General features: G+C 48.3%; 1 long non-coding RNA gene across 1 annotated transcript; it reads left to right on the plus strand.

Moving 5' to 3' along the window:
- Positions 1-7004: 7004 nt before the first annotated feature.
- Positions 7005-35353, plus strand: LOC140387655 (uncharacterized). The gene is made up of 3 exons (XR_011933930.1): positions 7005-7183; positions 22674-22773; positions 34825-35353. It is a non-coding gene; the product is annotated as an uncharacterized lncRNA (long non-coding RNA).
- The last annotated feature ends 36736 nt before the right edge of the window (positions 35354-72089 follow it).

The raw sequence follows: 72089 nt of genomic DNA on the forward strand, positions 1-72089 counted from the left end.
ATGACAGCAGCCAATGTCCACACGTAAAGAATCTTGGCGTACAGTGCTAGATGCATGACATGCATCGACCAAATATCTACCAACATAAACAATAATCAAAAATGGCAGTGTTAAATTTGCATATGGTAGACAGAATAATGTGCTTTGATACACATTCTAAACCTGCACACATTTCAAGGCTGAAAGAAAACTGAATCGCTCTTCAACTTCACTCCTGAAGTTTTGGATGTTGTCGCAGATTTTGTAGTTTAGTATGATGGCCAAATCTTATTTTCGATCTCGGCTGTGTAACTTGGTTATCCCGCTTCATGAACGTACGATAAAGAAGATCATTTCACCCTGAATGAAGCCTGCACTTTGATTCTTCCTCCAGGTTTGACAAGAAACCAAAGTTGTTCTTGAAGTTCTCGAATGTGAGGTCGCGATTCGGCGGTCGCTCTTCAAGTAGAGAAATGCGGTTGCACTTTACACTGAAATGCACTATTCTTTAATTATTCATTCAGTTGATGTGGGCACCACTGGCTTGGCCAGCATTTGTTGCCCATCCCTAATTGCCCTTGAGAAGGTGGTGGTGAGCTGCCTTCTTGAATCACTGCTGTTCACGTGGTGAAGATACGTCCACAGTGTTGTTCGGGTAGGGCGGGGAAGTTCCAAGATTTTGACCCAACGACAATGAAGGATGAAAGATATATTTCCAAGTTATGATGGTGTGAGATTTGGAGGGGTGGTGTTCCCATGCATTTACCGCCCTTGTCCTTCTAGGTGGTAGAGGTCATGGGTGTGGGAGGTGCCTTTGGTGAGTCCTCAATGACATCTTGTGGATGGTACACACTGCTGACACTGCGCCAGCAGTGGAGGAAAAGAATGTTTAACGTAAAGAAACTTAAGCTACATTTATTGTGTAAACACTATCTAAATTGGGTGTACGGCATTGAATTGACAGCAGAACAAACCAGAGTGAAAATCCCTGAAGGATGAAGCTTAGTCAGTTTAACCTGCGAATCAGTATGGGTTTTCATACTGGATTTGTACTCCATTTTAAGTACAGGTTTCAATGGGTCTTTCCACCAATGAAGTGTGAACATGTGCACTAAAAATGACTGTTTATGATCTTATTCTGAGAATTTTTAATCCATCTGCCTTGAATACTATTTCACTGGAAGCATAGGGTGGAAGTGAGGGCTGAAGTGGATCGGTGTAGACTCGATGAGCTGAATGTCCTCCTTCTGCGCTGTATGTTCTACGTTCTATGTTCATAGACCTGTTTGACCATCTCCAATTAAAATATCATACCGTGGAATGAAGGATTGTACATTAAGGTTCGACATTACTTCCAATAATTTTACATTTCTAGGCTTGTATTTACTTTAATACTGTTAATAGTTAGTCTCATTGAACCAATAAACAGGTAGCTTTTCAGTTGACATTTCATCAATGTTGGATGGGTCAATACTAACAGATTTTGTTCAGTTTCAGGAGCATGGCAGATGTGCTGGACATCAGCCAGTTTTGAGCAACCAAGGGTTCCCTGGAAAACCTTTCTCCCAGCTTTTAATTGAATTGCAATTATGCAAAATGCTTCGCAGCCACATGAAACCATCTCCCTGGTGGGGTAAGGTCGTTGAGCAGTTATAGGTAAAGCGATTTGGTTTGCTTAACAAATTCTTTTCTTCTTGCAAAAGAAATTCTGGATGAAATTCAAATCACCCATGGATTTTCTGTTTGTTTTTTTAACCTTGAGTAAGAAAATAAGAGAAAAGGCTGTGAGCTACTGTAAGGAAAGGCAACACGGTGGCGCAGTGGGTTAGCACTGCTGCCTCACGCCACCGAGGACCTGGGTTTGATCCCGGCTCTGGGTCACTGTCGGTGTGGAGTTTGCACATTCTCCCCGTGTCTGCGTGGGTTTCACCCCCACAACCCAAAGATGTGCAGGGTAGGTGGATTGGGCACTTTAAATTGCCCCTTAATTTTAAGAAACTGGTGGGCAGCACCAGTGGTTAGCATTGCTGCCTACGGCGCTGAGGACCCGGGTTCGAATCCCGGCCCTGGATCACTGTCCGTGTGGACTTTGCACATTCTCCCCGTGTCTGCGTGGGTTTCACCCCCACAACCCAAAAGATGTGCAGGCTAGGTGGATTGGCCACGCTAAATTGCCCCTCAATTGGAAAAAATAATTGGGTACTCTAAATTTATCTAAAAAAAAAAACATTTTAAGAAACTTTTTAAAAAAGTTACCGTAAACAAAAAATTAACTCCTTCTGCACATTCAAGTCACTTACAGAGGCTAAGCGCTACTACCTCAGTGTACAGCTTTCTCATCACTGTGCATTTTTAAAGCTGATAAAGATAATGCTTTTAGAGAAAGACCTTGGTTTGTTAATCTGGAAGATCACAAGAAATAGTAGCAGGAGAAGACCACATGGCTTGTCGAGCCTGCTCCGCCATTCTATACAATCATGGCTGATCTCCGACTTTAACTCCACTTTCCCACCCGCTCTCCGCATCCCTTAACTTCCCAAGAGACCAAACATCAGCCCATCCCAGCCTTAAAAGTATTCAACAATGGAGCATCCACAACCCTCGGCGGTTGAGAACTCCAAAGATTCACAACGCTTTGAGTGCAGTAATTGTTTCTCAATTCAGTCCTGAGGTTCCCTGACCAGCAGAAACAATCTCTCTGCGTCCACCCTGATCTCGTCCCTTCAGAATGTTGTCAGTTTCAATGAGATGGCCTCTCGTTGTTTCGATCTCCAAAGAATTGTGGACCCACTTTACTCAGACTTTCATCCCTGGGACCAATTTAGTGAATCTTCACGGTAGCATCTCTAATGCGAGTTTATCCTTTCTTAAATGTGGAGACCAAAACTGCACTTCCAGATGCGGTCTCACTGTCCAATTGTACCAGGATTCTGTTGTGCCTTCGCTGGCTGCACCTGACGATTGCAGACAGAATGGAATGCCCACACTCAGGTTAATTTAACTTTAAATACCGCTTTTATTATTTCTCTAAAACTCCACCAAGACTACAGCTATATGTTTATTTAAACAGTGCCATAACTTTCAAGACTCACGGCTTGAATCAAGTACACTTCCCAGAGGAGAGAGCTTGGCCAGATTCATTCTGAGGAGCTGATGGGCTTTGAAAGTCAGATCTGCACATATGGCGGTTGATCCTGGGTCGTTGTTAAGTTCGTGGTACCGTTGGAGCGGCACGGTGGCGCAGTGGTTTAGCCCTGTTGCTTCACGACGCTGAGGTCCCAGGTTCGATCCCGGCTCTGGACACTGTCCGTGTGGAGTTTGCACATTCTCCCCGTGTTTGCGTGGGTTTCGCCCCCACAACCCAAAGATGTGTAGGGTAGGTAGATTGCCCATGCTAAATTGCCCCTTAATTGGAAAAAAATGAATTGGGTACTCTAAATTTTTTAAAATGCTGCCTATGTTACAGGCTTAAAAAATGTCTTGTTTAATGCTCTGTTTACGGGGCGTATAAACGACTCCCACCACTCTTTTCTGACTCTAGATATATTTCTAATTTCCACCAATACTCAATCTATCTCCTTACCCTATGAGCCTTGTCCTTTCTCACTGATGTCCTTATGTCATCCTTTACTATCAGGGCTACCCTTCCTCTGTTGCCCTTCAGTCTGTCTTTCCAAAAGATTGTGAAATATTGGAATATTTATTACCCATCCTTGATCGCCTTGTAAGCATGTCTCTGTAATGACGATTAGATCAAAATTATTTATCTCTGTTTGTACCACGAGCTCATCCATCTTATTACAGATTCTTCATTCATTCAGATAAAGAACATTTAATTAATTCTTTTACTTCTATTCCTTGGAATGACATATTCGCTGATGTGCAATTTTTATTAGCGTTCTGTCCCTTCCTGTCTCATTCTGCTTACGTTTACCCACATTGGTTACTCTGTTCCAATGCCTTAACCGCCCTCTTAGTATTTCTAAATCTCTCTACACCCAATGCCTCCACCCTCTCCCCACCCTTTGTTAGTTTAGAGTCCTGTCATCGCCATAGTTATACGATTGGCCAGGCCTCTGGGCCCAGCCCGGAAGGTTGAGTTCGAATGATTGGCAACTCTGATGAAACTCCAGGACAGCACGGTGGCACAGTGGTTAGCACTGGGACTACAGCGCTGAGGACCTGGGTTCGATTCTGGGTCACTGTCCGTGGGGAGTTTTCACATTCTCCCCGTGTCTGCATGGGTCTCACCCCCACAACATAAAGATGTGCAGGGTAGGTGGATTGGCCACGCTTAATTGCCCCTTAATTGGAAAAAAAAGACAATTGGGTACTCTAAAAAAAAATTTTTAAACTCTGAGCAGAAGTTTTAAAAGATACATTTTTATTAACGTTTTTCCATTTTATCAAATAATGCAACAAAACCACAGGAATGATACAGCATAGCAAAAATGCCTCAACACACCTAGGTACATAGGAGGACTGAAGGACAGCAATACAGTTGACTCAATACATCCACTAAACTCAATTGGCACCTCCAGAGAACAGGGCGAGGAGGATAAAGCCATGAAAATGTAGTAAAATGGCTCACAACACAAAGATGTGCCGGGTAGGCGGATTGGCCACACTAAATTGCCCCTTAATTGGAAAAAAAATAATTGGGTACTCGAATTTTATTCAAAAATAAAATAAACCCAAACAAATAAAAAATAATTTTTAAAAAAAATAGTAAGATGGTGCACGCCTTCCCACATGGCGTGTGTAGCTTATTAACCACCTTCCCTCACCAAGTGGTGAACAAGCCAGACTTTCATTTGTTTCCATAGCGAGTTTTACCTGGAACAGGCCACTTGTCTGTCGCCAGAGGCATTTGGTTTGAAGGAACCACTCCGTACCAAGTGTGGCCGACCAGGAGTCTTGCCCGCTCTTCCCGCCCGCCTGTTGGCCTGTTGGAAGGACTTGAAACCGGAATTTCTGGTTCCGAGATAGGGTCACCACTCGCTGTGGGATGTGTATTAGGATAAGGGGGGATTTTCCGCATCCCCTGTGGCCTGTTTCTCAGTGGCCGGAGGTGGCTGATAAGCAACGCACAGAAAGCACATCAGACGTTAACATCTTGTGATTTTTCTTCCCAAGGCCTTACCTCTGCCTGATGTTGGGATGTTGAGCTCCGTGATTCGCTGCGTAAACCTTTCTGCTTCACTACCTGCCTTTATTACTGTTGGACATTCCTTAAACGTTATCTCCTTCACCCACCTGTCTCAATATCTTGCTATGTGACTCCGTGTCAATTTTTGTTTTGTTTGTTAACATTCCGATGAAGCACATTCCGCCGGCAGCGCACCCACGCCCACGGAATACTGACGGCGTTTGGGGTGGCCACAATGGGAAATCAAATGGAAAATCCCACAGCTGGCAGGGACGTGCCACACAGGAAAACGAGGCTGGCAGACTGGAGAATCCTACCCCTTGATGCACGGTCAATTGCACAAAGACTAAAGTTGAGTACAACTGTGGCTTTATTACAGTGCAGCTGGCGAAATGGCAGGGCACTGGAGGTCATACATATTTCTTCCGTTCTCCGTGGGCGGAGCCAGCCGACAGGAGCTACCGGCGAACCTGTAGTGCAGGTCCTACCTTACATCTCCTATTACAGTGGTTCTCCACACCCCTTATGATGGCGGGAGGAAGCTGGAGCACCCGGAGGAAACCCACGCAGACACGAGGAAAACGTGCAGACTCCGCACAGACAGTGAACCCAGCCGGGAATTGAACCTGAGACCCTGGCGCTGTGAAGGAACAGTGCTATCCATCTGTGCTACCGTGCTGCCCCAGTCAAGGCAGGTTTAAGCATGTTAGCATGGAGGAAGCTAGGAGAGTGGGCAATTATGGCTGCCAAGTTACTTATTTACTTATTTATTGTACGGCCTCCCCATTAAGGATGCCGTACAATAAAATTTGTTGTTGTTGCTGTTGGTGCCTTATGCCTGGTTCACAGGCATCGTGCTCGGTGAACCCAAGGCATTATCGGGCTCCATTCTTATTGAAACATTGGTCCGCAACGTTACGATCACAGAATTTACAGTGCAGAAGGAGACCATTCGGCCCATCGAGTCTGCACCAGGTCTTGGAAAGAGCAATCCGCTTAAGCCCACACCTCCACCCTATCCCCGTAAACTAGTAACCCCAGCTAACCTAAGGGGCAATTTATCATGGCCAATCCACCTAACCTGCACATCTTTGGATTGTGGGAGGAAACCGGAGCAACCGAAGGAAACCCACGCAGACACAGGGAGAACGTGCAGACTCCGCAGCACGGTAGCACTGTGGCACAGTTGCTTCACAGCTCCAGGGTCCCAGGTTCGATTCCCCGCTGGGTCACTGTCTGTGTGGTGTCTGCACATTCTCCCCGTGTCTGCGTGGGTTTCCTCCGGGTGCTCCGGTTTCCTCCCACAAGTCCAAAGATGTGCAGGTTAGGTGGATTGGCCATGCTAAAATTACCCTTAGTGTCCAAACAGGTTAGGTGCGGTTTCTGGGATAGGATGTGGGCTTAAGTAGGGTGCTCTTTCCAAGGGCAGGTGCACTCGATGGGCCGAATGACCTCCTTCTGCACTGTAAATTCTATGATCTACATGCTTTCATAGTGAGCCAAGCTGGGAATCAAACCTGGGACCCTGGAGCTGTGAAGCAACTGTGCTAACCACTGTGCTACCGTGCTGCCCAAAGATCGAAGTCAACTTCCTCATAATATGTACTCAATTCTTTCCCACCGTAACATATTTGTCATTGATGTGGAAAGCTTGAGAACTCACGTAGTCCATTCATTCCCGTACACACTGTCTACAGCGGCCGAGGTACTGGGAAAGTGACTTGCACCACCCGTTTTTCCTGTTTCAGATTCTAAGAAGTAACCTTTCTGTCCCTCAGCTGCCTTGTGTTTCACAACATGGTTTTGCAATGAGTAAAACAATATGTTACCTCCCTCTATCTTCACATTGGCAAGGAGTGGCCAATAGGCGTCACAGTGCTTAAGGTTCGTCCCGATACTCTGATAAGAAGAGACCAGTAATGAGCAAAAGCAAAATACTGCGAACGCTGGGAATCCGAGACGGGAAGTAGAAAATGCTGAAGATACTCAGCGGGCCAGGCAGAATCGGCGGAGAGTTGGAAAGATTGTGACCTATCGCCTCCTCGCACAGGAAAGGTTAACCCTGTTTCTCTTTTCACAGATTCTGCCATACCTATTGAGCATTTCCAGCATTTTATAATTTTATTTCATAAGCAACGAGGTAAAGGCGGCACGGCGGGCCGGTGCTTAGCACTGCTGCCTCACCGCGCTGAGGACCCGGGTTCGATCCCGGCTCTGGGTCACTGTGTGTGCGGAGTTTGCACAGTCTCCCCGTGACCGCGTGGCACCCAAAAAGATGTGCAGGGTAGGGGGACTGGCCACGTTAAATTGCCCCATAATTGGGAAAAAAAATAATTGGGTACACGAAATAAACTTTTTTAAAAGAGGTTGGGGAAATGAGTAATTAGAAGGGGGCAAGGTTTATGCGAAAATAAAAAGAATCAAAGTTCTCCGAATTGAGAATATTATTCCCTCTATCCAGTCAGACACCAACATGTAAGATTCTGTTATGTTCTCCTCGTTTTAAGTAAGGAACAAAATAGGCTGGTGTAGCGCAGTAGGTGATGCAGCGTTGGTGAGAGATCATCATGAAAGGTGAAAGGTCACTATACTCAAAACGCAGATGCGGCCTAACCTGCTAAATTTTTTCCATAATTTCCATAAATTTCTTTTCCAGCATTTGTGTTATCGGGCCCTGGGGAGTAGCCCACACGCAAAGTTTTCTCATCACTGGGGAGCTGAGCTCCCTAGACAGACCGGCTCCTCAGAGATCGGGCAGCCATTTTGAAATGGTGCCCCAATCTCTAAGTGAGCTTGAGGGATCCCCCAAGGGCAATGTCACCCCCCACCCACACATGGGCATTACCCCCACACCCTTCCAAGTGAGGACACCCTGCTATGGGATCACTGAGGCCCCCCCGTTTTCAGGCCTACCCACGCACCTTTTCCCCCGCCCCATCCCCCTTCTAGGACCCCCACCCCTTCACTGTCCCAACCTTCCGGAGGCGCCTTCAAACCCGCCCATCACCCACTTCCCAACCTTCATGCCTCCCCTCATCCTTCGTTTCATGGGCATTGTCCCGCTCGGGCCCTGACCCATGCTAGTGCCACTCTGGCACCCAGGCACTGCCATCTTGGCACCCTGGCAGTGCTTCTGCATGGGAGGGCCAAGGTGCTCACAGGTGGCGGGGGTCAGCCAGGGTGCCACCCTGCTCTGTCGCTGACCGCCCAGAGGCCTCCAATAGTCTGGGAGACCCCCCCCTCACCCCCCAGGTGCTTTGATGCCTGGTCCACATTTGTGTGGGCCAGTAGTAATCAGCGCCTGCATGGCCTCTCACTGGGAAGCTAGTTAGATCACCGGAGGCCGTTAGGTAGGGCTTCCGTTATGCGAATGAGATAGAGATTTCCCTTAATCAGCCTCAATTAGCTTTGCGCTGCATCTAGGCAGGATTTGTATCCCTTGACCTTGTTGTGACCTGATCCTGCTCCTTTCCACCATGGTCTTTGAGAGCTACCTGATACCCTGTGAAACAAAGGCGTCTGTTCTCTTGCCCACCTCCGCCACTAATGCTTCCACCACAGCATTATCATCTTGAAACCTCTTTACCCTGGCCATCCATTTTCCCTCTTTAAATTGCAGAAATATTATTCAGTGCAGCTTTCCATTCAGAGGCACACTATGGGTGCGATTTAACAACAAGGTTTCCAAGTGTCATATCGGGCGCAACCTTAATAATAATCTTTATTATTAATCTTTATTAGTGTCACAAGTAGGCCTACATTAACACTGCAATGAAGTTACTGTGAAAAGCCCCTAGTCGCCACACTCCGGCGCCTGTTCGGGTACACTGACGGAGAGTACAGGGGGAATTCAGAATGTCCAAATTACCTAACAGCACATCATTTGGGACTGTGGGAGGAAACCGGAGCACCCGGAGGAAATCCACGTAGTCACAGGGAGAACGTGCAGACTCCGCACAGACAGTGGCCGGGATTCTCCAATCCTGCGGCCAAGTTCTGACGCCAGCGTGAAAAGCGGTGCGAGCCACTCCTGTGTCAACGGGCCTCACCTGGCAGTTATTCACCCCTTCCTAGGGGGCTAGTACGGCGCCGGAGTGGTGTCCGCAGCTCCGGCGCCCGAAGGCCGGCCCGCCACGGTCGGCGCGGGTTCGCGCATGCGTGTGGGTTCCCGCCTCCGCGCCAGGTCCCGAGCAATATGGTGGAGCCCTGCAGGGGCTCGGCGCGGAAGAACATAGGCCCCCATGGAACTAGCCCCCCCGCCGATCGGTAGGCCCCGATCGCGGGCCAGGCCACCGTGGAGGCCCCCCCGGGGTTGGAACCCCCGCCCCCCCACCAGGACCGTTGCCGCAGACAGAACTCTGAGTTCCCGCCGTGTGGGACCATACGTAGCCCACGCCGGCGGGACTCGGCCGAACCCGACGGGCACTCGGCCTGTCGATGCCTGGAGAATCGCTTTCAACGGCCCCTAACCAGCGTGGCGGAGATCCCGCGGGTGCCCGGAGAATTGGCGAGCTGGCGTTGGGGCGTGGTGGCACGACTCTCGTGCCCGCCCGGCGATTCTCCGACCCAGTGTGGGGTCGGAGAATCCCGGCCAGTGTCCCAAGCAGGAATTGAACCTGGGACCCTGGCTTCTGTGAAGCAACAGTGTTAACCACTGTGCCAGCGTGCATCCCAGCGGCCGAGCTGGCGAGACCGCGGCCTGTATTTAACGGCACTTTATGCCAAAGTTGCTGCCTCACGGGCTTCATGGCTGAACTGGCTGCCCGTCAGCTGAGGACCGCGCCCAGTATCCCCCCAATAACAAGGGGGAGTGGCTCATAAACGCTCGCTCTGAACTCACTCCCAGGCATCACCATGGCACCACACGTCGGGGACGCTGGCCTGGCCTTGCAGATGGAGGCCGTGGGGGCGAGGCGGGACACCCTGTCCCCCGGTGGGGTTGGAGGACCAGCAGCAGGGTCGCTGATGCCGACTCAAAGGCAGTGGCAGCGGCCGTCAGTTCGGGCAGCCTGACCAGACGGACCGCCACCGAGCCGCAAGGGTAATTTAACACCGGCCCCTGGCATCAGTCCCGCCTGCCAGCCCTGACCTCCGGCACCCACCCCCCACCCTCCAACAAGTCGCCGGCTGGCACGTCGCCCCCCCCGTCGAATCCCACAGCACCCACTAGCACAACACCAGCATGCCCAGGAGTGGTGCCCACACATGTTACCTGCTGTGGTCCCTGCCTGATGCACCAAGCGTGCGATTCACAATGTCCCCTCTCTGTGCCTGCAGGCGGCAAAGGGACCAGGTGGCGGGCGACTCCGGACATCACTCCCTATGAGGAACGGGCTCTGGAGATCACAGGGTTGGCCGAGGAGAGAGCGGTCACCGACAGCGAGGTTGGTCTGCACCGCAGAGGTGAGGATCTGCTGTCCCTTCCCCCAGGTGACCTGTCTGAAGTGAGTTGTTCATGTCAGACAAAATTATCCTTCCCTCTCATTGACCACATTAGGGCAGCACGGTAGCATGGTGGTTAGCACAATTCCTTCACAGCTCCAGGGTCCCAGGATCGATTCCCCGCTGGGTCACTGTCTGTGCGGAGTCTGCACGTCCTCCCCCTGCGTGGGTTTCCTCCGTGTGCTCCGGTTTCCCCCCCACAGTCCAAAGATGTGCAGGTTAGGTGGATTGGCCGTGATAAATTGCCCTTAGTGTCCAAAATTGCCCTTAGTGCTGGGTGGGGTTACTGGGTTATGAGGATAGGGTGGAGGTGTGGACTTGGGTAGGGTGCTCTTACTAGGGTGCTCTTACCAAGAGCCGGTGCAGACTGGATGGGCCGAATGGCCTCCTTCTGCACTGTAAATGCTATGTAATTCTATGTAATTCTAATTGACTCGCAGGATCTCCAACTGATGGAGATAGGCCATCTGGGGTTAGCCCCCCAATCCCGCCCCAGATCAGTCAATAAGAGGGTGGTTTAGGAGTCTGGTCACAATGGGGAGGAAGCTATTTTTGTCTCTGTATTAGTGCGTGTTCTCTGACTTTTGTACCTCCAGCCCGATTGAAGAAGTTGGAAGAGTGAGTAAGCCAGGTGGGAGGGATTATGCTTTCCCCAGGCAGCGGGAGGTGTAGAGAGAGGCAATGGACGGGAAGCAGGTTCGCATGATGGACTGGCCGGTATTCACGACTCTGTAGTTTTTTACAGTCTTGGCCGAGCAGTTGCCATACCAGGCTGTGATGCAGCCCGATAGGATGCTTTCTGTGGTGCCCCTGTAAAACTTGGTAAGAGCCAATGTGGACATGCCGGATTTCCTTAGTTTCCTGAGGAAGTATAGGCGCTGTTGTGCTTTCTTGGTGGTAGCGCTGACGTGGGTGGACCAGGACAGATTTATGGTGATGTGCACACATCGAAATTTACAGCTGTCAACCATCTCCACCTCGACCCCGTTGATGCTGACAGGGGTGTGCACGATACTTTGCTTCCTGAAGTCAATGACCAGCTCTTTAGTTTTGCTAGACTGTGAGGTGATGGGGAGTGCGAGGGGGGGGGGGGGGGTATGGCTCAGAGAGACACGAGGTTTTGGAGGGGTAGGGCAGAAATAAAGGGGAGCATGGCGCCCCACAAACTGTAAATCCACTTCCGGACCCTGCCAACCTATGTCATAAACCAAGTATTTTACAAAGCTCTTACTGTAAAGCCAGGAGGAATTGACTCCACAGTCCTGACGATCAGCTACCTCGATGCCTGATCCAAACCCCTTTCCCAAAACCCACCTGGGGTTCGTTACTAAGGGTTCGGAATCCAGTTCTGTTGTGGGACAGGCAGAGTGAAGGCCCGAAGGTGCAAAAGAGGCACTAGGCCTAATTTCAGAAGAGGACCTGAGGTCTCCCTGTCTGCTGCCATGATCTGTGCCCAAAAATCGAACCTGAATTGTGACTTCAACGAGGTGGATTTGGCTCACAAGGGTAATTGACAGCTTTGAGGGAATCCTCCTGATACATCTTCAACCGTATAAACAATAATTAGATTCCACAAAGTGTTCAAATTCTTTTTAAGATACCTGCAGCTGGTATTTTGATCCCCGTGATGCTCGTCATATGTTGATTTGATAAATATTTTGTCTAGACAGGCTTCATTTCAACCACAAAGCTTTTCAGCCTTAATGAAGTAAGGAATGTAGTCTTTAATAAACCCTGTCATTACTAAGCGATCATTTCAAATCTGGTGAGTGAAAAGTACATAGAAGATGCTTTTGAATTTAGGAACCTGCATTTCCTACAGCAGTTTTGAAACTCGTACACCTGAATTTCATTATTGTTAAACAACCCAGAATTGAATAGATGCTGGTTCCCTCTCTCTGACTTACATTGAATTATAGGTTGCGGCCATCAGATAACTGATTTGGAATGAATGCCTGTGATTAGTTAAGGATGGAAAACTGTAAAATTAAATCAACAGCAGCCATTTGTATCAGGAACAGTTATCAGCAATGGCAGGGATAGACCATGCTTGTACTGACCCACGTGGGAAACGTCGGTTAAAATTACATGGAGAGTAGATGAAGTCATGATCCAGAGCCAAATCTGATTGGAATCATTACTGTCTTTCACATTGCACCAAACTTGATGAGGAAGCATGATGCTTTTTGTGGTTAAGAAAGCTCTGTATGATATCAGCGATGAATGAGTTAATGGCCGGAATTCTCTGAACGTTGGGATTTTCTTTTTGTGTGGCAGCATGCCCCTGCCCGCGAGTTTCCCGGCGGCTTGGGGTGCCTTCAATGGGAAATCCCATTGTCAAGCGGCGGAGTAGAAACTCTCAGCGCCAGGGAACGGCGCACCGCTCAGAGACAAGAGAATCCCGCCCATTGATGTTTGCATGACAGCCCTCAGTTGTTTTAACAAAATCTGGTTTCTATTGAAAATTTAATGGGCGCGATTCTCCCATGCCGCGCCGTACCGGAGAATCGATGTTTACGCCATTTTCCCGCGTGACGGCGGTCCGACGTCGTCCCGCCATTCTCCCAGCCGGCGGGAACGGCTTCATCGTGGTCTGCACCGCGCACGTCGGAGAATCCGCTGAGAGGGCAATCGAGGCGCTTCACACAGGTCCCCGCTATTCTCCGGCCCGGATGGGCCGAGTGGCCGCTACGACACGACAGGTTCCCGCCGCCCCCGTCCACCCCTGGTCGCTGCCGGCGGGAACTCTGCGGGAATGCTGGGGGACGGCCTGTGGGGGGGAGGGATAGGGGGGCTCCTTCACCGGGGGAGGGTCTCCGATGGGGGTCTGGCCCACGATCGGGGCCCACCGATCGGCGGGCCGGCCTCTCCCCCCCCCCCCCGGGCCTACTTCCTTCCGCGGACAGCCCCAGAACACCAGCGTCATGGGTGAGTGGCCGTCGCGCGTAAGAAGTTCCCCGCGCATGTGCAGGTTGGCACGGTCCAACTGCTCATGCGCAGGATTGGGCTGTCCCAACTGCGCATGCGCGGGTTGGCACGGCCCCCTGTGGGGGCAAGAATAGGTCGTGCCCGGGCCCTGTTCGCGCCGTCGTGAAACGCGACGGCATTCACGATGGCGCTAACACTTAAGGCGCGATTCTCCAAAATGGAGACTAAGTGTTCGTGCCGTCGTGAACGCCATCTCGTTTCACGACGGCGCAAACAGGGCCCGGGCACGGCCTATTCTGGCCGCCACAGGGGGCCAGCACGGCGCTGGAGCAGTTCATGGCGCCAAATGGGCGCTGCGCCAATTCGCGCATGCGCAGTTTTTTGTAACTTGTATTTTTTTATTTATTTAGAGTACCCAATTCTTTTTCTTCCAATTAAGGGGCAATTTAGCATGGCACCTGCCCTGCACATCTTTGGGTTGTGGGGATGAGACCCACGCAGACACGGGGAGAACGTGCAAACTCCACATGGACAGTGACTCGGGGCCGGGATCGAACTCGGCTTCTCGGCGCCGTGGGCAGCAGTGCTAACTGCTGCCTTTTTAATTTTTATTGAGATTATGTTTCAGTCTTTTAAACTCTGGTGAATGCAGGGCCATTCTCCTCGATCGCTCACTAACAGGACAACCCCGCCATCCCATACATTAAGAGATGTGAACCTTTGTTGCACTCCCTACTTGATTTTTTGTTTCTTTCCTGTCGAAGGTTTCAAATCCTGCCCAAATTCAGGAACGCAAGGTCACCCTGGCGACAGGAGTCCCGCATGTGAAAAGTAGCGTGAGCACCTTCATCCCTGTGCCCAGCGGCTAGTGTTTACACAAGAAAACAAATTCAGTGTTAACTGGCATTGAGTTGTTCATTTCTCTCAGAGAGGGGCATTGAAAATAGCCAAGGTGTCAGGGACACACACTCGTGTGAGATGGGACTGAGGGACGTTGTACCGCTGTGTGCAGCTAGCTTTACTTTGCTCCTGCCCTCCGCCAGGGCGAACAATGGGTGCTAACAGTTTGACATGGATTCCCCAGAAAACGCTTCCCCACTTCATCGACTGCAAAATTCAACTCCCCAACCCCCTCCCCACAAAAAAATACAGCTTCCTCTCCTATCGAGGGATTTTTTTTTTCAATATACACATGGAGTTCTACCTGACTGGAGGATAATAACACAATAGGGTCCTTGATGACAAAACCTCCACAGGGACAAATTGGGCAATGCAGCTTTGCATTGAGTTTCCTGTATATTTCAATATAACAATGTAGCAACGGTTTCAAAGACGCCAGTGCAGAATGAGGCCTTCAGACCCGTTTAAAAGAGCAATTATTCTGCAGATTATGTCAGACTTGCTGACTACTGTTGTGTTGCATGCCTTATTGAGTTTTGGTCTACAAGGCATTTTAAAGGGAGCTGTCATCATTTAAGAGGAAAAGCATTCGGGACATTTTTTTGAAAAATGTCCAAATGTATGACCTGCTGACATTAATCACAGCACTTGTGCCTGACGCCCTTACAGCGAAAACAGTGTACAGTTCTCAGGCGCAGTCCGGAGGGTCACCTTGCTGATGAGGCCCCACATGTCCTCTCAGGTTAATGAACAAGTTCCTTCACTCGACAGCATAACTGGCAGATTATCTTTTAACCGGCTTATTGCTTTGAGGGAGCTTGCCTTGCTCAAATTGGCGGCTACATTTCCCAACGTTACAGGAGCGACGACGCCTCACAAGCACTTCACTGTCTGAAGCATTTTTTGCACAACTTCTTTTCAATAAATTTAGAGTACCCAATTCATTTTTTCCAATTAAGGGGCAATTTAGCGCAGCCAATCCACCTACCCTGTGCATCTTTGGGTTGTGGGGGTGAAACCCACGCAAACACGGGGAGAATGTGCAAACTCCACACGGACAGAGACCCAGAGCCGGGATCGAACCTGGGACCTCGGCGCCGTGAGGGCAACAGGGCTAACCACTGCGCCACCGTGCTGTCCTCTTTTTGCACATTTGAGGTCATGAAATGCAAGTCTTTCTTTTACTTTCTCACTTTATCCTGCCCAGGCGATAGCTTTGCAAAGGCTTTTTTCCTGAAGAAAATGTTCTTTTACACTCGGTGCTGTTTTAGTCACATGAGGAGATTTTTAAAGTAATAATGTGAATATAACGCGGAATGCCCTGCCTGCAACAGTAGTGGACTCGCCAACACTAAGGGCATTCAAATGGTCATTGGATAGACATATGGACGATAAGGGAATAGTGTAGATGGGCTTGAGAGTGGTTTCACAGGTCGGCGCAATATCGAGCGCCGAAGGGCCTGTACTGCGCTGTAATGTTCTATGTTCTATAAGAAATAGGAGCAGGAGCAGGCCACAGAGCTCCTCAAACTTCCCCTGCCATTCAGTGAGATCATGGCTGTTCTGGTCTTGGCTTGAACTCCATGTTTTCACTCGAACCTCATATGCCTCGATTTCTTTAATTACCAAAAATCTCTGGATCTCAGTCTCGAATAAACCGATTGAGTGAAGATTCATACCCGTCCGGGGTATCGAATTCTAAAGATTCACAACCCTCTGGGTGACAAAATGTCTCCACATCCCAGTCCCGCATGGTTGTCCCGTTACCGTGAGGCTAAAAGTGGATGCTGGGATCTGAAACAAAAACAGAAAATACGGGAAATTTCATAGAATTTACAGTGCAGAAGGAAGCCATTAGACCCATCGAGTCTGCACCAGCCCTTGGAAAGATCACTCTACCCAAACACACCGCCCACCCCATCCCTGTAATCCAGTAACCCCACCTAACCTTTTTTTTGGACACTAAGGGCAATTTAACATGGCCAATCCACCTAACCTGCACATCTTTGGACAATGGGAGGAAACCGGAGCACCCGGAGGAAACCCACGCAGACACGGGGAGAACATGCAGACTCCATACATACATTGCCGAAATCTCAGTGGGTCTGACAGCCTCTGTGGAGAGAGAAGGGAGTCTAGTTGACTCTTTGTCAAAGGTACAGAGGACTGGAAATAGGGTCAGATTTATAGTGTTGAGGGTCAGGTAAGGGGGAGGGGGGGGGGGGATGCAGTAAGTGGAGCAGTGGGACTGGAAAGAGAGCCAGAGAAGGTGGAGATTGAGAAAGATGCTGTGGACAGAAAGACAGAAAGACTGTAAGTGGCGGTAATTAAGGCTAAGAAGGGTGTTGATAGCGACACATTAAGAGATTTGAATGTGTTGATGGCAGAACAAAGGTAAGCAGTTTGTCAAAGAGCAACTAGGAGCAGGGAACTGATGGGGGGTGGAGGTGGGGAAGGGGGGGGGAACAATGTTGATGGAAAAACAGATTGATGGAAGAAATGAAAATAAATTGATAGAATAAAAAATGGGGAGGTGGGGGAGCGAGTTCACAGTCTGATGTTGTTGAACTCAATGTTAAGTCTGAAAGGCTGCAATGTGTCTATCTTGAGCCTATGATGTGGAGATGCCGGCGTTGGACTGGGGTGAGCACAGTACGAAGTTTTACAACACCAGGTTAAAGTCCAACAGGTTTGTTTCGATGTCACTAGCTTTCGGAGCGCTGCTCCTTCCTCAGGTGAAGGAAGGACCTGAGGAAGGAGCAGCGCTCCGAAAGCTAGTGACATCGAAACAAACCTGTTGGACTTTAACCTGGTGTTGTAAGACTTCGTATTGAGGCTATGGGGTAAGTTTTAGAGGATGTCTTCCTTGTCCCATGCACAATAATGCTCCCCCACCCCCTGAACCTAGGCAAAAATATTGGTAATCACCCAACCAACTTCTTAAAAATAAATTTAGAGTATCTAATTCTTTTCCAATTAAGGGACAATTCAGCGTGGCCAATTCACCTACCCTGCACATCTTTGGGTTGTGGGGGTGAGACCCACGCAAACACGGGGAGAATGTGCAAACTCCGCACGGACAGTGACCCAGGGCCGGGATCAAACCCGGGTCCTAGGTGCCATGAGGCAGCAGAGCTAACCTACTGCACCACCGTGCCAGCCCCAGCCAACTTTAAATCTGGCTGCCTCACAACAATAATATGCCAGGGGTGGCCCCAATGAGTTGAGAGTGGGATTTCTGCCACTCAGGGACAGGAAATTTCTCCTACAGAAGTGGCGAATGCTGGGACCTTGGGGAGTCCCAAGATGGATACCGGACATCAGATTATTCCAGGCCATTTGGCCAGGAATGTTTTCATGACCCCAGTGAGAGTGGGGGGGGGGGGCGGGGGGGAAGGGTGTTTTAGAGGCCGAGTGAAGCACATACCCGTGGGGGGGAGGGGGGTGTGTGCGTTACGATCTGGGGGGGTTGACCCCGATGGCCACAGGCTCCCCATAAAGGAGATAGCCCGCCTAATAAAAGTAAATTACTGGAATCTGAAACCAAAAGAGAAAATGCTGGAAAATCTCAGCAGGTCTGGCAGCATCTGTAAGGAGAGAAAGCTTTGACAAAGGATCATCTGGACTCGAAACGTTATCTCTTTTCTCTCCTTACAGATGCTGCCAGATACCCCGCCTTCCTGCTGGCCTCTAGCCCGTGAAGTGAAACCTGCCAAGTGGGTTGGCTTTCTCCTTCCTTCCCCAGCTGCACACATTATACCAAGGCTGGTTTAGCTCAGTGGGCTAGACAGCTGGCTTGTGATGCAGAACAAGGCCACCAGCGTGGGTTCAATTCCCGTACCAGCTTACCCGAACAGGTGCTGGTTTGTGGCAACTAGGGGTTTTCCACAGTAGCTTCATGCTTGTGACAATAAAGGATTATTATTATGATGTGGAGATGCCGGCGTTGGACTTGGGGTGAGCAAAGTAAGAAGTCTTACAACACCAGGTTAAAGTCCACCAGGTTTGTTTTGAATCACTAGTTTTCGGAGCACAGCTCCTTCCTCAGGTGAATGAAGAAGTGGGTACCAGAAACATATATATAGACAAAGTTAAAGATGCAAGACAATACTTTGAATGCGAGTCTTTGCAGATAATTAAGTCTTTACAGGTCCAGAGATAGGGGTAATCACAGGTTAAAGAGATGTGAATTGTCTCAAGTCAGGATAGTTGGTAGGATTTCGCAAGCCCAGGCCAGATGGTGGGGGGTGAATGTAATGCAACATGAATCCAACGTCCCGGTTGAGGCCGTACTCATGTGTGCGGAACTTGGCTATAAGTTTCTGCTCGGCGATTCTGCGTTGTCGCGAGTCCTGAAGGATGCCTTGGAGAACGCTTACCCAGAGATCAGAGGATGCCCTTGACTGCTGAAGTGTTCCCCGACTGCTGAAGTGTTCCCCGACTGGAAGGGAACATTCCTGCCTGACACTCCAGGTTTTTGGGGCGAGGGGGGGTGAGGGGGGAGGGGGGCGTGGGGGGGGGGGGGGTGAGGGAAAGGCGAAACACTTGCTTTAGAATCATAGAATTTACAGTGCAGAAGGAGGCCATTTGGCCCATCGAGTCTGCACCGGCTCTTGGAATGAGCACCCTACCCAAGGTCAACACCTCCACCCTATCCCCATAACCCAGTAACCCCACCCAACACCAAGGGCAATTTTGGACACTAAGGGCAATTTATCATGGCCAATTCACCTAACCCGCACATCTTTGGACTGTGGGAGGAAACCGGAGCACCCAGAGGAAACCCACGCACACACGGGGAGAACGTGCAGACTCCGCACAGACAGCGACGCAAGCCGGTTATCGAACCTGGGACCCTGGAGCTGTGAAGCAGTTGTGCTATCCACAGTGCTACCGTGCTGCCCTTTATTTTATGAGAACTCCCCGCACCAACTTCAAATACAATGGTGCGTGGAGGAGGGGGGCTGTTAAATTCAAAGTGAGTACACCTGATTAGGGTAATTTGCCCCAGATGTTTTACTGCTTTATACCCCTTCAAATCTGTGCAGGTTGAAGTATCATGATTCGGTTCTGATAATAACACTTTGAGTTTCCATTCAGTCTCTCAGCCTTTATCTCTGTCACAGTCATGCAGGACATAATGGGAACCAGGTCAATTCAGTGTCAATTAAAAGGGGGCACCGGTTCAAGGTGAGAGGGGGAAAGTTTCAGGGAGATGTGCTGGGGTAGGTTTTTCCACACAGAGTGGTGGGTGCCTGGAATGTGCTGCCAGAGGATGTGGTGGAAGCAGGCACATTTAAGAGCGGGTAGGTACATGAATAGAGAGGAAATAGAAGGATACGGACCGAGTAAGGGCAGAAGATTTCTTTTTTAGTTAGGGCTCATAATCGGCACAGGCTTGGAGGGCCGAAGGGCCTGTTCCTGTGCTGTACTTTTCTTTGTTCTTTGTAACAGCCCAATGGCAATTAAGATTTCTGATAACATTTTAAAGACGTTGCTAAAACCTTTTTCTTTTTATATAAAAAAATACTTTCTGCTTTCACTTTGTTGATTCAGAAATTAAATTAGAAAATGCTGAATATCCAATAGTAACTATTAAAAAAAAAGAGTGTGTTGGAATTACAGAGCACAGTTCAGTTTATTGGCAATTCAAGGCACTGGGAATAATTGTTAGCAGAAATGGAGATAAATGTCAGAGATTTAAAATGGCAACTAATGCACCATCACCGTTTGACACCAAAATTAACCCCACTTAATTTGAATAATTCAATTTTTTTATTTCCTAAAATTGGGATTATAATCCAGTTATAATCCAGAGAGGGTGCAGAGGAGATTTACTGGAACAATACCAGGAATGAGGAATTCTAGACACAATGAAAGATTGGAGAAATTGGTCTTGTTCTCCTTGGAGCAGAGAAGATTAGGAGGTGACCTTATTGAGGTGCTCAAAATACTGAACAATTTGTTTTTTAAATTGGGAATACCCAATTCATTTTTTCCAAATAAGGGGCAATTTAGCGTGGCCAATCCACCTAGCCTGCACATCTTTGGGTTGTGGGGGCGAAACCCACGCAAACCCCGGGGAGAATGTGCAAACTCCACAAGGTCAGTGACCTGGAGCCAGGATCGAACCTGGGACCTCGGCGGCGTGAGACAGCCGTGCTAACCACTGTGCCACCGTGCTGCCCTAAATTCTGAACAATTTTGACAGGGTACAGAAGGAAATTCTGTTTCCACTAGTTGGTAAATCAGGGACTGGGTGGGGGCAGGGGGGCAGGGGGGGGGGGGGGGGGTGTCACAATTTCAAGATGGTCAGCGAGAGAGCTAAGAGTGCGATGAGGAGAAAGTTCTTCACTCAAAGGGTTGTTAGGGTTTGGAATGCGCTGCCTGGGAGAGTGGTGGAGGCGGATTCCATAGGAGGTTTCAAAAGGGAGCTGGATACGTATTTGAAAGTGATGAATTTAGAGAGCCACGGAGACAGGGCTTTCTTGGGGCTGACACAAATACGATGGGCTGAATGGCGTACTTCTGTGTTGTAAATAACAATTCAATTTATTTGAACTACTGAACAGCTTAATTTTATGCAGGATGAAACATCTTACATATGAACATCTCTTATCAGGATGCTGTACTTGACATATTTGTCTAAAAGATAACACCATCAATATTTATACTGTACCTTTGACAAACAAAACATTCTAAGATACATCACAGGAGCAAACCAAATAAAATTTGACACCGAGGCATATAAGGAGATAGTAGCACAGACATCCAAAGGCTTGATCGAGGAGGTAGGTTTTAATTTTCAAGGCGGGGAGAGAGACAGAGAACAGAAATGTTTAGGGAGGGAATTCCAGAACTTGGGACCTAGGCTCAAACTTCGATGGTGGAGCAAAGGAAAGCAGGTGTGCACAAGAGGCCAGATTGGAGGAGGGCGGAAATCTCAGCGTGCTGTGGGACTGGCGGAAGTTACAGAAATAGTGAAGGGAAGGGCAGCACGGTGGCGCAGTGGGTTCGCCCTGTTGCCTCACGGCGCCGAGGTCCCAGGTTCGATTCCGGCCCTGGGTCACTGTCCGTGTGGAGTTTGCACATTCTCCTCATGTCTGCGTGGGTTTCGCCCCCACAAGATGTGAGCAGGTTAGGTGGATTGGCCATGCTTAAATTGCCCCTTAATTGGAGAAAAAAATAATTGGGTATTCTAAATTTGAAAAAAAAGAAATAGTGAAGGGCCATGGAGGAATTTGGATACAAAGGCAAGTAACAAAGGCGACCTACATGCCGAAGTAGGGCTCCAATGGCCCTCGATACCTTGTCAAGGATTCTCTTCTTGAAGACATGCTGTCAAGCCATTCACTTTGATGGGCATTACAGTTGATCTGCCTTCATGTTAAGAGACGTGAATTTGCCATGGTTGGCTGACAATTTGATGCAGCAAACAGATCCCCACCTCTCCTGACCCAGAAGTGCTGAGATCCATTACAGTACCTCAGCCTAATGTAATAGCTGGGACCAGCCAACTCAAACCTGTGACCTACTCGTCAGTTGCCTGCTACATTAAAGGAATTGGAAGGTAGAAATATTTGATGCAAACAAGCTATTTGCTTGGCAGTATCCAACATGCCAACAAGCTGCAAAGCCAACATGACCTTTCCATTGATATGTTTCAGTGGCTTGGTTTTTATGCACTCATGGCTAGATTTTACAACATGGCTGTAAATTTTATGTCAAGTTATACAATGGGTGTTGGGCAGGTCTCATTTGCATTCTGCAGACAAGCCACCGAACCAGTACTCCGTGACAACTCCACAGCTGAGGAGGGCGCGAGGGAAATTAGCCGACTCCGCTGCACATTAAAGACCATTCCTGCTGCCTCTTGTCCCACAAAAATATTTAAATATGAAACTTGACTATTTACATAGCAGCCCACTCTTCCTCTTTTGTAACTTAAGATTGAAATCTGAGCTCAAAGTACATCATGGTCCTTTTGTCTGTGAACCTCTCTTGTCCTCCAACTGTCCACAGACGGACTCCCACCTTCATGCAAAAGGCGGGCTGGAGTGTAGATTGGGGCAATTTATTTGGACTCGCCAGCATTTTGTCGATGCCATTGCATCACCTGTGCATTGGGAGACCACCAGCTCAATGGAGGCTCTATATCCCATTGTCGACCCCCCCCCCCCCCCCCCCCCCCCCATGGAGCACTGCCCCCGTCATTATGCACAACCGTCCTTCTTTCCTGCCCTGAAATAATTCTTTCTTTTTATACCTCACAAAGCATCTCCATTTTGAGCCCGACTGTTGCCAATCTGCCTGAGCAACGGCCATGCATCCCGGAGGAACTGCGAAGACGACAGATCTGCCGGCTTGACAGGACGGTGAGTGTGACGTACCAACCCCCAGAGCGATTGTCGAGCCAGTCTCGTTCCTGGCACGTGCAGGGTCACAAACCCTATTTGCCCTTGATGTCGGGTCCCGAAATCTGTGGGAAAATCCTGCTCTCTGGTTTTAGTTCAGCTTTCCAACACCCATAGCATTTTACTCTTGTCCTTCATTTGCCCGTCCAAGTGTAAATTATTGATCCAGCTCCTCGTCCTCTTATTTTATTCAAAGAAAAACCCGAGGATAAAAACTGGCAAGTCATGCCACAGTTGTATAGAACCTTGGTAAGGCCGCACTTGGAATATTGTGCACAATTCTGGTCATCACAGTACCAGAAGTATGTGGAGGCTTTGGAGAGGGTGCAGAGGAGGTTTACCAGGATATTGGTAAGTGGTAAATCTAATTCTGTTGTTTTTCAGTTGAAAGTGCAGTGTAGATTAGTGTCTGATTGGCTGAAGCTGCCCCCACCCTAATTGCTGAGAGGCAGTTATATGGCAGTCACCTGAGGCCTGTTTAGGGGCACAAAGGTACACATTGTATTCTTCTCTTTGATGTTTAAGGGGTGTGAGTCATCCTGAAGTCTGTATAAAAGACAGACAGAAAGCACACTCAGTAAGCGTTGCGCAGGTCAAAGAGACACAGCCTGAGTGAGTAAGACACATCCAGAGTGGGAATTTGAAACTTGGTAATTTGGTGCAGTGAGGTAATTCAGTCCAGAGTGGGAGAAGGTGCTTTTCCCCTACTGTTTTGTTCTCTCTCTTTCTTCTGGCCTGTAACTTTTAATCTGCAGGGAGAGAACCAGAGAGCATCTGAGACCCTCAGAAGGTAAGTAAGTGATTTTTACTCATTTTTACTTTTATTACCTTTTCAAATTGTGTGTGTGTGGGGTAGGGGGGGGGGAACTGAAGTGACATCACAGAAAAGCTGTGACCTGAGTGGCTGGTTGGGAATCTACACTAAGATTTAAAAAAATTAAGCATTGGTAAACTAATTAAACATAATTACTTAATTATAATTTAGAGGAGTATCTAAGCCAGAGATCGGAGAGTACTGTATTTAGCTTTCACATTTATAGTAGAAATCTAGTGCTAGGAAACAGATAGTTAACAGTAACTTAAATTTTTTTTTTTAACTTTTAACTTTAATTTACTAATTAATTGATGCAATGTCAGTTAGAGGAGTGCAGTGCTCTGACTGTGAGATGTGGCAGGTCCGGGAGGCTTCCAGCATCCCGGATGGCTTCATCTGTAGAAAGTGCACCCAACTGGAGCGCCTCACAGACCGCATGGTTCGGTTGGAGCAGCAATTGGATGCACTTAGGAGCAGGCAGGTGGCGGAAAGCGTCATAGATAGCAGTTATATAAATGTGGTCACATCCAAGGTGAAGGCAGAAAAATGGGTGACCACCAGAAAGGGCAGGCAGTCAGTGCAGGAATCCCCTGTGGTTGTCCCCCTCTCGAACAGGTATACCCCTTTGGATACTGTCGGGGGGATAGCCTATCAGGGGAAAACAGCAGCAGCCAGAGCAGTGGCACGGGAGAGCCCCAAAATGGGCTTCGAGCCATGGGCTGATACGTGCACAAGTCACCCCACCAGCGGCACCCGGCGTGGTGTGGACCACGGCCAGGGAGTGCATGATCCAGATAATCATTCGGCTCATCTAACGATGCGTGGACAGTGTGAGACTGTGGGCCGGATTCTCCGACCCCCCCCCCCGCTGGATCAGAGAATCACGGGGGGCGGCGTGAATCCCGCCCCACCGCTCCGACGCCGGCTGCCGAATTCTCCAGCGCCGGTTTTCGGGTGGGGGCGGATATCTCGCCGCGCCGGTCGGGGGCCGTTGGCAGTGGCCCCCCCGGCAATTCTCCGGACCCCGATGGGCCGAGCGGCCGCCCGTTTGCGGCCAGTCTCGCCGCGTGAAATGGACGTGGCCCATCCCAGCGGGATCTGGCTTGGAGGGCGGCTAGCGAAGTCCTCGGGGGGGCGGAGGGGGATCAGGGCCCCCGGTGGCCCGGCCCGCGACCGGGGCCCACCGATCTGCGGGCGGGCATGTGACGTGGAGGCACTCTTTCCCTCCGCGCCGGCTTCTGTAAGGGTCCGCCATGGCCGGGGTGGAGAAGAAACCCCCTGCGCCAGAACACAGTGGCGGTTCTGCGCATGCGCCAACTCGTGCCGGCCCACGGCGGACCTTTGCCGCGGCGCCAACACCGCCAACCTAGCCCCCGGAAGTGCGGAGGATTCCGCAACTTCCGGGCGGCTTGACCCGGAGTGGCTCGTGCCACTCTTGGCGGCAGCGTCGGACCGTCCCGCCAATTGGGGAGAATCCCGGCCTGCATTTTTTGTTTTAAAACTTAAAGGACCCAATTCTTTTATTCCCAATTAAGGGGCAATTTAGCGTGGCCAATCCACCTAACCTGGACATCTTTGGGTTGTGGGGTTGAGACCCACGCAGACACAAGGAGAATGTGCAAATCCCACACAGACGGTGACCAGGGACCAAATTCGAACCTGGGACCTCAGTGCCGTGAAGCAGCAGTGCTAACCATTGAGGCCACATTCCCCCGGCACCCCAGAGTTATTGGGCTGGATCCTCCGGTCACCGAAGCCAAAATCGCGTTCCGCGATCGGCCGGAGAATACCCATTTCCGCAAAGCTTCGCCCCTCCAAAGCGGTGTACTCACAGAGTACGCCACACGCCGCATCGACGGCCTCAGAATGTTGCCCACCCCCCGATGCTCCGCCCCCGACCGGCCGAGTCCCCTACTGCGTCGGCCGTGTGTGGTATCATCCGTCGGGAACTCGGCGTGGCGGCTGCGGACTCGGTCCAGCGCCGCCACAGTGGGGGGAGGGCCCATCCGCGGGCAGGGGGGGACTTTGCCAGGGGATGGGGGCACTGTTGGGGAGTGGACTGGGGGTCGCGAGCCGGCCAATGGGGGGCAGTATTTTGCTGGCCGGGTCCGCAAGCGGCCGACGCCATGTTGCACGGTGTGGTCTCTGCAGGATGCTGCCGTGCGCATGCACGGCCACCGACCCGGCAATTCAGCCCACTGTGGGGGGCAGATCGTGCATTGTGCGGGGCAGGGTGGCCCTCTGAAGGGCTTTGGGGGCAACTCCCTTAAAGAGATAGGCCCTTGGCAAAACGTGACGTCCCACCGAATCCAGACCTGCACCAATCCCCGCCCAGGCGATTCCTGACCCAGTGGACTGGAGAATCACGTGGACCCGGAGACTATGGTGCCTGCAAACCTCCAACCGATGCCAGTGGGGAAACCTGAGCATCGGAACAGGAATGGCGCCTGTTCTGCCCCTCGCAGGATTCTCCGCTGCATTGGGAGGTCCGGCGGCCAGAGGCGGAGAATCCAGCCCACAGGATCCTGAGAAGACCTGACCAAGTGGACGGGGAGAGGCTGCTTCCTCTAGGGGCCACTGCTTAAAAATAAGGGGTTGCCCATATAAAACAGAGATTTCTCTGAGGGTTGTGAGACGCTGGAATTCGCTGCCTCCAAAGCTGGTTGAGGCAGAGTCCTTGAATATTTTAATGAAAGAAGTAGCTAGATAATTGATAAGCAAGGGGGGGATGTGAAAGGCCATTGGGGGTAGGCAGGAATGTGAAGTTGAGGTTAATATTAGATCAGCCATGATCTAACTGAATCATGGAGCAGGCTCGAGGGGCTGTGTCCCATACACCTGCACCTAATCCATACGTTTGTATATCACTTCTAATCTCTTCTTCCAATGTCTTGTCTACCTGATCTGTCTCTCTCGTAATGCTATTTGTTTTTTAATTTTTTAATTTTTCTAATTAAGGTGCAATTTAGCGTGGCCAATCCACCTACCCTGCACGTCTTTGGGTTGTGTGGGTGAGACCCGCGCAGACACGGGGAGAATGTGCAAACTCCAGACAGACAGTGACCCGCGGATGGGATCGAACCCGGGTCCTCGGCGCCGTGAGGCAGCAGTGCTAACCACTGCGCCACCGTGCCGCCCCCTCTCTCGTAATACTGAAGCAAAATAATTATTTGATATTTCTGCCATTTCATCATCACTGTCAGTGATTTTATCCTATTTCTTAATGTCCCTACTCCCAAACCGAGATTTTTTTTCCTTATCTATCTGTCTGTATTTTACTATTTTGATTCATGTTCCTTTGTAATTTAATGTCATTGTTCTTCTTTGTCTTCCTAATTGCTTTTTAATTTCCCTCCTACTCTTTTTCATTTTTTCGTTTCATTTTTCAGTCTCCTCCCTTGTCATTCCTGTTGTGCTATGCTGCTTCGGATAACACAGGCTGCTACTTGATGCAGTCTTAACTAAAGGATGCTCCAGACTCTGAAATGAGTTCAACATGTTTATTGAACTATTAACACAGTTCTCAAATGAGTTCGACTCTCTGCTAATCTAACTGTAGTAACTCAGTCTAACTGTACCAGCTTGCTCGAAGCCACGTGCTGGGGTGCGATGCTGCTGATCAACCCTGTCTAACTCTCTAGATGTCTGTCTGCGGAAAGAACATAGAACATAGAACATAGAACCTTACAGTGCAGTACAGGCCCTTCGGCCCTCGATGTTGCGCCGACCTGTGAAACCACTCTAAAGCCCATCTACACTGTTCCCTTATCGTCCATATGTCTATCCAATGACCATTTGAATGCCCTTAGTGTCGGCGAGTCCACTACTGTTGCACACAGGGCATTCCACGCCCTTACTACTCTCTGAGTAAAAAACCTACCTCTGACATCTGTCTTATATCTATCTCCCCTCAATTCAAAGGTATGTCCCCTCGTGCTAGACATCACCGTCTGAGGAAAAAGGTTCTCACTGTCCACCCTATCCAATCCTCTGATCATCTTGTATGCCTCAATTAAGTGACCTCTTAACCTTCTCTCTAACAAAAACAGCCTCAAGTCCCTCAGCCTTTCCTCATAAGATCTTCCCACCATACCAGGCAACATTCTGGTAAATCTCCTCTGCGCCCTTTCCAATGCTTCCACATCCTTCCTATAATGCAGCGACCAGAATTGCACGCAATACTCCAAATGCGGCCGCACCAGAGTTTTGTACAGCTGCAACATGACCTCATGGCTCCGAAACTCAATCCCTCTACCAATAAAAGCTAACACACCGTATGCCTTCTTAACAACCCTCTCAACCTGGGTGGCAACTTTCAGGGATCTATGTACATGGACCCCGAGACCTCTCTGCTCATCCACATTGCCAAGAATCTTACCATTAGCCCAGTACTTCTTCCTGTTATTCCTTCCAAAATGAATCACCTCACACCTTTCTGCATTAAACTCCATTTGCCACCTCTGACCAGCGCTGCAGCTTATCTATGTCCCTCTGTAACTTGTAACATCCTTCCGCACTGTCCACAACTCCACCGACTTTAGTATCATCTGCAAATTTACTCACCCATCCTTCTACGCCCTCCTCCAGGTCATTTATAAAAATGACAACAGCAGTGGCCCCAAAACAGATCCTTGTGATACACCACTAGTAACTGGACTCCAGTCTGAACATTTCCCATTAACCACCACCCTTTGTCTTCTTCCAGCTAGCCAATTTCTGATTCAAACTGCTAAATCACCCTGAATCCCATGCCTCCCTATTTTCTGTAGTAGCCTACCGTGGGGAACCTTATCAAACGCTTTACTGAAATCCATATACACCACATCAACTGCTGTACCCTCATCCACCTGTTTGGTCACCTTCTCAAAGAACTCAATAAGGTTTGTGAGGCACGACCTACCCTTCACAAAACCGTGTTGACTATCTCTAATCAAATTATTCCTTTCCAGATGATTATACATCCTATCTCTTATAAACCTTTCCAAGACTTTGCCCACAACAGAAGTAAGGCTCACTGGTCTATAGTTACCGGGGTTCTCTCTACTCCCCTTCTTGAACAAGGGGTCAACATTTGCTATCCTCCAGTCTTCTGGCACTATTCCTGTTGTCAAAGATGACTTCAAGATCAAAGCCAAAGGCTCAGCAATCTCCTCCCTAGCTTCCCAGAGAATCCTAGGATAAATCATATCCGGCCCAGGGGACTTATCTATTTTCACACTTTCCAGAATTGCTAACACCTCCTCCTTATGAACCTCAAGCCCTTCTAGCCCAGTAGCCTGAATCTCAGTATTCTCATCGACAACACTGTCCTTTTCCTGTGTGAATACTGACAAAAAATATTCAGTCAGCACCTCTCCTATCTCTCGGACTAGAAGCACAACTTCCCACTACTGTCCTTGACTGGCCCTACTCTTACCCTAGTCATTCGTTTATTCCTGACATATCTATAGAAAGCTTTAGGGTTTTCCTTGATCCTACCTGCCAAAGACTTCTCATGTCCCCTCCTGGCTCTTCTTAGCTCTCTCGTTAGGTCCTTCCTAGCTAACTTGTAACTCTCGAGTGCCAGGTGTGAGTGCCTTATCCCTTTTATAGTGTTTATGTCAGGCCCCCTTGTGGTGATGCCACCTCTGAGTGTCCTGACTGCCCATTGGTTGTGTCCTATTCAGAGTGTTCATTGGTTGCATGTTTGCATATCGTGACATCTCCCCTTTTTTAAAATGGATTTACATACATGTGAATATGTCTCTCTAATGTGACTGACTGAGGAATACAGAACAGAACAAACAATACAAATGCTCATAAGTCCAGTCTCTGAGGCTTGCGTCTGATCCTCGTTGATCGCCGGAGAGGTGGTGGAGGAGATGACGGTGTCTCGACAGGCAAGTGGGAGGCACGACTGGTGGCCTCGTGGTTCGAGCTGTCTGGAGGTGGCAATTCGACATGTGGAAATGGAGGGGAAAGTGGTTGTGGGCAAGCAGCGTTTCGCAGTGCCCTTCCATTCCTTCGCACAATGAGCCATCAGCCATATGTAGGACATAGGATCTGGGCGCGGCTTGTCGAACAATGACAGCCGGAGCAGACCACCCACCATCCGGTATCTTGATCCTGACCGTGTCTGCCGGGGATAGCATGTCCAGATCGGTGGCAGGTGCGTCATAGCCCTGCTTCTGGCTGTCGCGAAGCTGCTGCACCTTCTGCATCACCGGGAGGTGATGACGGTTGGGCAGGTGTATGGCTGGAAGCGTCATCCGCAGGTCCCTGTTCATCAGCAGTTGAGCTGGCGACATGCCAGTGAACAAGGGAGTCACCCGGTACGCAAGTAGTGCAAGGTGTATGTCGGAAGCGGAGTCCGAGGCCTTGCGGATGAGCTGCTTAACGATGTGCACCCCTTTTTCCGACTTTGCCATTGGACTGCGGATAGTGCGGACTGGAGGTGACATGCCTGAAATTGTAGCTCTTGGCAAACGCGGACCATTCTCGACTGTGGAAGCACGGGCCATTGTCGCTCATGGCGGTGTTCGGGATGCCATGCCGTGAGAATGTCTCTTTACCGCTTTGATGACGGTCCGTGAGGTGAGGTCTGGCAGCTCCAGCACCTCAGGATAGTTCGAAAAGTAATCGATGATTAAGATATAGTCATGACGGGGACAGCACGGTGGCACAATGGTTAGCATTGTTGCCTACGGTACTGAGGACCCGGGTTCGAATCCTGGCCCTGGGTTACTGTCCGTGTGGAGTTTGCATGTTCTCCCCGTGTCTGCGTGGGTTTCACCCCCACGACCCAAAGATGTGCAGGGTGGGTGGATTGGCCACGCTAAATTACCCCTTAATTGGAAAAAATTATTGGGTACTCTAAATTTTTTTTAAAATGATATAGTCGTGGAACTGGTCAATGCCAACCTTGGACCACGGAGAGGTCTCTAGGTCATGTGTTTTTAAGCATCTCCTTGCTCTGCGATGGTTGGAACCTCTGACAGGTTTCGCAGTTCAGGACCATGTCCGTGATGTCCTGGTTGATGTTGGGCCAGTAGATAGCTTGCCGGGCCCTGCGTCTGCACTTTCCTATGCCAGGTGTCCCTCATGAATCTGCCGCAGCACCATGCTCTGGAGACGTAGCAGGATGACTATCCAGTCCAGCTTGAGCAGGATGCCGTCGATCAGCGTCAGGTCATCGCTGACGTTGTAGAATTGAGGGCATTGCCCTTTCTGCCAGCCATTGCTGAGGTTGTGGATGACTCGCTGCAGCAGGGGGTCTTTGGCCGTTTCTTCTTGGATGAGAACGATCTTCTCATCTGTTGCTGAGAGAGTGCTTGCACACAGTTGTACATGCAATTCAATGTGCTGGATGATCTACAGTTGTTCACTGGGTGAGTTGACGGAGTGGGACAATGCATCGGCAATGATGAGCTCCTTGCCAGATGTGTTCACCAAATTGAAATCATACCTCCGGAGTTTGAGCAGAATTCTCTGCAAACGAGGCTTCATGTCGTTCAGGTCCTTTTAGATGATGTGGACCAGAGGCCTCTGATCTGTCTCAACAGTAAATGTTGGCAAGCCGTAGACATAATCATGAAATTTGAGGATGCCGGTGAGAAGACCTAAACACTCCTTCTCAATCTGCGCGTATCTGGTCTCAGTTGGTGCCATTGCCCGTGACGCGTATGCAACTGGTGCCCAGGATGACGTGTCGTCTCTTTGAAGCAACACCGCCCCAATGCCATCCTGACTCGCATCTGTGGATATCTTGGTCTCTCGGTCTGGGTCAAAGAATGCAAGGATGGGTGCAGTGGTGAGCTTGGCTTTCAGCTCCAGCCACTCTGTTCGGTGCTCCGCCTTCCACTCAAAGGCGGTTGATTTTTTCACCGGGTTGCGTAGAGCCGTGGGGTGTGTGGCCAAATTCGGGATGAACTTGCCAAGGAAATTGACCATTCCCAGGAAGCTCAGTACTGCCTTCTTGTCCTCGGGGATGTTCATTGCCTCGATGGCTTTAATTTTGTCTGTGTCCGCGCACACACCGTGTCGCAAAATCTGATCGCCCTGGAACTTCAGCGTGGATGTCCCAAAACAGCACTTGGACCTGTTTAGCTTGAGGCCATGTTCATGTATGCGTCGGAATACTTTCTTGAGTCACGACACATATTCCTCTGGGGTTGTGGACCAGATAATGATATCGTCAACGTAGACACGAACCGCTTCTATTCCCTCCATCACCTGTTCCATGATGCGATGGAAAATCTCTGATGCTGAGATGATGCCAAATGGCATTCGGTTGTAGCAGTATCTGCCAAAAGGTGTGTTGAAGGTGCAGAGCCTTCTGCTGGATTCTTCAAGTTGGATTTGCCAAAATCCTTGGGCTGCATCCAATTTTGTGAAGAAGCGCGCGTGTGCCATCTCACTCGTGATTTCTTCCCTCTTCGGGATGGGGTAATGTTCCCGCATATTGTTTTTGTTTAGATCCTTGGGGTCAATGCAGATGTGTAGGCCCCCCGAAGGCTTCTTTACCCACACCATCGAGCTGACCCAGTCAGCTGATTCAGTGACCTTGAGATGATGCCTTTTTGTTGTAGACACGTGAGCTTTGCCGTCAGGCGCTCTCCCAGTGGAGCAGGGACACGTCGTGGTGCGTGGACCACTGGTTTGGCATCAGGCCGCAGTAGAATCTTGTACTCGTACGGCAGCGTGTCCATCCCGCTAAATACATCTGGGTACAGGGTTAGGAAGTCGTCGTGCTGGCCTGAAGATCCGAATGGGACGGCGTCGTGGTGTAGACCCTTTGAATGAGGTTCAGTTGCTTGCAGGCGTGCGCACCTAGCAGGGATGCCCTGTCTGGTTTAACAATCTCGAAGCGTAAGCTTGCTTGTGTGTGTCGGCTGGACACCTGCAGATGGCAGGACCCCAGTGCCTTGATTGCGTTGTCATTGTAGTCCAGGAGTTTGCCGGCAGCTGGAAGGATTGTGGGGGGCTTCTTGATTCTCTTGAAGTCCACCTGCGAAATCAGGTTGGCGGAGGCACCTGTGCCCAGTTTGAACTGGATGGGGCAGTGGTTGACCTTCATCACTGCTCGCCATTCGTCCTCGGAATCCACGGCCAGGATTGATTGGACTCGCGATGTGTCCGGTGTGGCGTATTCGCACTTCGTAATAATGCCCACTCGGTAAGTGTTGTCCAGATATTCATCATCTGGATCCGTCGCACTGCCTGGATCAGAGTCATGCATTCGGTGTTGCACACTTCTGATGCGCCGCTGTCGGAATTGGGAGCGCTGGCTCCTGACTGGTGCTGCAGATCTGCACAGGGCTGCAGAGTGGTTTGGTTTCCCACAGTTTAAACATTGTTTGCCTCTTGCAGGGCAGTTTTTTAAAAAATGGGCGATGCTGCAGTTCGCACACGTCATGACGTCGGCGTCATGACGCTCAGTGCGTCATTGCGCATGCGCGGTTTGGTTCTTGGACGTCTGCACCTGCACAGTGCGGTTTTCGGCCACTTTGTATTCCCGATCGCATTGCGCATACGTCGGGCCCCGGGAAGAGCGCGCCAAATGGCTGCTTTCGTCAATGTGGAGGCGCTGCATCCGGGAGATGGCCTGAACACTCTCCACCTCGTGGGAGGTTTGTTTATCACTTTCTGCTGTTTTGTACTGTGAATAGCAATTTTTAGAGTGCACATGCACAGTACACGTTTCAATCGCGACTGGCAATTTTCAACAATTGCTCTCGCAGAGAATCAGAGTGGACTCCAAAAACGATTTGGTCTCTGATCATGGAATCAGTGATATCACCGAAGTTGCAGGATTGCGCTAGCTGTCTAAGGTTAGTTAGATGAGTTGAAGGATTCGTCTTTACCTTGCATCCTCTGCTTGAATATGTAGCGCTCGAAGATTTTGTTGGTGTCCATCTCGCAGCGGCTGTCGAATTTGTCCAGGGTCGTTTGGTATTTCGTTTTGTCCTGGTCTTCGGACAAGTGAAAAGAGTTGAAGATCTCTATGGCATGGTCACCCGCAGTGGTGAGTAGAAGAGCTATCTTCCGAGCATCGGTCGTGCCATTGAGGTTGGATGCTTCCACGTATAGTTGAAGTTTCTGCTTGAATGATCGCCAGTTGGCACTAAGATTGCTGATGGTCCTGAGCTGATGAGGGGCCTGAATCTTGTCCATTGTGCCTGTATTCAGTAGCTGGTTGTCACAGATGTTGCTGAGTTGAACTAAATAGATTGAACAGTCACTCCTGGTATCATGTTGTGTTATGCTGCTTCGGATAGCACAGGCTGCTACTTGATGCAGTCTTAACTAAAGGATGCTCCAGACTCTGAAATGAGTTAAATGTGTTTATTGAACTATTAACACAGTTCTCAAATGAGTTCGACTCTCTGCTAATCTAACTGTAGTAACTCAGTCTAACTGTAGCAGCTTGCTCTAAGCCACGTGCTGGGGTGAGATGCTGCTGATCAACCCTGTCTAACTCTCTGGATGTCTGTCTGTGGTAAGAGGCAGGGTGTGAGTGCCTCATCCCTTTTATAGAGTTTATGTCATGCCCCCTTGTGGGGATGCCACCTCTGAGTGTCCTGACTGCCCATTGGTTGTGTCCTATTCTGAGCGTTCATTGGTTGCATGTTTGCATATCATGACAATTCCCTCCTCAACTGCCCACGTACTTTGCGTTGTCACTTTTGTTACCCTCAATCATTTCTGTGGATTGCATTCTTCGATTCGATCCAATCTGCGTAATAAATGCAACACGTTGGCTTCAACATTTGCTAACTGGAGAAGTGAATTCTGCAGGTCAGTCCAATAATAACTCAAAGAGCTGTGGCCATTGGCGAAAGAGACTAAATTTGTTTAATTAAAGTTGAAAACATCAAGCAAACTCAAAAATGATCATTTGCTTCGGATGGCTACTTGTGTAGATTCTCCGAGGAGAGATTGCTCTTGAGTGTAACGGAGAAAACTGCGCAGGGATATAGCTGTGTCTTTCCCTCAGCAGACAGCAGTGAGCAGCAGTGGCTCTTCCCGCATACGGATGTGAGTCAACAGCCGTTGGGGAAGATCTTCCTCTTTGGTGCGAGATCCTGATAGAGCAGAAACACACAGTGAAAGTTTGAAGGAAGGTGTTCCTGTTGTACATTCGCTGATTTTCATGGATGCAAAATTGTGAAACTAAGGAAATTTGGCATGTTCACATTAACTCTTACCAACTTTTACAGGTGCACCATAGAAAGCATCCTATCGGGCTGCATCACAGCCTGGTATGGCAACTGCTCGACCCAAGATCGCAAGAAACTTCAGAGAGTCGTGAACACAGCCCACTCCATCACACAAACCTGCCTCCCATCCATTGACTCCATCTACACCTCCCGCTGCCTGGGGAAAGCGGGCAGCATAATCAAAGACCCTTCCCACCCGGCTTACTCACTCTTCCAACTTCTTCCATTGGGCAGGAGATATGAAAGTCTGAGAACATGCAAGAACAGACTCAAAAAAAGCTTCTTCCCCGCTGTTACCAGACTCCTTAATGACCCTCTTATGGACTGACCTCATTAACACTACACCCTGTGTGCTTCATCCGATGCCAGTGCTTATGTAGTTACATTGTGTACCTTGTGTTGCCCTATTATGTATTTTCTTTTATTTCCTTTTCTTTTAATGTACTTAATGATCTGTTGAGCTGCTCGCAGAAAAATACTTTTCACTGTACCTCGGTACACGTGACAATAAACAAAATCCAAATCCAAATCCAAACTTGTCACCGGTAATTCCTCTTGGCAGAGGTGGAACATCGCGGGAGTGCTGGAGAACCGGGTCGGACCCGTTAATGATATGCCAACGGCGTTTACTGTACGTGTGGAGTAGAATGCATTCATGTCACTGCCGAGGCACCGGAGCATGGCATTCCGTCGGGCGCCCGGCGCGGGCCACGACTTACGGCTCACGCGCACGTCTCCACCGAATTGCCTTTCGCGATTTTGACGTTGCTCTTGTCTTTGCTGGGCATTCGAAAGAAGCAAAGGAGCGAGATAGCTTCCCAGAGCAATCGAAGAAAACATTAATCGGAATTACCTCAAGTTCTATTCAGGCACATACTGATAACTGACTCAAGAAGGATTTTAGGCCAACTTGTCTAACCTCATAAATTAGTGAGTGCTGTGGAAAGACCCAAAAGAATTGCTGGGTGAAGTGATGAAACAGTTGAGTCTCGGTTTGGGTCAGTTGGTAGCACTCTGAGTCACACCGTGGTGTGGTTAAACAACACAAAGAGCTTACAGGTAAAGTCTAGACAGACCTTGGTCTGCTTCCAGTGAGATGTTAAACTGGGGCCCTATAGGTACTTTAGGTGGCCATTAAAAAGTGCGACTTGAAGACAGTGGGGTTGATTTTGGCTTCCTTTTGAACAGGAATATAAATCGATCGTTAATAATCTATTGCAAAGAGTCAGCAAGTAAGATGATGCAAACAAACACTAATGTTGGTGTAGACAACCACAGAATCCACAACAGCTAGGCCCAGGGTTGACTGACAGTAATAATGAAAGGAAAATTAGTAAATGAGAAAGCAACAGGGCACTTGTCTGGTGCTTCTGTCGGTGAAAATTCAAGACTGTCACTCGTTGTCTGATATCTAGCCCAGTGTGTCACTCACTTGGAACATTCTCATAGAATCACAGAAGGCAGCCATTCGGCCCATTGAGTCTGCACCGACCCTTTGAAAGGGTCAACCCCACCCAAAGGGGCAATTTATCATGGCCAAATCCATCTAACCTGCACATCTTTTGACTGTGGGAGGAAACAAAGCACCCGGAGGAAACCCACGCAGACACAGGGAGAACGTGCAAACTCCACACAGGCAGTCAACCCGGGCCAGAATTGAACCCTGTGCCACCTATACTCACCTACTTTATCTCAAGTATGCTTGTTCAATAAATTTTTTAAAAAAATCTTTATTGTCACAATGCGGCTTACATTACTGGTTTAGCACACTGGGCTAAATCGCTGGCTTTTAAAGCAGACCAAGGCAGGCCAGCAGCACGGTTCAATTCCCGTACCAGCCTCCCTGAACAGGCGCCGGAATGTGGCGACTAGGGGCTTTTCACAGTAATTTCATTTGAAGCCTACTTGTGACAAGAAGCGATTTTCATTTTCATTTCACATTAACACTGCAATGCAGCTACGGTGAAAAGCCCCTAGTCGCCACATTCTGGCGCCTGTTTGGGTACACAGAGGGAGAATTCAGAATGTCCAGTTCACCTAGCAAGCACCTCTTTCGGGACTTGCGGGAGGAAACCGGAGCACCCGGAGGAAACCCACGCAGACATGGGGAGAACGTGCAGACTCCACACAGTCAGTGACCCAAGCCGGGAATCGAACCTGGGACCATGGCGCTGTGAAGCAACTGTGCGAACCACTGTTATAACCCCCATGAGGACCATGAGCCAACAGTTAGTGATCTTCCAATGGAGCTTATTGAAAATGAGCTCCCCAGGTAGGTGGTGGAGACCCATCACCTGGGGCTGGTCAGACTAGCGGATACCTGGGCAGCACGGTAGCATAGTGGCTTCACAGCACCAGGGTTCCAGTTCGATTCTCGGCTTGGATCACTGTCTGTGCGGAATCTGCACGTTCTCCCCGTGTCTGCGTGGGTTTCCTCCGGAATCCGAAAGACGTGCTTGTTAGGTGAATTGGACATTCTGAATTCTCCCTCTGTGTACCCGAACAGGCGCCAGAGTGTGACGACTAGGGGATTTTCACAGTAACTTCATTGCAGTGTTTATATAAGCCTACTTGTGACAATACATATTATTATTATCTATTCTCAGAGTTTGGTCTATACTGGGAGTGAGGCACAGGAATAACTCACATATATGTAAATAAATCCAGTTACATTTATGACAGTTTTGATTGGAGTTTTTACAGTGATGATCATTAACTTTACGCACGGCAAATGTTTGAAGATGCATTTTCGGGACGAGGGACACCTACTACTGTCCATTCCCTCGTTCATAGAGAGTATCTCAGGCTCTTGTCGTCTACAATCAGATTTGATTGATGCAATTCAACATAAATATCAACAATTGAAAAATGAAATTTTAAATGTTGAAAGATATTGACTGTACTGTTAAACTAATTTCAGAAAAAGTACAAATATCTATTTTGTGTCTGCCTTTAAAAAAAACACTTGCAGTTTTTTACTCCGCTCCTGATGAGGCTGAAGGGCTGGATTAACTAATACATTTCACAGGAATCTACCAATCTCTGGGTCCTGTTGGTGTGTGTTCACGTGTGAGGCCAATTGGTAACTGTCATTCGGCTTTTTGACTGTGGGTGAGATTAGAATTGAGCCTGATTTTGTTTCATATCAAATCCAAACATCTTGGGCACGGTTCTCCGTAATTGTTGACGCCAATGCAGAATCCGTGGACTTTTACGACAGACAAACCGGCCCCGCACCTGGACTGATTTTGCCACTGTTGTGGGGCTAGTACCGGTGCCGCATGGAACTCAATCGATTCCAGCGTAAAATGGTGCAGGAGTCACCCATTACTTGATTGAAACTTGAGAGGCTGACAAGCTGCAGCCGCACATACACATTACGCTCCCCACACACACTCATCCCAGCCAACAAGTTGGCATTTGCTGTGCTGGAGCGCGCCCATATAGCTGATGGGTCGGCTGGGGCCAGAGGTCACCTATACGACCTGTGGTTCTAAGGTCAAAGTGGGCTGTTAGCGGTGTGCGCAGCTGCATGGCTGCCTTGCCGGCTGTGACAATGGTGCTCCGTGCCCGTCCACCCTGACCCCACAGTCCACCTCCTGTCCACCCCCCACTGCTCCCCCTGGCCCTGGCAAAGGGCCCCTGGCCAGCAAAACAACTGTCAGCGAACTATGGCGATGTTGTACATTTCCCGTACCCCCTCTCTCTACCACAGCAGCCGCCATGCCGGTTTCACGATTTGTAAAATCACAAGTGAACCCCGACACCGGAAACCCGGCCCATCGGAGGCGGACCGTCGATCAGGAACGGGATCACTGCTCAGGAATAGGAATGTTGATCGGAAAAGATTGATTCTTTCCCCCCCCCCCCCCCCCCCCCCCCCCAACCCTAACACAGGGGAGACTGAGGCAAGTTGTATTCCCACTGCTGCTGATTTACTGAGGAATAAAATAATTTAGTGTTCGGAACATGTGATGTTGAGTGGATTATTTGAAAAAATAAAATATTGGCTGCTATTCGTGACTGTTAACTAATTGGCACAATAGTGATTTTGGACATCTGTCTGTTAAAATGTACAGCGTGGAAAGAGTTAGATTGACACAATGCCCAGGCTTTGACAGAGTGTTATACCTGAAATAAATATTATGGACTTCGCCCTCTGCCTGGACACATGTAAATTCGCTCCGCTTAAATTATACAAACGTGTTGACTCTGAGTAAGAGCGAGGACAAGAAATATAAACCAAAGTGTCCTTATTTTATAATCACTTAGGCAAAGGGGAGGGGGGTGGGGAATGTTGGTTGGAGCTATGCGTTCCTATCCTCCACTCAAGTGCAGAGTATGTTCCATGGAACACAGGATTAGGTGTGGCACATGTCTGCAGACACTTGGCTTCCTGCCCTGTCATGGTTGCAAAGTGGTTGTTCAGTCAAGAGTATCAAAAATCATACTCTTTTGGTTTTATTTGAATCTTGCATTTGCTTTGTCTCCCCGATCCCGGTTCAGCATTCATTGTGAAAGTGCCTTTGTACTGGAAAGATAAGGGACAATAATATAATTCGAGGAAAGCTACATTAAACATGTTAATTCACAGATGTTAAATTCTTTGGAAAACAACAGACATATGTGCACCATAATAAACACATCATTACCATTGAAAGCACGTTCTGGAATAGTATCAAACCCCTTGCGATGCACATATTTTGAGAAAGTCAAATAATAATAATCTGTATTAGTGTCACAGGTAGGCTGACATTAACACTGCAATGAAGTTACTATGAGACTCGCCTCGTCGCCACACTCGGACGCCTGTCCGGGTACACGGAGGGAGAATTCAGAATGTTGAATTCACCTAACAAGCACATCTTTCGGGACTTGTGGGAGGAAACCGGAGCACCCGGAGGAAACCCACGCAGACATGGGGAGAACGTGCAGACTCTGCACAGACTGTGGCCCAAGCCAGGAATCGAACCCGGGACACTGGCGCTGCGAAGCAACAGTGCTAACTACTGTGCTACCGTCCCCCAAAGTGTTAAGATTAATGCTGTAATTCTCCGATTGTAGCCATTCACGTCTCCCGGTGACATGGGATGGCTTCAATGGGAAATCCCATTGACAAGCAGCGGGAAGTTAGAATCCCGCTGCCAATGAACGACACGCTGCTGAGGAACACACCAGAGGAAACCAGAGAATCCCGCCCTTTCAATGTTTATCGGGAAGGATATTTCAGAAAGTGAAAGATTAGATCACATTATCTTGTTATCTCAACTGCTCCTGGCCCAATACAAACATTCACAAGACAATATGTGGTGAAATAGTTTTCTTGTGGTGTTGTTTATTGGCCGCAAACAGTAACTACACACCTCTAGCTAATCTATTCACTGGCTTGTTTGTGGTGCCAGCTCCTCATATTCAGTGACCACAAAACTAGCTTTTTTAATTGCATGAAGACTTCCAGCAACGTTTGAAGCATCCATCGATAGTTCATGTCAGTCAATATCGTAATTTACCAAACACCTTCAGAAAGGTGCCCTTAGTGACTACAGGCAGCTATCCACTGCTCCCAATTGATCTCAAACCTGTGATTCAGATACCATGGGGCAGCACGGTAGCACAGTGGTTAGCACAGTTGCTTCACAGCGCCAGGGTCCCAGGTTCGATTCCCGGCTTGGGGCACTGTCTGTGTGGAGTCTGCACGTTCTCCCCGTGTCTGCATGGGTTTCCTCCGGGTGCTCCAGTTTCCTCCCACAGTCCAAAAATGTGCCAGTTAGATAATTGGACATGCAAATTGCCCGTAGTGTCCAAAAAGGTTAGGTGCGGTTACTGGGTTACGGGGATAAGATGAAGGTGTGGGCTTAAATGGGGTGCTCTTTCCAAGGGCTGATGCAGACTAGATGGGCCGAATGGCCTCCTTCTTCACTGTAAATTCCATGACTCTATGCTTCTATGAAATGTCTCTATCCTTATCTGCCATGATCTCATTGAATGGCGGAGCAGGCTCGAGGGGCCAGATGGCCTGCTCCTGTTCCTAGTTTTTATGTTCTTATGTTCTTTAGAGAAATGTAACCTTTAAAATACAGCAGAGGAGGATATCACCATGGTTACAGAAGAAGGAGCAGGTCACCATTTGTCAATGTAACATTGGTCCACTTCAAATGTGGTTCATTGGTTGTCAAGAAGCTTGGGGCACCCTGATAGGCTGATGAGGTGGTGCACTTTCTCAGATTCCTTGGCTACGCCCTACAGACGCCATCAAGTATTGACACATTAGCGAGGGACGGGGCAGCACGGTGGCCCAGTGGTTAGCACTGCTGCCTCACAGCTCCAGGGACCCAGGTTCAATTCCTGCCTCAGGTGACTGTCTGTGCGGAGTTTACACATTCTCACCGTGTCTGTGTGGGTTTCCTCCGGGTGCTCCAGTTTCCTTCCATGGTCCAAAGATGTGCAGGTTAGGTGGATTGGCCATGCTAAATTGCCCCTTAATAAAAACAAACATTAGCGAGGGATGCAATGGGCAGGGTTATCCTCTCTAGTGGTATTCGCACAAGCAGTGTGGCTGACCTGGCATTCTACCTTACCACTGAGCTTCGTGTATTAAACAAGTGATAAGATACCATTGTGTGTGTGTGCGTGTGTTACAATCAAATCAAAGTTGCTGTTGTCATGTGAGAGTACCTTTAAGAAATGGGTGTTTAAGAAATGTACCTGTAAGAAATGGGTGTTTAAGAAATGTACCTTTAAGAAATGGGTGTTTATCAGTGATGTCAGAGTGCGGGTGGAGCTGGGCTGTCTGTCAGCTTTTAACTTTTGTTTTAGACTATTTGCTGCAGGGTGTGTTTTAGTTTCGTTTTCAGTGTTGGAGCTGAAGCCAGACAGAGCAGGTGTACTGTTGATCTCTCTGCCATGAAAAGACTATCTCTTGATCATTTGGTAAATTCAGAATTATAAATGCTCTCAGTAGTGAATATAAACCTAATGTGCTTCTGTTAAAAGGTGTTTCTTTTGTCTTCTGGATGTTGTTTGGGAAGCTATAAAGGATTACTTAGTGTTGTATTCTTTGGGGGTTGTATTTGAATTGATGGTTGCTAAGACGTTCACTGTAAGTTTTAAAAAGCTTAACTTGAATTCATAGAATAAACATTGTTTTGCTTCAAAACATACTTTTTCCATTTCAGCTGCACTGTACCTGTACAGTCCCCATACCACAATCTATTAAAAGTTGTGGGTCAGGTGAACTCCATGATACACTTTGGGGTTCTCTAAACCCTGGCCCATAACACTGTGGCAACGTGCACTTTGTTGCCTGGAGCGGTGAATCATGATGGTAGTGGCTCCAATACCCTTGCCATCACCTGGTGTAAGGGATGGGTTAATTCTGTCCACTGAGGGGCAGCACGGTGGCGCAGTAGTTAGCACTGCTGCCTCACTGCACCGAGGTCCAGGTTCGATCCCAGCTCTGAGTCACTGTCCGTGTGGAGTTGGCACCAGTTTTGGTCTCCTTACCTGAGAAAGGACATATTGGCACTGGAGGGAGTGCAGAGGAGATTCACTAGGTTGATCCCAGAGTTGAGGGGATTAGATTATGATGAGAGGTTGAGTAGACTGGGACTGTACTCATTGGAGTTTAGAAGGATGCGGGGGGATCTTATTGAGACATATAGAATTATGAAGGGATTAAATAGGATAGATGCGGGCAGGTTGTTTTCACTGGTCGGGGAAAGCAGAACTAGGGGGCATAGCCTCAAAATAAGGGGAAGTAGATTTAGGACGGAGTGTAGGAGGAACTTCTTCACCCAAAGGGTTGTGAATCTCTGGAATTCCTTGCCCAGTGAAGCAGTTGAGGCTCCTTCTTTAAACGTTTTTAAGAAAAAGATAGATACCTTTCTAAAGAATAAAGGGATTCGGGGATATGGTGTACGGGCCGGAGAGTGGAGCTTAGTCCACAAAGATCAGCCATGATCTCATTGAATGGCGGAGCAGGCTCGAGGGGCCAGATGGCCTACTCCTGCTCCTAGTTCTTATGTTCTTATTCTCCCCGTGTCTGCGTGGGTTTCACCCCCTACATCCCAAAAGATGTGCAGGGTAGGTGGATTGACCACGCTAAATTGCCCCTTAATTGGAAAAAAATGAATTGGGTACTCTAAATTTAAAAATGAAAAATTCTGTCTACTGTGAGGATATTTGGCAGCCTTCCAGGACCAGGATGTTGACTGGGACATTAAGTGCCAGGTATTCAGACTCAGGCATTCTCATGCCAACTATGCTTGCTTAATACTTTATTTATCCAACTATTTACATCTTGCTGACTTTCCCAGCGCTTATCTTTCCTTGACTTGCCTATTCCACTGTATAACTGAGAGGCCTTTTTGCTCGTTCGTTGGAATTCACCGCAGACCTGAGTCGCGAAAAGGGCAGCACGGTGGCGCGGTGGGTTGGCCCTGCTGCCTCACGGCGCCAAGGTCCCAGGTTCGATCCCGGCTCTGGGTCACTGTCCGTGAGGAGTTTGCACATTCTCCCCGTGTTTGCGTGGGTTTCGCCCCCACAACCCAAAGATGTGCAGGCTAGGTGGATTGGCCGCGCTAAATTGCCCCTTATTTGGAAAAAATGAATTGGGTACTCTAAATTTATAATTAAAAAGAGACCTGAGTCGAGACAGGTGCCAGGAGCTGGATCTCGAAATCGGCGCCACCACCGGGGTCCCCGGCGAGCTGATGGGCGAGAGATTCTTGCGTTGCATTCTTATCTTATACTATTCTTATATTATATTCTTATGTAATATTATTCACATCAATAAAGTAGAGTAGACAAACCTCTGTGGTTGTTCTCTTAATGACATTGTGTCCGAATCACAAAGAACCCTTGGAGTGATCCACAACACACGGCAGACCAGGAATCTCACCTGCTCTTATTGCCTGCCATCGATGTGTGTTAAAAGAATGTGCAGGTTGATGCTCAATCTGTTTGCCCGTGTATTGAACGCACCTTCCTTGGTCATCAAGTCCTGAGGTAGAACCTGAACGTAGTGCTGCTGGGTCAGAGGCAGGGACCCGACCCAACGCGTCGCAAGCCCTCCTCCAAATGGCGCCATTGGGTTGTCAAATCTGGGCAGACATATTCCTGGATATATGTCACATGTTGTCCTTCCTGCAACCACCCACCCCAACACTTCTGTCATTGGTCACCTGACATGTCCATGCTCACTGGCTACTGCCTCCTAGCACCAATTGAAAGTCAGTAGACCATTCATTATTTGAAAGGGTGGCTTTTCACTTTCAGTCATCTAAGATATATCCATAACCAGTAAATAATCATCTTTATCAGTGTCATAAGTAGGTTTACATTAACACTGCAATGAAGTTACTGTGAAAAGCCCCGAGTCGCCACATTCCGGCGCCTGTTCGGGTACACTGAGGGAAAATTCAGAATGTCCAATTCACCTAACAGCCCGTCTTTCAGGACTTGTGGGAGGAAACTGGAGCATCAGGAGGAAACCCACGCAAACACGGGGAGAAGGTGCAGACTCCAACAGACAGTGACCGAAGGCAGGAATCGAACTCGGGTCCCTGGCGCTATGAAGCAACAGTGCTAACCACTGTGCTACCATGGAATACAAATGTTCAGATTATATTTAAACAAGAACCTGTGAATTTTATCAGAGACTTTTCTCTTGGCTTTCTCACAGCGTGGTCCTGGAAAGAAATGTTTAATTTCGGAGAATCTAAGGAAATTCTGGAGAGTTGGCACTCCTGGATAGAAATCCTTTGGTGGCTTGTTTATTTGAATCCACTCATCTATATCTGCACTAATACATTCAATCCTTCCTTGTTAAAGATGCTTTCCCCTCTAAAGAGGTATATGATTTACAATACATGTTTATGTTTAATTACCATAGGTGGTGCAGTGGTTAGCACTGCTGCCTCACGGCGCCGAGGATGCGGATTCAATCCCGGCCGCAGGTCACTGTCCGTGTGGAGTTTGCACATTCTCCCCGTATCTACATGGTTCTCACCCCCCCCCCAACCCAAAGAGATGTGCAGGAAAGGTGGATGGGCCATGTTAAATTGCCTCTTAATTGGAAAAAAGAATTGGGTCCTCTAAGTTTATAAAAAAAATATGAAGTTTTATTGATAAAAGATATATATACGCTTCTGGGTAGACCCCTACCGGGTTCCTGCTTGGTCGTGCCTTACTGCCCGACCTTATAAACTCTGAGTAATTGAGATACTCCACCCCGAGCAGGGAGCTCTTACCCCTCAAGGAAGACAATCATTCCAACCCTGTAGGCCCCCTGTGGGATATGACACTATTGTTCAGGGACTTCTGAAGCCCCCGGTTATAATCCCACCCGTCTCTGGCCTGAAGTTTCTGATGGCCTTGTTTGTTGGTTTGGATGTGTGACTGTCCCTCGCTCGCTGTCAGTTCGACCCACACGCACTGGTCACTCACCTTTCCCAACTGAGCTAACCCGGCTTGGACCTCGCGAAGCGCTGTCCCACTCATGGAACTGACAGACTATGTACTGCCACCGCACCATGTGGGATCCGCCTGCTTAACAGCTCTTTAACTGAGCATTCGCTCACTGCGTCTTCCAAGCTGTTCTGTGCCGTCAACACGCTGCAGTTCCAATGCAAACTCGGTGTGCTCTGACCACAGCGTTGTCTCATCCCATGTAGGACAACCTAAGGCTATTCACCATGTCGCACCTGTCATAATATCCACTCATGTGTATAATGAGATGCAGACAGGCAGTGATTGACACACAGGATGACCAGTAAGCACACAACCCAGTGCAGCCAATCACCAGACAGGACACTACCACTATAAAGCCAGCGGGCACTAGGTTTCCCGCTCTCTCGGGACCCAGCCACTGAGACAGTCAGAGTCCACGAGTTAGCAAGTGCAAACACCATGCGGTAGCTAGTCAGTCTGGTCAGGCTACTACAAGGTCTCCAGTCAGTTCAGTATAGTGTCGACCCACAGCTGAATATGTATATCAGTTCTATCGTTGAATAAAACAGTGTTGGATCTTCTCCAGTGTTAGACGTCTGTTTCTAGCTTCCCTGCATCGAGTGCAGTCCACATCGAACCTACCTGCCTAACACATCAGCACCTGTCCTTAATCTTGCTTTCAAGGCTGTTTCATCACGCCTGAAGACCACGTTGTGTTTCTGTCATGATATAAAAACACCACTCACTCATAAGAGATTAGGTAAACAGGTTGTGTGTTCATTTATTTAAACTAGGCAATGAGAGCATGTATACTTGGATAGAAATCTTGTTGACATCAGCAGTAGGGCTGTGTTCTGCTTCCAGCTGAAGTGAAGCTGAGGCCCGGTCACGTGACATATTCCCCTTGCAGTGATGGGAGGCTGACATCTCTGAAAGGCTTAGCACAACATCATTGTGGCTTCCTCAGATTAAGCCATGGATCAGACTTTTGCTATTTCTGGTCTCAATGCCTAAGTTCTATTTTGGACAATTGCCAAAGTATGCATCAAGCAATCCTACGCATTGATGTGTTGGGTGCTCTGGATCCGTGGAACACATACAGGCCACCAACACTTAAAATAGTACAACACTATTTTATTAAGTTAGAAACTGTTGAACATACTTTCACTGTGGACTAACACGATGTTAGATTAAACTAAAGGCCTACGCCTGTCCTAACCAGTTTATGCACTCAGCACATAGTGAGGATCTGTGCTGTAAGCTGTAAGCTCTGTCCTTCTAGGAGGCTGCATCCCGAATGAGCGGGAACTCTGATGCCCCCTGTCTTTATAGTGCCTGTGCTCTAACTGGTGATTGGCTGGGGTGTTGTGTGTGTTGATTGGTCTTGCTGTGTGTCCATCAGTGTGTGTGTCTGCACCATGATATACTGGTGTATATTATGACACGCATCAGTCTTAATTACATCCATAGGAAATAACAGTCCAAAATGAAATGAAAAATGAAAATCGCTTATTGTCACAGGTAGGCTTCAATGAAGTTACTGTGAAAAGCCCCTCGTCGCCACATTCCGGCGCGTGTTCGGGGAGGCTGGTATGGCAATTGAACCGTAGTGCTGGCCTGCCTTGGTCTGCTTTAAAAGCCAGCTATTTAGCCTAGTGTGCTAAACCAGCCCCTCAAACTGAAACTGAAAGTAGGCAAATTGACAAAAGAATTCACCAACCTCCATAAACTTGGGTTGGTCCAAAACTTTGTGACCTGCACCAAATCCTTCTCCTCATCAGCCCCCTGCCCACTGACCGGAAATGAAATGAATGACCTGAAATGAAATGACCTCTGCTGGATCCCAATCCATCAATGGCACTTTTCAAAAAGAAAATAACAGGCGGGATTCTCAGTCACGCCGCACCCCTTTTCTGGTGCGACCCCCCCCCCCCCCCGCCGGCAGTGGGATCCTCCGCCCTGGTAGCCGGCCAATGGGGTTTCCCATTGTGGGCACTCCCACGCTGTTGGGAAATCCGTGGGCATGAGTGCACCGCCGGGGAAGTGGAAGATCCCGCCGACGGAGAATGCAGTCCAACTATCCCTGTGTTCAATTTCCTCCATGGCCTCTCTTTCCCCCTCGATAAGCTTTCTTTGGCATTGGAACTTTCCGCACTCTCTCTGCTCCCCCAATTCTGGAGTCTTGTGTACCCTTCGTTACTTGTCCCACTCTGCCTTCAGCTACCTGGGCCATAAGATCTGGAATAACCTAAATATTTCCATCTCCCTCTCTCTCTCTCTCTCTCCCACTCTCTCTCTCTTTTATTTACTCTCTCTATCTCTCCCCCCTCCTGAAATGAAAATGAAAATGAAAATCGCTTATTGTCACATGTAGGCTTCAAATGAAGTTACTGTGAAACGCCCCCAGTCGCCACATTCCAGGAATCGAAATGTGCTGCTGGCCTGCCTTGGTCTGCTTTCAAAGCCAGCAATTTAGCCCTGTGCTAAACATCCTTTACAATCTTTACTCCTTTACAATCCTCCTTAAAATTTATGTCTTTGACCAAGTTTTTGCCCAATGTCTCTCTCCATTTGGTTTCGTTTCCATGTTTGTCTTATTGCTCTCCTACGATGAACCTTAGGACCTTTTGCTATATCGATGCAACTCATTGATACTGTTACATGGTAGATGCATGAATTAATGAAGTATATCTACAAACTATTTTAATGAAACCAATCTACCTCTTGCCGATGAGGCCAGTTTAATGTTATTTTGGAACGCAAGTTGTTCTAGTGCGGTTTTAATTTGCCTGTTATTTGCATCGAGCCCATTCAAATCCTTTTCTTACTCACCGCCCGGCCCATGGAAGGATGTTTCTCTGAGGCTTAGTTGGAGGCTGTTCTGACTTTAAACATCACATCTGACTGGAGTGTGGCTTCATATCAGGGATTGTGGGGTCCTCACTCGCACAGTCTTGCCGAACGGGTGGACCAACCACGGCAGATTTTGTTCAACCTCAACAGGGCATGAAACAGCTGAATCTGCATTTCTGAGATGCACACTTCCCATAAGAAACCGCAGACAGAGGCAGTAAGTGGGAGGTGTATGAATTACTGCACCACATTCAAAGGTTTATTCAGCATTGACTCACGACCCAGAATTTTTTTTTTAAATGGTGGGAGTTAGAAAAGATCTCAGCAACGAATTCGTTAACTTCTGATTATCACCACTGCTCGCATTTTTTCGAAGAATAGTTTTGGGGAATGTTTCAGCTGCAAGCGGCTATTGGATAGATACAAGGATTACGGTAGAATGATGGGGTGTAGATTAATTTGTTCTTAATCTAGGACAAAAGTTCGGCACAACATCGTGGGCCGAAGGGCCTGTTCTGTGCTGTATTTTTCTATGTTCCATGTTTACATCGGGCCGACCTCCAGATGGATTAACAAATGAATGATTTCTTAAATAAGAAGCTAGATAGAGAGATTGAGATAAAAGCTACCATGTTTTAAGACTCCAGACTCCTAACTGACTGGGAACGCGCACTCCGTCCCTCGGATTGGCGCGCTCCAGCCCCATTAGCCGATCGAGTCACATGACCCTCTGGGGACTCGACCCCCCCCTTAAAGGGACCTGCTACCACATCCCTCCCGCTTTAATTCTCTGATGAACATTCTCACATAACGATGGAACAATGGGGCTGTTTAGCACAGGGCTAAATCGCTGGCTTTGAAAGCAGACCAAGGCAGGCTAGCAGCGCGGTTCAATTCCCGTAACAGCCTCCCCGAACAGGCTCCGGAATGTGGCGACTAGGGGCTTTTCACAGTAACTTCATTTGAAGCCTACTTGTGACAATAAGTCATTTTAATTTCATTTTCATTCCAACTGTTTACAAAAATTTACAAGTGTCTCTCAAAACAGCCGAGCAGGGGACTTCTTAATTTCTTTAGAGTAACCCAATTCACTGACGGGTCTTCAGCAGTAGAGGTGACTGGTGTTTGGCCCTTACTTGGAGTGAGTGTCAATGATAAGCAAGAACATGAACCCCATAAATAGGCCACCAAAGTCGCTGTGTCGTCTCACTCAGGGGTAACCCGACTACTCCCAAGGGCGCATGAGGGCCGCAGGCGTCAAGTGTTGCTAAATTTGACACTGGTCACACTGTCAGACCAGATTCCCGATGTCGCTGTCATTCCTGGGCCACCACAGGTAATTGCATGTGAGAATTTTCATTTTCGTCATCCCGGAATGGGTGCAGTGTAGCTCCTGTAACAATCGTTGCCTTTTCTAAAAAATTTAAAGTAACCAGTTCATTTGGGTTTTTTCCAATTAAGGGGCAATTTATTTAGCGTGGCCAGTCCGCCTAACCTGGACATCTTTGGGTTATGGGGGTGAGCCCCATGCGGACATGGGGAACTCCACACAGACAGTGACTCGGGGCTGTGATCGAACCCGGGTCCTTGGCTGCGTGAGGCAGCAGTGCTAACCACTGTGCCGCCGTGCTGCCCATAACAATAGTTGGGAACAACTACCCTAGCTCCCGACAATAATACACAGTCTTTATAAATTAATTCATCTTTTGTCATCTGAAAGAGCCCATCGCAATTCAGACCTGTTATGGTAATGCCAACTATGAAGGACTGAAGAACTATGTACTTGTCTCGAGATAATAAAGGGTCTTTTTGAGTCCAAAGCTTGACCTGCTGCGCAGTCTCCAGTGGTACTGGTGGAGGCGTTATACTCTGAGGGAGGCGAAGACAACTCAAAGTGGGTGCCCGGCCTATTCTGAAATGTATACTCGTAGGCTGCCAATAATATAGCTAGGCATTGGCCCTAGCTGGAACCATGGGGAGAATGGCCTTCTCCTTTTTAAATAACCCCAACAGGGGTTTGTGGTCAGTATTGGTGGAACTTTTTGACTCCGAATATCATTTTTTTTGGATAACTTTAGAGTACTCAATTCATTTTTTCCAATTAAGGGGCAATTTAGCGTGGCCAATCCACCTAGTCTGCACATCTTTGGATTGTGGGGGCGAAACCCACGCAAACATGGCGATAATGTGCAAACTCCACACGGTCAGTGACCCAGAGCCGGGATCGAACCTGGGACCTCGGAGCTGTGAGGCAGCCGTGCAACCCACTGCGCTACCGTGTTGCCCACGACTCCCAATATCATGGTCAGACCCCCCTTTTCAATTTGGAATAAGCTTGTTCGGCACCGGCATTGAGGCATTGGCGATAGACCCTTCCATGCTCTCATCTATCTTTTGCGCTAAAACCTCCCCTATCCCATAAAGGGGCGGGTTGTTCAGGATTATCTCTTTTGATGAGTCAAAATAGGCCAAGAGCATGAATGAAGTAAAGCTAATTTAACATGTTCAAAGACTTCTTTCTTTCTTTAAAAATTTAGAGTACCCAATTCATTTTTTCCAATTAAGGGGCAATTTAACGCGGCCAATCCACCTACCCTGCACAGCTTTGGGTTTTGGGGGCGATACCCACGCAAACACGGGGAGAATGTGCAAACTCCACACGGACAGTGACCCAGAGCCGGGATCGAACCCGGGACCTCGGCGCCGTGAGGCAGCAGTGCTAACCACTGCGCCACCGTGCTGCCTTCAAAGACTTCTTTCTGATGCTCTTTCCAATACCACCCCTCCTGCTTCTTGGGTAGGGAGTGGAAGGGTGCCGATAATATTGAAAGATTGGGAATAAATCTACCACAGTAGTTTACATTGCTAAAAAGGATTTCAATTGTGACTATGTTTGGAGACCAGAACATCTTTAATCACTTTGACATTTTCCTCCATAGGCTGTGGCCCTTCGGAGTCTATCCTGAATCCTAAATCTGTCACTTCCTGAACTTGGAAGGTAGAGTTTTCTCATTTGAACCTTACTCTTGCCTTCTTAAATCTCTTTAAGTCTTCTTCAAGGTTTGCTAGGTGCTCGTCTTTTGACACTGCAGCAATGAGTACATCATCTAGATAGCCAATCACCTTGGGTAAACTTTGGTTCCTGGTGTTGGACGCGACCTCCAATTCCACATAACTCTTTGCTTTAAAACCCTGTACCCTGCTTAACTGGTTTTGGACAACGTCCTGATAATTTTTTAAGACGTCACAAAGGCCTCCTTTGTCAATGTGAAAGATCTCCAACCAATTTGATTTAACTTGATGGAGCAAGTCCCGGCTGTCCTTGCCCACCCCCCCACTACTAAGAAGGGGGTGCCCACTACTAGTTGAGCTAACTGGTCCCATTAGCTTACGGATATTCAGGTCGTTCCTAGGATTCTTAAAGATTCTCCAGTATACGTGATTAGCCTGGTCAATGTGCTTCTTAACTTTAGGGGCTGGCCCCCACCTTGCAAATAACGTTATGTTTGTTCACCTCCGACTGTAGCAGAGGCCCCCGTGTCCACCTCCTTTCTAAGCGTCTGACCGTTTACCATTAGTACCTGGGGTAATTGGGGCTGTCTTGCTCACCTTTATGTTGTTCGACCTGTAGACTTCAGATCTAATCAAGGTTATTCTTAATGCTGTGCACTGCAGTTGGATATTTTTTTGGATGGCCCCCTGTGGGCTCTGCCTCGCCCTGCATTTCCTCCGAATGTGTCCCCTGCTATTGCAGACATAACACACTGGGCTGGATTCTCCAAAAATGGGCTTTGTCCCCACGCCGGCGTAAAAATTCTGGCGTTCTACTCCAGACTTTCCTGAAAACAATACACAGCTATTCACCTACCTGCAGGGGGCTGGCAGGGGCCCGGAGTGCTTCACGCAGCTTTGGCTGTGGAAAAGGGCCCCCGCAGTTCCAGTTCCGAGTCCGTGCATATGCACGGCGGCAGCCTCTGGCGGCCGAGCCGACCGCGATGGCGGACTCAGCCGGTGGACCTGGAGCAACAAACAAGATCCCACCAATCTGCCCCGTGCCCCCGCCCGATCACCGCCATGACCCCCCCCCCCGGTGCTTGATCCCCCGCCCTCCCACCAGGGTGGCCGCAGACTGAGTCCGCAGCTGCCGAGCGTGAGTCCCGACCGGCCACAGTGGTTAGAACCACGCTGTCGGGAATTCGGCCAATCGGGACCGGAGTATCGCTGGGTGGTCCTCTGGCAATGTCCCCTAGCCACGCGCCGTAATTCGCGGAGTGGCACCGGGCCCAATTCTCGCGTAAACATCGATTCTCCACCGTCGCACCAAACGCGATTTGGCTGCGGGGCTGCGGAGAATCCAGCCCAGTTACTCTCTGAACCTACAGCTGGAATTCTCTGTCCGTTCACGCCGGCGGGATTCTCCCGTCCTGCTGCAGTGAATGGAGTTTTGGCTGAAAGTCAAATTGTCTGTTCCTGTTGGCAGCGGTGGTGGGGCGAACTTGGATCGGAGAATCATGGCCTACACCATTCTGGGGATGATCTTCCCCACACCGGTAGTACTTTCATAACTCTTGGTCTATGGACCAAATTCCTTCTATCTTTGCACTCTCTTCTGCTTTGACCTTTTTGCTTGTTTCTTTCTGCGCCTTCAACCTTCCCACCAAACCTGGTGGGCCTCCCTTGCTTGCATGCTCTGTAACTCCATTGCCCCCTTCTTGGCACTTTCCACAGCCTGGGCAACCTTAAAGTCTTCATTAAGGAAATCTCTATCGATGTTAACAACGTTTTTTGTACGGTCGTGGCGCTAATACCACAGACCAGCCTGTCCCTCAACATGTCATTTAGTGCAGACCCAATCTTGCGTTGATAAGCCATTTGTTTTGGGAAACAATGAATGCCACGGTAATCTCTCTGCTGTCCTTGTCGTTTTTAAAAAAAAATATATTTTATTAAAGTTTTCAAACACAATTTTTTCCCTTTCAAATCAACAAAAATGGTAACATGATAACTGCTATATAACATTGTTTAACTAACACAGTAAACTAACCAAATAACACAAAGTAATGCTCCCCCCACCCCCTCTCCCCCTCCAAAAACACAAACAATGTTGTTTCGAAGTAGTGATGCCTCTCCTGGTGCGTGACCCACAGTCGCGCCAGCTGCAACATCCCGAACTTCACCTTCTTCTTGTGTAGCACCTCCTTGGCTCGATTAAAACTCGCCCTCCTTCTCGCCACCTCCGCACTCCAATCCTGGTACACTCGTACCACCGCATTCTCCCATCTACTACTTCGTACCATTTTGGCCCATCGCAGAACCACCTCTCTGTCATTGAAGCGGTGAAAACGCACGATCATCGCCCTAGGTGGTTCTCCCGCCTTTGGTCTCCTCGCAGGGACCCGATGGGCCCCTTCCACTTCCAAGGGGCCCGAGGGGGCCTCAGCTCCCATTAGCGAGCTTAGCATCGTACTCACGTAAGCCCCGCCGTCCGCTCCTTCCACTCCCTCAGGGAGACCCAGGATCCGGAGGTTCTTTCTCCGTGATCTGTTTTCTAGCACTTCAATCCTTTCAATGCACTTTTTGTGGAGCGCCTCGTGCGTCTGCATTTTGACCGCCAGGCCCAGGATCTCGTCCTCGTTGTCTGTCACCTTCTGCTCCACCACACGGAGCTCCATTTCCTGGGTCTTTTGTGTCTCCTTAAGCCCCTCAATTGCTTGTAGCATCGGGGCCAGCACCTCCTTTTTAAGCAGCTCCACACACCGTCATAAAAATTCGTCTTGGCCCGGCCCCCATGTCGCCTGGGCTCCCTCCGCCGCCATCTTGCTCCTTTTTTCCTTCTGCCCCTGTCCTCGAGGATTCTTCGCGATCTGGCCGCCACCGCTGATATTTTTCTTTTTCGCTGGGGGGACTCCCTGTTGTCTCACCCCACACCGGGTTTCGTCCCGAAAAAATTCCCTGTTGGGGCTCTTAAAAGAGCCTGAAGGTCCGTTCGAGCTGGAGCCGCCGAAACGTGCGGCTTAGCTGGTCATCGCCACACCCGGACGTTCGCCGCTGTCCTTGTTGTTGAATTGAACTTATAACGCTGCACTATTATCAAGGACTTCGGGTGGTAATGACCCTTGATTAACTCCACAAACTCCTTGAATGTTTTGGAATGGGTGGCATCTGAAAACATCAAATTCCTAATTAGGTTGTAAGTGGGAGCCCCACCCACCATGAGTAGCTTTTCCTCCCCTCTGCCCACCCCAATTCCATTTGCCTTAGAAAAGAAACAGAGACGCTATATGTATAGTGCCCATTGCCCCGTATGGGGGTCAAACGCTTCTAGTTTACCAAAAAGAGGCATTGCCGCTCATGGACTTTGAAACAAGTTTGTTTGGATGAAAACGTTTTCACACGAGGTCTGCCGTCCCGATTTTCGTAACAGCAGGTATCGCTGATGTAATATCCTGACAGGTGGCCGACCACCAGGTACATTAACAAATTAATGATTTATTAAAGTGAGAAACTATGTGCAGAGAGTGAGAAAAAGCTACCATGTTGCAAGACTCCAAACTCCTAACTGACTGTGAACCCGCGCTCTGCCCCCAGGGTTCGCGAGCTCCAGCCCCATTGGCCGATTGGGTCACATGCCCCTCCTGGGCTCCCGCAGAGGAATGCTACCGCAGTTTCTTCAATAAAAACAGAAAATGCTGGAAATGCTCACAGGTCAGGGGACATCTGCGATGAGGTGGACAGAGTTAATGGGGTAAATTCCCCTGTCCCGTCCACCATGGGAATCGTCGCAGGTGGGACGGAATATTTGATGGACCACTGAAAGGAACATTGGCCTTGGGTAGGAGTTCCTGTCTCAGGGTGGGCGCGACTGGAAAACCCCAACAGGTAGAGTGACCTTCCATCGGAACAGGCCAATTCTACCACTTTTGTCTCGTATCATCACTGCCTTTGTCAGTTAATCCACCCTGACATCCACCCGTACACCGCTGGTGGGGCCAGAATGTGCCGCCAGCCTGGTCAGCTGATAATTTCTGCCCAATATCTCCTTCTGTGGCTTGTCCCCATTTTTTTCATGATGCTCCTGTTAAGCTCCTGGGGATGTGTTATTATGTGAAAAATGCTTTAAAAAATAGAAATTCTTTGCTTTGTTGAAGTGAATCCGAAACTTCTACCACCCTCTAAATGTAGAACTGTTTCCTAACTTCACTTCCAAAATGTCTGTTTCCAATCTGTAGCTTTTTGTTTTAAAGTTTAGAGTACACAATTCTTTTTTTTTTCCAATCAAGGGGCAATTTAGCGTGGCCAATTCATCTACTCTGCACATCTTTGGATTGTGGGGGTGAGATCCACGCAGACACGGGGAGAATGTGCAAACTCCACACGGACAGCGACCCGGGATCGAACCTGCGTCCTTGGCGCCGTGAGGCAGCAGTGCTAACCACTGCAGCACTGTGCCACCCTCCAATCTGGAGCTAATGGCCCCCTAGTCTTGGACTCTCCAACCAGTAAAAATAATTTCTCTCTATCGATCACATCAGTTCCACAGAATATTTTTGACCAAATTGCTCCTTAACCATCTAAATTCCCGGGAGTACAACCACAGTTCATGGATTGTGTCAATATGATTTAACTCTCTGAGTCTAAAGAAGAAAAGAACAAAGAAATGTACACCACAGGAACAGGCCCTTCGGCCCTCCAAGCCCGTGCCGCCCATGCTGCCCGACTAAACTACAATCTTCGACACTTCCTGGGTCCGTATCCCTCTAAAGAACAAAGAAATGTACAGCACAAAGTCTGGTATCATCCTGCTCACTCTTTCCAGGGGCAATATGAGCACAATTTATCAGCCTTGTGGCGCTCGATGTGGTGACGTGCCGAGACCATTGAACCTCGTGAGAGGGCTCTCGCGGGATTCGCCACGTTCGAAATGACTCAAAATGACTCAATGGCATCTCGCGAGACAACACGATCTGGATCTCGCCCTCACTGGGCAAGATCCAGGTTAGCATATTTAAATGGACCATTTGGATCATTTAAATATGTCTGTGCCGGACTCCCCGGGACCTAACGGCCGTGTACGGGAGGCCTCACTGGGGTGATGTTTAGCTTTGGTCCACACAAACATGGACCAGGCATTTTTATATTTTTTTTATTGGCCACGCGAAATTGCCCCTTAATTGGAATAAATGAATTGGGTACTCTAAAATCTTTTTAAAAGTGCTGTTGAATAGCGGCGTCTTTCTCGGCGCTGAAGTCACCAAGAAACAGCCCGCTCAACTCGCCCGTAACAGGACTCTGTTTTTGTCCCGTTGAATTACACCCGATATATTCCCTATTCTAGTCTCTATTCTAAGGTGTGGTGCCCAGACCTGAACACTGTATTCCAGCTGTGGTCTAACTATGGCTTTTTATAGCAAATGAATTACTTTAGTCTTCCTGTAATTTAGTCAACCAGATATAAAGCCAAACGTTGCATTAGTCTTTTTGTTTCCTTTCTATACCTGTCTGTGTCAGTTTAACAATCCATGCACATGGATCTCTATGTCTTCTTGTTCCTCCGTCTCTTATAGCATTTTACCATTTAAAAAGTGCTCGAGTCTATCCATTTTTGGTCCAAAGTGGGTGACTAGCTCATAAACTGTCAAACCTCCAACTTCTTCCAACTATGAAACACCAAAGACATCAAACATTAACTCTGTTTCTCTCTCCACAGACGTTGCCCGACCTGCTGCCTATTTCCAGCATTTTCTGTTTTTATTTTACGAAAATATTTCTGTACAGATACAAGAATCTAGTTTCCAGCGATTGAATATTTTTAAATTAACGTGCAATGCAATAAACTGTAATTGCTACGATCTATGTGTTTGTGTAATTTGACTAATCCGCATTACCCTGACTCAGATTCTCTTGGGATACTTAGAAAAGGAGCAGTACATGTGTGTAGGAGGTTTAATTTGGGCTGCAAATGTGAGTATTGTACTCAAAGGGGAAACATTGATCTGGTACAGCCTCCAAGAAGCTTTCAAACCAGTTCACAGGGGAAATACAGATTGTGTAAAAGATTTAAGTAATTTCCATCGTTTCTCACTGCTAGAATTTTCAGAAACCTCCCTCTACCTTAAGACAGTCTTATTCTTGGTAAAGTTTAACAAGTGAGGGTGCGATTTGTCATCGTGTGCGGTGTGACATGTCTAATTCAGTCTGGCTGTGTTGGTAGATTCGATGTTGGTCATATTTTCCATTAATAAAGATCTTCAGGGGCGCCAATAATCCAGAGTACTCGCTTTCAAAGCATCACCGTTATAAACTGTAAACCGAAATCCATATTGGGAGCTCAGGAGCCTGCTCAAGGGATTAAACGTGAGGTTCATTTGGTTTTATTTTTAAAGTTGCAAAAGGGAGGGAAGCCTTGTGTTTATATAGCACACCCCAAAATGCTACACAGTCAATGAAATATTTCTGAAGTGTCATCACTATTGTAACGTGGGAAACCCAGCAGCCAATTTGTACACAGGAAGCTGTCACAACAGCAATGAGATAATGGCCAGATATTCTCTTTTCATGACGTTGACAGAGGGGTGAATGTTGGCCGTGACACCAGGAATAACTCCCCATCTCTTCTTTTTTTTAATAATAATCTTCATTATTGTAGACTTACGTTAACACTGCAATGAAGTTACTGCGAAAAGCCCCTCGTCGCCACACCCCGGCGCCTGTTCGGGTACACGGAGGGAGAATTCAGAATGTCCAATTCATCTAACAAGCACGTCTTTAGGGACTTGTGGGAGGAAGCCGGAGCACCCGGAGGAAGCCCACGCAAACACAGGGAGAACGTGCAGACTCCGCACAGACAGTGACCCAAGCCGGGAATCGAACCTGGGACCCTGGCGCTGTGAAGCAACAGTGCTAAACACAGTGCTATCGTGCCGCCCGTCAAAATCGTGCCATGACAGTGCTGTGTTTCCTCAGTACTTCACTGGAAAACCAGACTTGATTGTTTGGCTCAAGTCATGGGATGGAATGGAATTTGATCCCCAAAACGTCTGACTCTGGGGCAAGAGTGCTGGCCACTGAAACACAGCATTGTGCAATCTGCGGTGAGCAAAGAGCAAGTTTCTATATTTGAGCGAGGGGAGAAGAGGGGGGAGGGGCTTCCCAATATTTCAATTGAAAGCTGCTACAGGTGACGTTGAGCAAAAACACAACCCAGAAACCACCAAGCCATGTCTAGTATATCACTTCTCAAACTAACCACTGGACCCGAATGTGGGCAAACCATATCCTCAGGATAACGTAGGTGAAGGTCACCTGGGTCTCCTTCTCAGCAATGCTAACCAAGACACACAGCTGGAAAAATGTATGTGCGCACGGAGTCAGTTGACAACGGGATTGGGTCCAATTTTAATTGTAGTCTTTGGCAACCAGCCTGCTGTCATTCACTGACCAGTATTATACGCTTGGGCAAGGTATCAAAGTTTTTGGCACCTGGACAACTATGCCCCAAATATGCTGAGTTTGCTGATGTGCCTTCAGGAGAGGAAAGGCATTGAATAAGGCTGGAAGGAAACTTTAGGGGAAACAAAAAAGTTTCTTGACGTATCTTTACTTACAACCTCCCAACAGTCAATGCTGTCCTAAAGGTTAACAGCCCAGGATGACTGATTGGCCAAGTCAGCATCAACAAAGTACTTCCATGGCATTCTTTAGTAATTTCCGCAATTAACATTTCACTCACTGGATTTTATTAACCTATTATTTGGGCTTTAAATAAAGGAAGCTAGGAGCAGAATCCCCCATTGGCACAGACGAGGGATTGTTCAACAAGTTGGGAAAGAGCTCAAACAAACCACAAGGAACAAGAACCAAAAAGCTGAGGCTGGAGAGACATTTATGATTTAGCAAAACCAAATATGCATGTTGCTTTTTTGTTTCTTTTTGCTGATGTTTATTGAAGCTGGACGAGACTGTATAGCCATGCATGATCTGTACAGGATTTTACTGTCTCAGATATGTTTAAGATGATTAAAGGATTTGAAAGTATCTATAAAGGAGGAACTGTTTTCTCCCGGCAAGAAAGTCCAAAGCAAGGTGGCCTATCCTCAAAATGCGAGCTAAACCATTCGGGAGCGATGTCAGGATGCGCTCGTTCACACCAAAGGTTGTGGGAATCACAGAAACATAGAACGACGCAGCACAGGAGGAGGCCATTTGCCTCATCAGACACTGACTGGCCCTTTGAGAGAGTTAACCAATATGTCCCACTGCTGGGCTCTGCCACCATAATCCAGCAATTTTTCGGTTTCGGTGACTTATCTAGTCAGGAACTCCCTCCACCAAAAAGCTGTTGGGATGCAGCCAATTGAAAATTTACAAACGGAGATTGGTGGATTTTTGCCAGGGAGACAAGGCTATTAAATGTTATGCGACCAAGGTGGTTAGCTACAGATCAGCCATGATCGAATTGAATGGCTGAATGGACTCCAGGGACTGAATGACTGGCCACAGCCTCTGCGTTCCTATCGATGTGTAGCGATCAGCACCTGTGCATCAGCTCACCTCGTTTGTACTGGTAAATCTGGGCCGGAATACTCCGGCCTTCAGGATTCTGTTCTCCTGCCGGCAGCGTACACCTGCCTGTGGGTTTCCCGGCGGCGTGGGGTGGCTTCATTGGGAATTCCATTGACCAATGGCGGGAATATAGAACCTCGCCATCAGCGCGCTGCTAGGAAACGTGGGGCTGGGGGACCGGAGATTCCCGCTCCTGCTTCCCTGGTTCACTGGTTCCAGTGGCAGATTGTTAGATCCATAAACATTTGCGTCCAACGATCTGCGGGCGGTCAGAGGGCACTGAAAAAAAAACCATCGGCTCCTAGGACAAAGCCAGCAGCAGCAATGGACTATGCAATTCTGCATTCAATTTTTAAAACATTTTTCCGATTAATTTAGCGTGGCCAATCCACCTACCCTGCACATCTTTGGCTTGTGGGGGATGAGACCCACGCAGACACGGGGAGAATGTGCAAACGCCACACGGGCAGTGACCCGGGGCCCAGATTGAACCCGGGTCCTAGGTGCCGTGAGGCAACAGTGCTAACACTGCGACGCCGTGCTGCCCTGCAATTCTGGATTCAATAAGAGGGCCAGCATTTGCGCAGTGGGTGCTAAATGTGGTACCATTACCCACTGTCATGATATGCACTCATGCACGTAATGAGATACAGACAGGCAGTGACAGACACCCAGTACAGCCAATCAACACACAGGACAGAACACAACCAATCACCAGGCAGAACACGATAGGGGGGTTTCCCACTATAAAACACACGAGGCATCAGCACTCTGCCTCTTTCCACTGGTGACAACTGTAGTGCCAGTCAGGGTGTACCAGTTAGCACCTTCCACACGTGCCTCAGAGCTATTCTGGTCTAGTTAGTTATAATTAGCACACTCCGATTAGTAGAGTGTCAACCCACAGCAAGCTGTGTGCACTGCTCCAGAAGTTCAATAAAACGTATTGAACTAACGTCTAAGTTTTGTGTCTACTTTCCAGTACAACTGCATCCAGTTGCAGTCCGTGTTACCCCAGGGTGAATAACACGACACACACCTGTCACACACGACACACACACAGGAAGATGGGAACCGATGCAGGAAGTTGGAAGGTAGTAAAACAAGGACAGAAACAAAAGGCAATAAGGGGGAAAGTGTAAGGCAGAGAAGCCATAGTCAAAAATCAAAAAGGGCGACAGTACAAGGTACAGTGACTGAGGGGAGCTCAATGAATCGGACCAGGAATACTAAAAGGAATAAAACGGGAAGCAAAAACATTAATGGTAAGCGACGCGGCAGGTTCTTACATGAAGATATGGGTTCAACGACAAGGAAAATTAGGAGAAAAGTTAAGAGGAAATATAACTTAGGAGAGGTTATTGATCGAGGTGTTAAGATTCAGAACAGAGGTAAAAAAGCCAACATAAGTGTACTTTACCTGAATGCTCGTAGTATTCGGAATAAGGTAAATGAGTTGGTGGCGCAAATCATCGTGATTTAGTGGCCATTACTGAAACATGGTTAAAGGATGGTCACGACTGGGAGTTAAATATCCGAGGGTATCAAACTATTCGGAAGGACAGAGTGGATGGTACTGGAGGTGGTATAGCTCTATTATTTAAGGATGACATCCGAGCAATAGTAAGGGATGACATCGGTGCTATGGAGGATAAGGTTGAATCCATTTGGGTGGAAATCAGGAATAGTAAGGCGAAAAAGTCACTGATAGGAGTAGTCTATAGGCCACCAAATAGTAACATTATGGTGGGGCAGGCAATAATCAAAGAAATAACTGATGCATGTAGAAATGGTACAGCAGTTATCATGGGGGATTTTAATCTACATGTCGATTGGTTTAACCTGGTCGGTCAAGGCAGCCTTGAGGAGGAGTTTATAGAATGTATCTGCGATAGTTTCCTAGAACAGTATGTAATGGAACCTACGAGGGAACAAGCGGTCCTAGATCTGGTCCTGTGTAATGAGACAGGATTGATTCAGGATCTCATAGTTAGGGATCCTCTCGGAAGGAGCGATCACAATATGGTGAAATTTAAAATACAGATGGAGGGTAAGAAGGTAAAATCAAACACTAGTGTTTTGTGCTTAAACAAAGGAGATTACAATGGGATGAGAGAAGAACTAGCTAAGGTAGACTGGGAGCAAAGACATTATGGTGAAACAGTTGAGGAACAGTGTAGAACCTTCCAAGCGATTTTCCACAGTGCTCAGCAAAGGTTTATACCAACAAAAATGAAGGACGGTAGAAAGAGGGAAAATCGACCGTGGATATCTAAGGAAATAAGGGAGAGTATCAAATTGAAGGAAAAAGCATTCAAAGTAGCAAAGATTAGTGGGAGACTAGAGGACTGGGAAATCTTTAGGGGGCAACAGAAAGCTACTAAAAAAGCTATAAAGAAGAGTAAGATAGATTATGAGAGTAAACTTGCTCAGAATATAAAAACAGATAGTAAAAGTTTCCACAAATATATAAAACAAAAAAGAGTGGCTAAGGTAAATATTGGTCCTTTAGAGGATGAGAAGGGAGATTTAATAATGGGAGATGGGGAAATGGCTGAGGAACTGAACAGGTTTTTTGGGTCGGTCTTCACAGTGGAAGACACAAATAACATGCCAGTGACTGATGGAAATGAGGCTATGACAGGCGAGGATCTTGAGAGGATTGTTATCACTAAGGAGGTAGTGATGGGCAAGCTAATGGGGCTAAAGGTAGACAGGTCTCCTGGTCCTGATGGAATGCATCCCAGAGTGCTAAAAGAGATGGCTAGGGAAATTGCAAATGCACTAGTGATAATTTACCAAAATTCACTAGACTCTGGGGTGGGCCCGGCGGATTGGAAAATAACAAACGTGACACCACTGTTGAAAAAAGCAGGTAGGCAGAAAGTGGGTAATTATAGGCCAGTGAGCTTAACTTCGGTAGAAAGGAAGATGCTGGAATCTATCATCAAGGAGGAAATAGCAAGACATCTGAATGGAAATTGTCCCATTGGGCAGACGCAGCATGGGTTCATAACAGGCAGGTCGTGCCTAACTAATTTAAGTGGAATTTTTTGAGGACATTACCAGTGCGGTAGATAATCGTGAGCCAATGGATGTGGTATATCTGGATTTCCAGAAAGCCTTTGACAAGATGCCACACAAAAGGTTGCTGCATAACAGAAAGATGCATGGCATTAAGTGGAAAGTAGTAGCATGGATAGAGGATTGGTTAATTAATAGAAAGCAAAGAGTGGGGATTAATAGGTGTTTCTCTGGTTGGCAATCAGTAGCTAGTGGTGTCCCTCAGGGTTCAGTGTTGGGCCCACAATTGTTCACAATTTGCAAAAATGATTTTGAGTTGGGGACCAAGGGCAATGTGTCCAAGTTTGCAGACAACACTAAGATGAGTGGTAAAGCAAAAAGTGCAGAGGACACTGGAAGTCTGCAGAGGGATTTGGATAGGCTAAGTGAATGGGCTAGGGTCTGGCAGATGGAATATAATGTTGACAAATGTGAGGTTATCCATTTTGGTAGGAATAACAGCAAAAGGGATTATTATTTAAATGATAAAATATTAAAACATGCTGCTGTGCAGAGAGACCTGGGTGTGCTAGTGCATGAGTCGCAAAAAAGTTGGTTTACAGGTGCAACAGGTGATTAAGAAGGCAAATGGAATGTTGTCCTTCATTGCTAGAGGGATGGAGTTTAAGACTAGGGAGGTTATGCTGCAATTGTATAAGGTGTTAGTGAGGCCACACCTGAAATATTGTGTTCAGTTTTGGTCTCCTTACTTGAGAAAGGACGTACTGGCACTGGAGGGTGTGCAGAGGAGGTTCACTAGGTTAATCCCAGAGTTGAAGGGGTTGGATTACGAGGAGAGGTTGAGTAGATTGGGACTGTACTCGTTGGAATTTAGAAGGATGAGGGGGGATCTTATAGAAACATATAAAATTATGAAGGAAATAGATAGAATAGATGCGGGCAGGTTGTTTCCACTGGCGGGTGAAAGCAGAACTCGGGGGCATAGCCTCAAAATAAGGGGAAGTAGATTTAGGACTGAGTTTAGGAGGAACTTCTTCACCCAAAGGGTTGTGAATCTATGGAATTCCTTGCCCAGTGAAGCAGTAGAGGCTCCTTCATTCAATGTTTTTAAGATAAAGATAGATAGTTTTTTGAAGAATAAAGGGATTAAGGGTTATGGTGTTCGGGCCGGAAAGTGGAGCGGAGTCCACAAAAGATCAGCCCTGATCTCATTGAATGGTGGAGCAGGCTCGAGGGGCCAGATGGCCTACTCCTGCTTCTAGTTCTTATGTTCTTCTGTGTATACACAAGGGCAGCTTGTTCACCTCGCCAGCTGTCACAACAATGTCCAGAGAAAAATTACCACAAATTGTTTTCTCAGTTGCTGTGGTTGCGCTGGGTATTTTGAAAAGCCCTACCTTTCCATATTAGCCAGTTGTTTATATACCTCGCCTCGGCGATTCAAATAATTGTCTGCAACAAAGGAGTTTGCAGAAGGGTGGACTGTTATTTTCTGTGTTGTAGACGCGAAGAGAGAGAATCAGAGCACATTGAGTTTGTATAACATAATGAAAGGGGTTTATTTGGAAGATGCTCAGCATGGCACACACAAACGCCCGCCTAACCCTCCCTGTGGTCATTGCGTAGCAAGCAACAATACACCAGCTGATGGTGTTACTCTGATACACACGTGGACCAAAAACGTGGTCAAAAGTTGGGTATAAGGAGTTCTGTAACGGCGGAGACGGCGGCATCTGTTTGTAACTGTTTCTCTGTAGCAAGAATCAACACATCCAGCTTTTTTTTTTGGTCCTTCACCCTTCCCTTCATTTTTTTTTCAATTCAGTTAGGGATCTTACTCACCTTCCAGAGTCCACTTCTTCCAGATGTAATATTAACCTGTCTTTTCAGATGCTGACTGACCTAATATGCGTCTCCAATGGGTTCTATTTTTGTTTCGGACAGTAAACAGCACGATACACCCCGTGTTGACAAGAGTTCAACAGGGGCTATGTGCTTGTGAACGCCATCTTTCTCCAATAAGAGCCTGCCTGTCTCAGGAAGGTTTAGCGTGCTTGCTTATTCTCAGGTGTGACTTCTAAGGGCGTGATTCTTGGAGTACAGTCAGAGGGAAGTTGCCTGCGATGTGTTTGGTGGACATGCTAGGTCGTGCATCTTTGGAAAAGGGACTGTAGCCTGACTCGGGTAGTCATTCAAAGTTAGTTTATGTTGCACTATGTGCAATACATACAAGGTGGGTTGCTGAATAGACCTTCTCCACTGGGTGCTGGCCATCCATTATAGAGTCTCTAGCACATGACTGCTGAGATCACAGATTCTTCATAGTTTACATCAGTGTTTTTTGCAAAGATTTTTTCCGGGGACCCATTTTTACCAACCGGCCAACCTTCGGTAGCCAACCCAGCCGACCTTCGCGACCCACACCGGCCGACCTCCGCGGCCCACGCCGGCTGACCTCCGCGACCCACCATTTTCTCTTACCTTGTTTACTGCTGACAAAATGGAGGAAATGGTTTTGGGTCCCTTTGGACCTCGTACATGCTCCTCCAATGGAACCTGTTGGATGAAGGTGAAGCCTTCCGGTGTTGGAAAGTATGGAGTCTCCATCTGTCCAAAGTTAAGCTCCACAGCACAATTGTGGCACAGAACATGCGGAAATAAGGCTCTGTCAGCGAGACTATCTTTCCCAATCTTAAATGCGACACCCAGGCCCTGACCATTCTTGGAGTAAGGGGCATCCACTTCATTAGCATCAGGGTTCAGAAAGCAACCAATCACATAATTCTCCCCAAACTTTTTGCAGCCGACTTTTAACAATGTCGGCTGCGAGCGGCCTTCAATAAAGCTGGGAGCATATTAAAAAAATGCGTCCCGCTCATCGAGTAGTATTGTTCAAGGGGTAATTGTAAGCAATTTTCAGGCGTGGTGTTTAAGAGTTTAATATTGTTAATAATAAAGTTTTGTTTTAAAATCTTAAATCCCTATTTCTTCCTGCAATCACTCCTGAAGTGAAGTATTCTTTCCGCACAGTTTTAGAAAATAAACTAAAATATTGGGATTTCGGTCCAGTACCCTAGCCACTGTTGAGGTCTGGACTGGGATCGTAATAAAATTGGGGGCTCGTCCGGGATCTTAAGTGTAATTCCTTGTTTGGCTTGGATAGGAGCATTAAACATAGGTCAAACGTATGACGCTCTTCGGTAAACGATTATTTTGGAGGAATTTAAAGATTCACTTTCCCCAGTAGTGATACATCATGTGGAAGAGCGAAGAGTTAAAACTGCTAGACTGGCAGCAGAACTGGCCGATGATTTTGAATTGTGTCACAAAGCAAAGTCTGGCAACATCAATTTCAATTTGTGAAGGATAGAACTGGAGAAACGAGAAATTCACAGGTGGTCAATACAAAGGAGGTTTAGTTGGTGATCTGAAGGACAGTTTGCCTCAGAGTAAAAAGGAAACGTATGAGAGCGGAAGAGAGATAAAAAAAACTTAAGTGGTTTCATGGTAATAAAGTTGGACATGTGGGGCGGTATTCTCCAATAATGGGGCTATGTCCCCACATCGGCGTGAAAACCGGCGCCAACGGCTCCGGCATCAACGACCCCCGAAAGTGAGGAATTCTCCCCTTTCTTGGGGGCTAGGTTGCCGCCGGAGTGGTCCCCCCAGCTCCAGCTGGCGCCGAACGGCCCGCGTGTGTTCACACATGCGTGGAACAGCCAGCGTACTTCCGAGCATGCACGGGGGTAACCTTCTCCGCGCCGGCCCCCGGGCAATATGGCAGAGCGCTACAGGGGCCCGGCGCGGAGTAAAGTAGGCCACCACGGAACCAGCCTGCCCGCCGATCGGTAGGCCCCGATCGCGGGCCAGGCCACCGTGGGGGCCGGATACCCCCGCACCCCCCTCCAAGATGGCCCCTGCACACTTACCTCCCATGTCCCGCCGTGTGGGAGGTGAATAATCCACGCCGGCAGGACTCGGCCAAACTCGTAGGCCACTCGGCCCATCGGGGCCCGGAGAATCGCCGGGGAGGGGGGGGGGGGGGCGTCCCACGCAGCGAGAATCCCGCAGACGCCTGAAAAACGGCACCGGAGAATAGGGAAGCCGGTGGCGGAGCGGGATTCACGCGTCCGCCCGAGGATTCTCCGACCCGGCACAGGTGTTGGTGGCTTAAGAAAAGTACTGGGAAGACTGATTCGGTAAAACAGGATAAGTCAGAGGGGTTTATTAAAGTGGGAACGTAAAACACTACCCCAGTGGAAGGGGTACAACAGAGTGTACAGCCCGTTCAGAGGTTGTGGATAAGCAGGTGCCACGATTTTTAAGGATTTTATTTGATTCTTTAAAAATATTTTTATTCAGAAACTCTTTTTAAATATAACACCATCACAACCATATTCAAAGAACAATACATAATTTCAACCCCCCCACACCCCCCCAAACCCAAACCCAAGAAACCCCAACACCCCCCCCCCCCCCCGATCCCCCCCCCCTCCCCCCCTCCCCCCCCTGCCCCCACTAACATCTGACAGTGACCAACTCCCTGAAGTGGGAAATTAACAGCTGCCACCTCAGATAGAACCCTTCCGTCAACCCTCTCAGGATATAGTGAAATTTTTTCTAAGTGTAAGAACTCCAGAAGGTTACTAAACCATGCCGCAGCATTGGCAGGACTGACGACTTCCATCCAAACAGCAGTCGCCTTTGGGCTGTTAGTGAAGCGAATAAGGCCAGAGTACCTGCCTTCCTCCCTATCTGCAGCTCCGGTAAGTCTGAAACCCTAAAGATAGTCACCAAAGGGCAAGGTTCCAACTCAACCCTGAGAATGACGCTGAAGAAGGAGACCTAATAGCTCATACATAAGCTTAGAACGAAACCAGACAACATGTGTATGATGTACCAGACCCCTAGAACACCACTCGCACCTCTCATCTACCCCTGATCATCTACCATCCCACTTCCTCTTAACCTCATCCAGTGGAACCTGCTCCATTGGTGTAAGCTGACTATAAATGTCTGACATCTTCCCTTCCCCTACACCCACCACTGAACGAACCCTGTCCATCAATGAGGGCGGAGGCACCGAGGGGAAGGGAGAAATCCCCTTGTGCACAAAGGTACATACCTGATAACACCAAAACAGGTTAGCTCTTAAGAGCCGATACATGTGTTGCTAACTTTTGGTTGGTTCTTAATTTAGCTCTATTTAATCACGTTTGCTCAAGAGTCGCCAGGTATCTTTCGACACCGCCACAAGGTTCAGAACCGAATACTGATCAATGACTCGATACACCAGTTAATAAGTACGAAAGCAATGCTCATTTATTTACACACAGTCAAATCTACTCATGCATAAACACTACAAACTAAACTATCACTATTTCTAAAGCCTATACTTAGCTTCGGGCGCCCACTCAGTCAGAGGAACAATGGCCGTTGCTCAGTTCTGAGGCTGCTGGGTTGAGCTGTTTACAGGGTAGCAACTAGGAGCGTCTATCTCGTAGCGTGCGTTGACTTGGGACTTACTTGGTCTGATGCAGCTGCTAGGCAGGTCTCTCTCTTCGGTGAGAGCCAAAGCCAAAGGAGGGCGTTCTCCCTTGGGGGATACCTTTTATACTTAAAAGGGCTTTGCGCTCTTTTGGGCGGGCCTTGAACTTGGCCTCAACTAATTGGGTCTTTCTCAATCAGTTGAATCGATTTTCCTCCAATAGAGGGGTGGTTCCCTGATCGCTGGGCGTGTCCTGGTGACTGTCAGTCTGCTTTGTCTTAGCTTCTTCTGGCGCCAGTCACCAGGACACGCCCAGCGATCAGGGAACCAATTTCTCCTGCATTCTCTGTGGGTGTCCATTTTGTAATTGTGATGTGGCCATCCCAGATGGCTACACTCGCCCACCCATTCCTCGAATCCCATCTGTAAACAGATCTCCAAACCGCTCGAACCCCTCCTCCCTTCATGCCCCAAACACCGAATCCAAGGCTGTAACCAAGGCCCCCAAACTGGAGGCTCTGCAGGCACCTCCTTCCATCCGCCCCCACACAGAGATCTCCCCACCTCTCCAGGTCAGTCTTCTCCTGCTTGACCAGATCCCCAAAATTCAGTTTATGGAGCAAGGCCCAATTGTGGGCCACCCGAATTGCCAGATAACAGAAGCCAGACCTAGTCAGGCAAAAGGGCATCCTCCCCAGATTGGCTCCTTTCCCTGGGAGATTCACTGGAAAGCATTTGCTTTTGTCCAAGTTCAATTTATCCCCCGAGAAGGAGGCAAAACTCCAGAGCAGCTTCATTACCTCCTCTGCACTGACGAGAGGGTCAGGTGCCAACAAGAATAAATTGTCCGCATACAATGATACTCTATGCTCCAACCCCCCCATCCCTTTCCCTTTCGTTGATGACCCCAGTGCTATGGCCAGAGGTTCAATTGCCAAGGGAAGCAATAGTGGGGACGGTAGACACCCCTCTCTCGTGCCTTTAAGCAGGTGGAAATACTTCAAACTTAAACCATTCACATGAAGGCTCGCGGTGGGGCCCTATATAAGAGCTGGATCCAAGCTATAAATCTAGGCCCAAAATCACCTCCCGCAGATTTGATAGGCTCCAGCCTATCAAATGCCTTTTCCGCATCTAATGAAATAACCACCTCCGGCTCAGGGACTGGAGATAGGGCGATACAACCCATACTCTGCCAGATCCTTATATTTGTTTAGGATCAAGGAGATCGATGCTTGCGCCAATGCAGAACATTTCTAACAGCTTCGGGGCCACCTGTCCCACAGGCATCTTCTGAAATTCGATCAGGAATCCGTCCAGCCCCGGCACCTTACCCGACTCCATCAGACCCGTGCATTTCATCACCTTCTCTAAGGTCAGCGGGGATTCCAGTTCCACCTTTCTCTCCTGCTCCATCACCGGGATAGACAAACAATCCAAGAACACATCCTCCGGGGTGGGTGGGGGGGGGGGGGGGGGGGGGGGCGGGGGGGGGGTTGGGGGGGGGGCTCTGACTGGTGAAAGTTATGGTAAAAACCTCGAAAGCCTCATTAACAGTGGCTGGTGGGGCAGAGACCAACCTCCCACCTGAGTCCTTCACCTGCACTATTCCCGAGAAGCCACCTGTCTCTTCAGCTGGTGCGCTAACAGGCGACTGGCCTTTTCCCCATGTTCATAAAAAGCTCTCCTCGAACATCATAAAGGTCAGGTCATGTCTAACTAATTTGGAGGACTTTTTTGAGGACATTACCAGTGCAGTAGATAACGGGGACAAGTAGACAAGTCTCCTGGTCCTGATGGAATGCATCCCAGAGTGCTAAAAGAGATGGCTAGGGAAATTGCAAATGCACTAGTGATAATTCACCAAAATTCACTAGACTCTGGGGTGGGCCCGGTGGATTGGAAAATAACAAACGTGACACCACTGTTTAAAAAAGGAGGTAGGCAGAAAGTGGGTAATTATAGGCCAGTGAGCTTAACTTGGGTAGTAGGGAAGATGCTGGAATCTATCATCAAGGGGGAAATAGCAAGACATCTGAATGGAAATTGTCCCATTGGGCAGACGCAGCATGGGTTCATAACGGGCAGGTCGTGCCTAACTAATTTAAGTGGAATTTTGTGAGGACATTACCAGTGCGGTAGATAATGGGGAGCCAATGGATGTGGTATATCTGGATTTCCAGAAAGCCTTTGACAAGATGCCACACAAAAGGTTGCTGCATAAGATAAAGATGCATGGCATTAAGGGGAAAGTAGTAGCATGGATAGAGGATTGGTTAATTAATAGAAAGCAAAGAGTGGGGATAAATGGGTGTTTCTCTGGTTGGCAATCAGTAGCTAGTGGCGTCCCACAGGGTTCAGTGTTGGGCCCACAACTGTTCACAATTTACATAGATGATTTGGAGTTGGGGACCAAGGGCAATGTGTCCATGTTTGCAGACGACACTAAGATAAGTGGTAAAGCAAAAGGTGCAGAGGATACTGGAAGTCTGCAGAGGGATTTGGATAGGCTAAGTGAATGGGCTAGGGTCTGGCAGATGGAATACAATGTTGACAAATGTGAAGTTATCCATTTTGATAGGAATAACAGCAAAAGGGATTATTATTTAAATGATAAAATATTAAAACATGCTGCTGTGCAGAGACACCTGGGTGTGCTAGTGCATGAGTCGCAAAAAGTTGGTTTTCAGGTGCAACAGGTGATTAAGAAGGCAAATGGAATGTTGTCCTTCATTGCTAGAGGGATGGAGTTTAAGGCTAGGGAGGTTATGCTGCAATTGTATAAGGTGTTAGTGAGGCCACACCTGGAGTATTGTGTTCAGTTTTGGTCTCCTTACTTGGGAAAGGACGCACTGGCACTGGAGGGTGTGCAGAAGGGATTCACTCGGCTAATCCCAGAGCTGAAGGGGTTGGCTTATGAGGAGAGGTTGAGTAGACTGGGACTGTACTCGTTGGAATTTAGAAGGATGAGGGGGGATCTTATAGAAACATATAAAATTATGAAGGGAATAGATAGGATAGATGTGGGCAGGTTGTTTCCACTGGCGGGTGAAGGGGGCATAGCCTCAAAATAAGGGGAAGTAGATTTAGGACTGAGTTTAGGAGGAACCTCTTCACCCAAAGGGTTGTGAATCTATGGAATTCGTTGCCCAGTGAAGCAGTAGAGGCTCCTTCATTAAATGTTTTTAAGATAAAGATAGATAGTTTTTTGAAGAATAAAGGGGTTAAGGGTTATGGTGTTCGGGCCGGAAAGTGGAGCTGAGTCCACAAAAGATCAGCCATGATCTCATTGAATGGTGGAGCAGGCTCGAGGGGCCAGATGGCCGACTCCTGCTCCTAGTTCTTATGTTCTTATGTCATAGCTGGCGCACCATCCTCTCTGTCGAAAGCAGCCCAACCTCCAACTGTAACTTCTTTCCAGTTGCCAGTCGTTCCGGTGTTTGCCTAACCGAGTATTGACGGTCCACCTCCAGGATGGTCTACACCAGCCTCTGCCTCACCACCTTTCACTCCTCTCCTTACGCGCCTTGTAAGAAATGAGCTCTCCTCCAATAACCGCCTCCAAAGCTGTCGTGTTGGGTGTTCCGATGCACAAATGATCCAACACGGCTGTAGATGGTACAACTCTGTTTTATTGTCTTAACAACGACAACTATTAACTGCTGGCTTGGGTACGTGCTTCACCAGCTAACCTGTGGACCCAGCCCTATCACTATCTTAGTGAGGCACTCAGCACATGGTCTGTGTCTGAGTGGCACGCTGTGAGCTCTGTGCTCTGAGCTATCTCCTGGTAGAATGAGCGGGAACTGTGGTGTTCCCTGTTTTATAGTGCGTGTGCTCTCACTGTTGATTGGCTGCAATGTTATGTGTGTGCTGGTTGGTCCAACTG

This window comes from Scyliorhinus torazame, chromosome 13 (genome assembly GCF_047496885.1).
Source record: "Scyliorhinus torazame isolate Kashiwa2021f chromosome 13, sScyTor2.1, whole genome shotgun sequence".
In the NCBI taxonomy this organism is placed as follows: domain Eukaryota; kingdom Metazoa; phylum Chordata; class Chondrichthyes; order Carcharhiniformes; family Scyliorhinidae; genus Scyliorhinus; species Scyliorhinus torazame.